The following is a 71710-nucleotide window of genomic DNA, read 5'->3' on the forward strand; positions in this document are numbered from 1 at the left end:
GGTAAAGTCACTGCCACCTTACGAGCTATGTAACCAGAATGTTACCTTTACACGTTAAAATCTATTCAGAAACCACTCCTCCGGAGCAGCCACAGGAAGTAACAAAACCCGATAATTATAACCGTAATAATATTAGGGAAGTTTTACTGAGTGATTACTATGAGCCCAGGCACTTGGCTAAACGCATGCTGTCCTTCCCCTAGCTCCTCCTCACCGCAACCTACAAAGCTGATCCTTTATCGTCCCCCACTTACAGACAAGAAAACTGAGGCTTAGGGAGGTGACACGACTTGCCCCAAAGTAACCAAGATCTGTGCTGCTCCTGAGGTATCTCCAGATGCCTCTGCTGCTTTCTGGTTTCTTTCTCTTTCTTCAGCGTCCTTTCCCTGGGGACAAACCCTCCATGTCCCACCAAGTCTGGCTGTTTCACATCTAAGAAGACAAGGACTGTAGGCTGATCACAGCTCGTTTCCTTGAAAACAAAGCAGCTCTTGGCAGCCACCTGATCACATAAAGTACCAGGGCAGAGCCAGCCACCAGACCTGCAAAGATGACTAAAGCCCCAGCTGGCCGCTGCTCTCAACGAGATCATGGTCAACTAGAGAAAAGAGGCAAGTAAACAATTCTGCGGGTCAGATTACCCACCAGGCACCAGCAAAACAATACTCCATAATCCACCCCCCACTCCCCCCCAAAAAGAGGAAGAGAAAATAAGAGAAAACCCCTATAGAATTCTTCAATTCAAAAAGTGACTGAGACCACTGTGTTTCATAACCCGGCGTTGTTTCAGGGTTTAATGATAGGGGTAAGAGGTGCCACTCCAATTTTTGTATTGTTAGGGTCACTACAGGACCTAAACACCAAGGACAAAAGCAGGTGGTACTCAGAATGGTTGGGGGGAGCGTGGGGGGTGGGGGGAGATGTGCTCATTTGCAAAAAGAGTTCTAGCTCCCATCTGTTGTGAAGGTTCATAGCAATTAAATGCTGGTCACATAGCCAGGCAGGGTGCCTGGATGTAGCATTTCGCAAATACTCATAGAATCTGCACCAAGACTGAGGCTTCTGACCTCTACCCATGGCTCCTGCTCAGGCCCCAGAGGCCCCATTTCCCAGAACCCCAGTCCTTTCCCTGCACTGAAGCCCCCTCCCAAGGCTTCTTGGACCCACTGCCAGCAACCTGCTCCACCGAGGCAGAACAGGCTGGCAGCCAGAGTGAGCAATGTTTTCATGCAAGGTGATACATTTTCTAACTGTGCCTGGGCGAAACGGGGAGACTAGAGAACACACTCAATCCTCCTGGTCCGGGGCAAGAAGCATCCTTTGCTTGTTCGGAATTTCACTGTCTAACTTCTGAGAATGGGCCCGGGGAGTAGTACAGCCCTGGTCCAAATCTAGATGATTCTGCCACTCTCTAGCTGTGTGACCCCGGGGGAAATATTTTTAAGCTCTCTGAGCTGAGGGTTCCTCATCTGCAAAATAGCCATAATAATAATAATAATAATCCTATCTTACAGGATTGTTGGGAGATTAAATGAGATAATACATCTAAAGCATTCAGAACTGTGGTTGGCCCACAATAAGAATTCCATCATTGCATCATTTTATTAGAACGGTCTCGTGGGGTCGTAGAGAGCATAAATTGCAAATAACATGCTTGACATGCTATCTGATTTCAATGTTATGACAGGAACGACTATTATTGTAATTGTTATTAGTAATTACTGTTATTAGTTACTTGGGGCCAGAAAAACAGAAGAGACAGAGGAGGTGCCTATCAAAGAACCCATTTTAGCACCATTCTCCTGCAAGGCCTAGAATTTCTGAGGTTATATGGGGAAGGTATAGAAGTGACCATCGACAGGGTTCATCAATGGCAAAAATTATTCTAGAGTATTACTCTGTTCCCATCTTGGGTCTGGTTGCCCCTGCAGACACTGGGTGTATAAAGGTGGGGGTGTTGGTCTCTTAAAGAGATCACAAATCGGCATAGGAAGGAAGGGAGAGAGGAAGGAAGGGAGGAAGGAAGGAGGGAAGGAAGGAAGGAAAAAGGAAGGCAGGAAAAAGGAAGGAAGGAAAAAGGAAGGGAAAAAATAAACAGGGAGAGTGCCATGTCTACACCCTGCTATGAAAGGAACTCCAAAATTAAAAGCCCCGGAGTCCACGCGGTGAAGAACAGTCATTAACAGGCCAGCAGCTGACCCCTCTCCATGGGACCTGACCAGCCAACCATCCAAGGTCCTCATTTTCCCAGAAAAGGGTCGATCTGCCAATGGTCTGAACAAAGTCAGGGACACTTCACACAAAGAGGAATAAGGAAGAGTGTCTTATCGTCCTGGAGCCCCCTTAGCTGAGCTGTAGAACAGTGTCCCTCCCCGTGAAGAAGAAGGCCCTGAGCATGGTAGACATGGGCTCCCCAACTCAGCCAGCCTGCCTGCCTGCCATTCAGGAGAAAAAAAGCTAAAAGCACAAGCTACTGACTGGATGTGGACGGTGATATAGTCACCCGGTTTTTAGACCAGCAATCACACAAACAGGGGGGGTTAGATATGCCACAGCTGAGAAAAAAAAACTCCCTCTTTCCAGCCCAGAACAGCTCCAGACAGGGACAGAAAGCATGGGAGAGTGGGGGAGGGGGGGGACGGAGGATCAATCAGAAAAAGAAACTGATTTCTTCTACTTTTCAAGAGAAGCCTGGTTTGTGCAAAATTTTACACTCAAAGTAGGTAAAGCAATAATAACAACAGAAAATCACCTTCTACCAGATAAAACAACAATGTGCCCACATAACAAATAGCCTCTGGGTTCATCGGGGACAGCCAAACAGTGGGCACTGGACCCACCCAGCCTTTCCAACCCCAGACTCACACGTGGAATTCCCATTGGGCCTCCTCGCCAAGGCCTTAGACCACGAGGCCGTCCTCGCCTCCAAGACACAGTGGAGACCCGGCCACGAGGCTCTGCTCAGCCTGGGATTCTGAATTTGTTCTTCTGCTGCTTCTAGGAAGGTTTTTCTCCTAATAAATCTTTCAGGAAGTTCCACTCAGGGTTCACAGGAGCCATACAACCCCCTTCTTCACCGGTTGGAGCCTTAGAAAGATTCGCTGTGACCACAGGACTGTGTCAAATGAACAAGCCTCAACTTGTCACCGCCAGTATGCAAAACAGGCCTGCATCATCCCATAACAAACAGTAAAGCAGATACAGTGCCCATGTCCCCAGGGCCCAGGCCCACCCTCCACACACAAACACCCATTTCTCCACGGTTTCCTCCAGCAAGGAAACAATTCCAAAAGCAGGGGCTAGCTGTGGTGGTGAGGTGGCTCAGAGGGGGCTGCCAGCCAGCCTCTCTCTGGAAAACTAAGACCAGAAAGGAAACACCAAAACCTCACCCTATTCTCCCTAAAAACCCTCGCAAGTGATTTCCTCTCTTTTCCCATCTTCTAGAAGGGCCTGAAGTCAGAAGCTCCTGTGAACATAATATTCCATGCCTGCAAACTATCAGGAAAATCCACGGTGCATCCACACAGCGAACACATGCAGCCTCATGGCTGTCCTTCCTGGAAGCCTACACCCGACCACAAACACTGGCATAAAGAAGAGCACGTTAGCCGAGAGAGGGTAAAAATTAAATCAACAGCCAGTCCAAAAAGAATTACGGTGATAAAGCTTTGGGAGCATCCAGCAAATCTGGAAATGCAATGCAAAAGCAGAGAAAGTTTCAGAAAACAGAGTTGCTGAGTTTTCGGAAATCGTGGGGTGGGGGTGGGGGTGGGGGGGAGATGGTCAAAGGATGGAAGGAGCATCATATGGCTCACAGACTTCTAGTTTCCCTGAAAGGGGCCTCCAAGCCACATCTGCGACCCCAAACCGGTACTGATTGGAGGTAGTCTATTTTTAGACATTAGGTAATAGCCCCTCGATCAAGTGCATAAAATCCAGAATTCTCTCTATGCTCGGGCGTTTGATGTCAGCCTCCTCCCCTCCCCCTCTCCCCAAACGCCCAAACTCCCTGCCCGTCCTGAGCCTGGTGATGAGGAAAAGTGCACGGTTAACAGACGCGCACACACACACACAGACACACACACACACCCCCCGTAGTCCGAAAGCCCCTTCCTCTGTCCAGCAACTCACTGCGCATACCGACCCGCAAGGCCCCAAAGCTTTTCAGAAACGAGTTTTCAGACACGCAGAGGAGAAAACCCTAACTTACTGGAAGGTGGATCCAAGCCGTGTCACCGGGGCCGCCAACATCCTTTCCGCGTGGAAATCCACTGAGGGGCTTCTGGGGGGTACCGGGGTCCATCCTCGCTCGCGGCCCCTCGCTGCTCCCTGCAGACCAGGCCGCTCCGAGCGGCCCGGCCCGCGGGCCCATGTGCTCGGCGGCCGCACGCGCTCTGCCCGGCGGAGCGCGGAGCTGGCGGGCGTCCCGTGACGTCACGGCGGCTCGCGCTCGGGGCCGCGGGGGAGGGGAAGCGCGCGCCGCCCGGCCCGCCGCGTGCGTCCCGGGCCCCCGCGCGCCCCGTGCTCCCGGCTCCCCGCAGCCCGGCCCTCTCTGCCCCTCGCTCCCGGCCGCTAGCTGCCCGAGTCCGGCGGGCCACCGAGCCGCGAACGGCCGCGTGCAGGCGGGGCGGGCCCTGAGGGCGCCGGGGAGGGCGCGCTGCGCACCGGGATGGGGGTCCTTGCGGCGCCGGCGCCCACTCCGCGGAGATGCCGGCTCGCGTGTCCTGGGCGCTTTCCGCAGCCCTGCTCTCCGCGCGCCTCCCCACCCCCGGCGTCCTGGAAGCCAGGAGTCTTCCCACTTGCCAGATGGGGAAGCCGAGTTCAGGGGCGTAAAAGGACTGAGATGCTGAGATGGGAGCACTTCGCACACCAGACCCCTGGCTCAGCTCCATCCCTAGTAATCCGAGCGCCTCCTTGGGTACCACCCAGCATCCGCGGGCCTGGTAAGAGGGCCGCACGCACCTTCCACCTCCTTCGACAACTCCAAGGCTCACGGTGGCAAACCCGCGCAGAGGGCCGGCTGTCTGCGCAGCTCCCTCCACTCCAAGTGTTACGGCAGCCCCTTGAATGCCCAATAGTCTCCCCAAAGGAACAAAAGAACGCCGGCCACCCGCATGGGGATGTGTTTATCTTGCTTTCTCGACATAAGCCCCGGACGAGACTGATGTAAGGAGCTGCCTCGGTTCAATTTAACATTTTTTGAGCGCTTAGGGGGAGCCAAGGGCCCTGCTAGACGATGGGGTGGAGGGACCGAAAGCCAAATCAGATACAGACCGTAGAGGGAGATCACAGTCGAGTGGAAAGATGGACACACAAGTGGGAGCTGTCAGTATTATGGAAGCAAAGGCTGCCCCTCTCCCCTGCCCAGTGCCCTACATCCCCTAGGATTTCGTCCCACCCAGCGGTCTTTGGCCCCTTCCTCTTGTGTCACATTCAATTTCTCCTATTCCCATCGCGTCTTCCCAGCATGAGTGGTTCTCCTCTCCTGAAAAATGAAAAAAAAAAATTCTGCAGTTGATGCTCACGCGTACCGCCTGCTACACAACACCGATTTATAATCTCGCAACATTTGTTTTGTGCCTGGCTCCCTCCGAGGGGCCGGTGGGGTGTCTGGGCTAAGGTTATTAAACCTCTGCATCTCTATAGGGCGCTGTGAGAACTTAGCCCTTTCACTGTTTGAATATTCTTCCAGGAAGCAACCTCTATAACCTTGTGAGGAGGTTGGTCCTCCTCTGGATGACCCGAGGCCAAGAGAGGCCTAGCTTCTTATGGCACCTATCGGATCTCTGTGTCCCAGGCCCTGGCTATGGTTTTTTGTTGTTGTTGTTGCTTTTGGTTTTTTTTCCTGTTAACTCTCTGTGCCGGGGCCTCTCCTAGCTGAAGAGACACCTGGACCCAGGACTCCCTCAGCCTTGACTTTGGCTCTGCGTGCCTTCTCTGGATCCTTGACGCACTAATCTTAGATTCGCATTTTTTTTTCCTTTTTAAAAATTCCTCTTTAAAAATTTTTAAGAAAAAAGAATACAAAGAAGATATCTTCATATCCCTATCATCCAAAATTGACTATCGATTACCTTTTGGTATATCTGCTTCTCATTGTTTTGAAAATATCATTTGCTATATAGCACATGTACATTGTAAAAAATTAAAACTATGCAGGAAAACACAGAAAAGAAAAAAAATTTTTATCCACTAAAAATAACTTTTATGAATATTAAATAAATCCTTGACATCTTTTCAAGCATATATATAAATGTCAGAAATATATATATTTATCCATATATGTATGTGAATTATGAATAACAGTTAAATAGTGGACACCTTTTTAGATATATATATTATAGAAATATATATCTACATACACATTTATTTATCTACATATGGATAAATGCAGGGTTGACAGATATATAGAAAAACTTAATTTATTTTAAAATATTAACACTTTGTAGTTGCCATTTTTAAATTTAAGTTTCATTTTCTTTTAACAGAAAAAAAGGAAGCTAACACAAAGCTGAAGGAATTGTTAAATGTTTAATATTTCTTTACCACATTTTCCTAAATAATTCTGCAAAGATTCAGAAAAGAGATGATGAACAAGAAGACAGTGATGTAATGGTGGTTGTTTTTGTAGATCTCTTCATTTTAGAAAGCAGGTGACTCCTTACTGTGACATTGACACATTTCCTCCCACCTCCTCCTACTTTACCTCCTATGTTTGTTAGTTGTGTTATTGTTTTTCAATTGCTACCCTCCATTCTGTATCTGAAATTCCCATGATTATTTGGTATTGAGTCTAAAATAATTTCATGCTCACAACCTGTCTTTCCCTTTTCTGCGTCTGCTTCCTTATCAGCAAAGCCCACCCATCCATTCATCACACACATACTAGACATATGCTAGTCCCCGAGACTCTGGGCAATAAGACAGGCAAGGTCCCTACTCTTGAGAATGTCATGTTCTAGTGTGAAGAGGCGGATGAAACTAACCGTATGTACACTTAAAAGTTAGTTTCAACTGTGACAAATGCTATGGAGAAGGTAAATCTGGGCGAAGAGCTAGAAAGGGAGGGGGCAGGAGGGGAACCAACTTTAGATAATCTGACCAAGAAGAAGCCAGCCCTGCAAACCGGAGACAGTGTTCCAGGCCAACGGAACATCAAGGGCAAAGGCCTGAAGGCACATAAAAACAAGATCATCAATCATTTCACAAAGGCTTATTGAGTCAGACAGGCAAACAGCAGCAGTCATCATTTTCTATTGGGTCAGGAGTCACATGGCTTCAGCTCACCATTCTATCCCCAGAGCCAGCTCAGTAAATGTATGTAGAACCAATGAGAGAGTGAATGAACAGACATCCTGGATCTCGTGATAGCAGAAGAAGGGAAAGATGCCAGGTGCAGTGAAAGCACAAAGGGAGGCATCTATTTGGAACAGGCCGAGAAGGCTTCCCAAGGGAAATGGAGTCTGAGCTGAAGCTCGAAAAAACAGCTTGGATTCGGCCAGTCTGACAGGCGAATGGGGACGTCTGAGCAAAAGGAACGATGTGTATACTTGTGGAGTCTGACAAACCATAGGCGGTTCGGTGTGGCTAGATTATAAAATCACTGTTGGAAAAGTGGTGAAGGGCAGGGCAGGAAAGGGTCGACCAGATTCTGAGAGGCCTTGAACGCCATGCTAAGTGACTTAGCCTTTGTTCTAAAGAGAGGAGGGAGCCACTGCAGACCCGTGAGCAGGGCCGAGACGCGAGCTGTCTGTTTGGTAGAAAGATTGCTCTGACAGTCATGCAGAGAACGGGGTTCAGGGGACCTGACAAGCAGCATGGAGGCCGATTAGGAGGTAGCAGCAGAAATCCTGGTGAGAACCACTAAGAGTGTAGCCCCCCCTCCCCCCAGCAGTTGCCTTGGCGATGGAGTGAAAGGAGTGAATGCAAAGAACATTTAGGAAAACAAACCTACCAGATGAACAAGTCTGGAGGGATAGGGAGGATCAAGGATAGGGGCCAGGTTTCTGGTGTCAGCAGGTAGGGTTGGAGGCACTGTTCATTTGGGTGGGGAACGGGGTGCACTTGATCTTGGACTGGGAGAGTTGAATGAACCTTGGACCTTCCAAGCAAAGTCCAGGAGGCGGGTGTCTCTAGGTGTCCCATGTTGATGGGGGGGAGGGGGCGGGGTCTCAGCTGAAGACATCACCTTAGCAGTCATCAACGTTTAGAACAGTGGTCGGTGCAATGGGCAGTGGCGAGCTCACCCAGGAGCTCATACACTCGGGCAGGGAGTGTTTTTAAGGGAACTGAGGATCAAACTCTGAGAAATGAACATTCAAGGGGAAAAAAGAGGCGGAGGCTGCTTCTGTCCAGAATAGTCTCTGAAAACCTACGATTTCAAGTTCACTCCTCTGCTTTCTGCCGGACCTCGAAAGCCTTGGTAGCAGTTAGGTCAGGCTCCGACACTTGCCAAGGCACTGAACCTCTGACTCTCTCCCCAACGCCCCTGCACTGACTGGGACCGACAGATTCACCCGCCCATCCTTCTTCGTGCTCACAGCCATCGCCCTGGAATAGCGTCCCTCCTTCCTTCCCTCCCTTCTGGATCCTGCAAAAACCTAACTGGTCCCTCTGACTTCAAATCTCTTTGCTCCGATAGCCTCCAAATAGTCTCTCCAAGTTTACCTTAACAAGGTGTGCGCTTCTCTCTTCCCACCCTGCTATCTAACTGTCCCATCTCATTAGCTTTTTCTCTTCTCCCAGAATGTCCTTCTTTAGAGCTCAATTGTGCTCTATCTTCTGTGGCCCAGCCCTGATCTCTCCTCTTCTCCAAGTAGTTAGTGCACAGAATATTCTAGGCTACATCTCCTTCTCCATGGAGGGGTCATGGTGTCGGCACCAGCCCCATCTGGCAACCTCCAGTGGTTACCGAGTTGGCCTTGCCTCCCTCTTCAGCCTCTGAACAGCCCTCAGGTGGAGACTTTGCCAGAATCTCATTCCTCAGGTCGGACAGGCAGCTGAGGCCAGGAGAGCTCACTGGTCTTGACTAAGGTCAGACAACCCGCAAGTGGCAACACCAGGACTTGACACCAAGTCCATGCACCTGGGTCCCCTACAGCTCACCTGCTCCCACGTGACATGAAGTCAAGACTGGTGGCATTTCAAGCAGCAGAGACAAAGAAAGTGGACTCTCGATGAACACTTACAGAACAATTCTAGAACCACACTGACCCAACATGGAGCCCTGGAAAGAAGGTACGATTCGATGTCAGAAACAGACCTTGTGTGAATCCATATGGTAGCCGCCATGTGACCCTGGGTGAGTTAATCAATGTCTCAGATTTTTTTTTTTTAATTGTGGTAAAATGCATGTGAAATAATATTTACCATTTTAACCATTTTTAAGTGTACGTACAGTTCAGTGGCATTAAGTACATCACATTGTCGTAGAGCCATCACCATCTCCAGAACCCTTCTTCTTGAAAAACTAAAACTAAACACTAACTCCCCACTCTACTCTCTCCCTGGCCCTGGCAACCACCTTTCTACTTTCTCTCTGTCAATGTGACTAAGTATCTCATATGAGTGGAATCATACAGCACTGATATTTCAACTCAGCATAATGTACCCACGGTTCACCCACATTGTAGCATATGCCAGACTTTCCTTCTTTTTTAAGGCTGGCTAATATTATATGTATATATCCCATTTTGCTTATCCATTCTTTTGTCGTTGGAACCCTGGCTTGCTTCAACCTTTTGGCTTTTGTGAATAATGCTGCTATAGACATGGGTATACAAATATCTCAAGACCTGTCTTCAATTCTTTGGGTATATACCCAGAAGTGTTAGATCATATGTTTTAATTTTTTTAGGAACCTCTATACTGTTTGGATGTTTTCAATGTTCTATTTTGGAGTAATTTTAGGCTCTCAGAAAAGTTGCAAAGATCGTATAGGGCGTTTCTGTACACCCCTCACCCAGGCCCCATTATTGGTAACATTTTATATCACCATGGCACATTTGTCAAAACTAAGAAAACAACACCGGTACGTTACTATCAACTAGATTTTATGTGAATTTCACCAGTTTTTCCATTAACATACTTTTCTGATTCAAAGATTCCAAGATGTTACATTTAGTCATGTCTCCTCAGTCTCTTCTGGTCTGTGACAGTTCCTTAGACTTCCCTTGTTATTCATGATCTTAGCAGTTTCGATGATTATTGGCCAGGTATTTTATACGATGTCCCTCATTTTGTTTTGTCTGATATTTTTTCTAATGATTAACAAAGTCTAGGTTTTCTCATCGGTAAAATGGGGACTAACATTCCTATGTCACAGGTCGTGTGTAATTAAAAGAACTATCATAGTTTAAGACTGCCACACCAACACTGGCCCCTGGAACGCCTGGTACTCTAAATCCAGCCACTTTTTTTAGAATCTTACGAACTTTCATCAAAACTGACCACTTAGCTGCATTTAAACTCAGGACTTTAAAACCCTTTTTGAAAAGGGAAATGCCAATCAAAACCACAATGAGATATCACTGCACAGCTGTTAGAATGGCTGTCATCAAAAAGACAAGAGATAATATAAATGCTGGTGAGGATCTGCAGAAAAGGGGCCCCTGCTGCACTGTTGGTGGGCACGTGAATTGGTTCAGCTGCTATGGAAAACAGTATGGAGGTTCCTCAAAAAGTTAAAAAGTAGAACTACCATAAGACCCAGTAATCCTACTTCTGGGTATTTATCCAAAAGAAATGAAGACAGGATATTGAAAAGCTATCTTCATTCTCGTGTTTACTGCAGCAGCATTCACAATAGCCAAGATATGGAAACAACCTTAGTGTCTGTCAATGAATGAATTCATAAAGATGTGTTATGTGTGTGTATGTGTGTCTATGTATGCGCACATACACATATGCACATATATATGTATATTCATATACATATCTATGTATACACACATACACATGTATACATATACACACATGCACAATGCACAGCATTCAGTCATAGGAAACAAGGAACTCCCGCCATTTTCAACAACATGGATGGAACCTGAGGGCATTATGTTAAGCGAAATAAGTCAGACAGAGAAAGACATTGTATGACATCTCTTATATGTGGAATCTAAAAAAGACGAACTCATAGAAACTGAGAGTAGAATGATGGTCACTAGGGCGTGGGAGTGGGAGAAATGGGGAGACATCGGTCAAAGGGTACAAACTGGCAGTTAGAAGATGAATAAGTTCTGAGTATCTAACGCACGGCATGGTGATTACAGTTAAAATACTATATTATCTACTTGAAAGTTGCTAAGAGACTAGATCTTAGCCATTCTCACCACAAAAAAAGAAATGACAATTATGTGTCATGGTGGAGGCGTTCGCCAATGCTAGGATTATAACCATATCACAAAATTTAAGTTGTACATATTGTACACCTTAAAATTACACAATGTTATGTGTCAATCATATTTCAATAAAAAAATATGTGACTGGGGAAAAAAAAAACCCTCTCTTCCCTAAATTTCACAGAGGATTCATTTATATCACAATTGAATCACTTCAGCTCCTGAAGACTCTGTCTGTATTTTGAGACAATAGCTAATCAATTAGGTGAAGACAAAATGTGTACTTATTATTTTCCCTGTGGAGAAGTAGTGTGCTTATGAGTTGGTAGAGAATATGGGCTTTGGAGTCAGATGAACCTGAGTTGGAACCTGTTAGCTGTACAGCCTCGGGCAAACCCCTTCAGCTGTTGGTGCCTCAATTTTTTCATCTGTAATATTGATCCAATAAGGGAACTTATATCACAGAATGGTTGTGCGAATTAAACGAAATAATTCATGTATAATGCAGTGCCTGGCACTTTGTAGGTACCTAAAAAATATTAGTGCTTATTATTTTCAATAGGTGTGGTAACATAGGGCTTGTTGGATATCTTTATAGTGTTTGGATTTTTTTTTCTGGTTAGTAATGAATAATGAATATTTATTACAAAATAATTTGAAAGTACAGAAAAAAATGTAAAGAACATCAAAAATGTCCATAATTCCCTTACCCGAGATATCTGTTATTAACGTTTTGATTTATATTATTTCAGTCTTTCTTAACTATATGCTAAATGAGCATATAAATATAAGTTGGCTTCATTTCCTCAAAATTAGTGTGTCACATATGCTTCTTGGTAACCCGTTTTTCTTTAATTCATCTTCATATCCTGAACATTTCCCTACAGTATTAAATATTTTCATAAATATGCTTTTAAATACTTAATGATATACTCTGTGCCTATCCAGCAAAATGTGAGTGGCCGTTTCTCTCTTTCTGAACAGTCAGACTGTTTCTAATCAATCGTTTTTTATTATGTAGAAAAGGGACATGGAAATCCTAGAACATGAGTCTCGGTGGAACCTCTAACACCTTCTGTGGGTCCCATCTCCTGAAGTGGACCTGTGGGGTCCGTGAGAATGAGGATTTTTGAAACTCTGCCTATTGAGAAACTGTTCTTCAGAAAGGCTTCACCCTGGAGCTTGCACATGTCCTGCATTCTCAGCCAAGGCCTTCTCTTTTCATTGGTGGAGAAGTATTTCAGTTCAATGGGAAAGAAAGAGAGAAGAAAGGAGAAGAAAGGATGAGAGAAAACTGCATCACATTTTTATTTTAATTGCGTGTTGGGTAATTACTAAGATTACCAAGAATGAATACTCACATATGTGTTTATTGGCTCATTGTACTTTATTTAATGAACATATTTCACTCAGGCCCATTGCCCATTTTTCTATGGAGGTATGCTCTTATTTTTTGGTATTTGTTTCTAAAATTAAGTTATTTTTTCCTTTCCTTCCTTCCTTCCTTCCTTCCTTCCTTCCTTCCTTCCTTCCTTCCTTCCTTCATTACGTATTCCTTCCTCCCTCCCTCCTCCTCATATCCTTCCCTCCCCTCCTTTCCTTCCTTCCTTTCCTTTCTTTTTTTCTTTGTTTCTTCCTTCCTTCCTTCCCTTTTTTTTCTAAAAGCAGCTCACTATTTAAAAAATCAGTATATCACCAGCCAGAAATAGCCATTGTTATCTCTGGCTTGTAATCATCCTGGATACTTGTGTTACACACACACACACACACACATATACACACGCATGCATATACACACAGCATATACACACATATACACACACACCCCTACATTTTCCTTTAGGAAGACAGGATCAAACAATATACATTACTCACATCTGACTTTCTCACTGAACACATCACTATCATAATTCCATGACAGTACATATATTTCTACATTATTTTTCAATAGTCTTGTAGCATTCCATTTTAAGTTTGTATCATATTTTACTTAACCAGTACCTAATGGCTGGAAATTCATCTCACTTGCAAATTTTCATTATTAAACATAGTTCTGCTACAAGCATCTTTGTGACTAAATCTTTGCATAGGTCCTTAAATGATTTCCTTAGGGTAAATTCTCAGAAGTGATTTAGGGGATATTAACACTTCATTTGCCATATAAATTGCAAATATTTCTCCCTAATCTTTGATTTGCTTTTTTATAATGGTTTACTATATAGATAGGTTTTAATTTCAATATGTTCATATTCATCATTCCTTGAATTTGTGATATATTCCTATTGTTTGTATGTTCAGAAAGTCATTAGCCATCCTGTGATGACATTTACCTAGTGTGGGGCATGTTTTGGTTGGTGCTTCAATATTCACTCTACCTAATAACCAGCCTACGCCTGGAATCTCAATCTATTTCGCTTGCTAGCGATCAATTCAGGAATGCACTGGCTGATCCAGTTCTGGACAACAGCTTGTAAAAAGAAGGCTTTTGGAGAACCACAGTGAGAACTTAACTAACCCTAAGCAAGAAATGGAAGAAGATATTGTTTATCTTCTTAGGTAAAAAAAAAAAAAAAAGAAAGAATAGATTGGTTTCTTGTTTAAGACAGTGGGAGTGTTTTCGGCAGCAGGTAACAGAAAATCCCCTAAAAGAGGTTATTTCTCACTAACCAGCAGTATGGAGGCTACTTGATATTGGCGCAGTGGCTCATTTGTAGCTTTCGGGTGGCTGCCGCCACCTTAGAGTTCACATCTGCGGTTAAAACAGAAAAAAAGTGAATGGAGTGGCATCAGCAAGGGCTGAGCCTTGTGCCAGACAAAGCAAAAGTCTGACCAGCAGCCCTTGGTGGACATCCCATCTCATTGGCCAGAACTGTCCCTTGGACACTGCTATCTGCAAGTGAAGCTGCAATAGCAGATATTTGTTTTTCTCCAACCTCGGTAGCAAAGGCAGCCGAGCAGAAAGGAACTGGAAATTCGGCAGCGGCCCTTTGGAAAGCTTGAGTTGAGATTTCTGTTCTTTAAAGAGCATCTTATTAGAAGACCTGACTTTTTTTCTTCTAGTCGTTTTAACGGTTTCCACTTTTTACTTCTAAACTTCTTAATCTGTCAGAAATTTATTAAGACTATAGAATTCTGGAACTTTCCTCACTAGAACCTTGGAATATGAAAACACGTAGATGCAGTGAATCCTGCAAAACATTCTAAGTACTGATGTTTTGAAGTCTGTGCTGAAAAGCCACATCCCTGGTCTTTCGTGGGCCAGGAGAACTTACCTGGGCTGGGTGATTTGGCAACCTGGGTCAGAGCGTACACCTCCTGAGTCTTAAGCCATAGGGTCCATCGCCTAACCTCCAAGTTAGCAAGTTCTAAGCACAGAGAAATTTCTGCTTTATAGCTTGAGCCTCTTCCCATAGGCCAAGTCAGGTGCCTCCCACACGAGTGATGGTCTTCAGAAGAGACACTGGGTTTGAGGTGCTGAAGACGACTGCAAGAGATGGAGAGGACCTCAAGGAAAGAATTAGCTGATTTCAACAAGCACCTAATCTCAATCCACTACAGTATGTACATATACATGTGTGTGTGTGTATATATACATATACATATATATATTTTTCATTTAAAAGAAAAGAAACCGCAATGCAGGATGCAGTGAAGCAAGGTGTGGGCTTTGTGCCAGAGAAAGTTACATTGGGATCTGCAATGAAAAAATAATAACACCTACTTCATGGCTTCTGGTAGAGATGAGAAATAAAAGAAAGTCTATGAGATAGACTCTGTCCACCTTGTGTAACGTAGCTGCCCAGCCTGTGCGTGACCCTTTTATCTTCTTGATAGCACGTCTGGGTATTTTCTTGATAATACTACTTGCTTTTTCCTAATTTTTTAATTGTGCTTATTGGCTCTCTCCATCCCTTCTCACTGGAATGTAAGCTCCAAGGAGAGGCCTTGTCTGTCTTGTTCATCTCTATGTCCTCAGGGCCTAGTACATAGCAATAGTACATAATAAAACTTGTTATATGTTTATACACTGAATACAGAATCTGAGGTGCAGTCTCACCCACAGTAGGTGCTTAGGAAATATTAATTCCTTTTTACCCTTTCTCCAATAACTAGACAATAGACTGTTTTAGAATAAGTCCCACACTCAGTATCAAAAACAGAGACTTAGTTCCAGCTTTGCTAGTGCAGAGCTGTGTGACTTTAGTAAAGGGACTTGCCCTCTCTGTGCTTCTGTTCTGTTTCTGTATCTGTATACAGAGGGTCCAAGGAGATGATCACCTCCAGCTCTCTCAGTCTGCAGCTTTGTGATTCTGAATGAGTTACAGCCTCTGTACATTATACCTTACTTTGCCTGCCAGAAGAGAGAATACCTAATAGAGAGATCTGTTTCCATGGAACCTGGTTTTGATGAGTGACTGCCAATGACCAGACTGTCATGGCTAGAAGAGACCACGGAAAATTTCCAGCACAATCCTCTATTTATGCGTGGGCTGTAAGAGGTGAAACTGACCTGTCCAAGTTCACACAGCTAGTTACAGACCAAACCAGGACCAGAACAAGGCTTCTTTACCCCAATGTCTCTTCCCTCTAGTGTATATGTCTCCAGGGTACTTCATTTTTCTGAATGTGCCTCTACCTTTTATTTGTCCACTGGGTCTCAACCCATTTAAAATTAGGGGCACTCCCAATTTTACACCGTTAAGGGAGTTTAGATGTACACAGTTAAGAGAAGTTCGATGTACAGTCTTGGGTGACTTGTGGCTTGATTCATGAATAAACAATAACCAGACCCTTCTAGGTGCATGTTGTCACTTGTCCTTGGCTGCTCGTTCAGCTCTGATTCTTGGGGTCACCATCCTCTTGTCTTCCTTGGCTCCTCTAAACTTTATCCACCCCTATATTTCAGTGGTCTCTCAGACCCAAGAGTTCCTGAAGAAGTGAAATATTTTCCTTGCAATGTCCTAGGTTTTTATACTTGGATCTCAGGTCAAAAGGGCCCCTACCTGTCTTTCCAAATTTGCTGAACCCAAGAAATTGATGTTATGTGGTCACGACACAGAATCTGGAGCAAAAATTACCCGGTTCCTATCTGCTTCTGCCACTCTCCACACACAGGATCAAAAATAAGTTATCGACCACACAGATCCTCAACTTGCATATATGCGTCCTTTTTCTTACTCTTCTCTTTACAGAGTCAAATCACGAGAAAACTTGTTCAATTTCTTGGTGAGTTTGTGTCTTTTCCCAGAAACCGGAGCAAAAATATCTTCCAGTCATTATATTCTCACTCTCATTTTTCCTGCCTCCTCCACGTGTGTCTGCCGTGCACCATTCCTCCATTAATGCACCAAAATGCCATCACGTGTTTAAGACAACCACCTGCCACGTAAAGCCAGACCCGATGCTCAAAGGCAGGCTTTGGTCCTCCAGCTTCCCTGGTGCCCTCCAGTACAGCGATTACCACACTGCATTAGGTTTGTGTGTTGCATTTTCTGTTTCCATTTATAACAATGATGATTCTAAGCAGTTTTTAAAATCCATTCGGGAAATGGTCATGCATCCCTTTGAGCAAATAATAAGAGCTACAGGTCCTCTACCTTGCAAAAATATACCTGTGCACATATGCATGGACGTATGCCCATGATTTCATGGGACTCTGGATTCTCGATTAACAATATCTGTCATGGACTGCGGGCTGCAGGAGTACAGAGACCACATCCTTATGTTTTTGTAGCCCCTGTATCTAGCACAGAGCTTAGAACCCAAAATAGGTTCTTCATACATGTTAATATGTGGCTGAATGAATGAATGGGTGAACTAAGAGAAAACTATAGCCAAGCTTACATAGAACTTACTATGTGCCAGACACTGTTCTGAGTGATTTTCGTGGGTGCTCACACTGAAGTCTCGCGACACCTACGGGGTAAACACTATTATTATCCCCATTTCATGGCAGAGGAAACCAAGGCACCCAAAACTTTAGTGGTTTATTCAAGTTTACTCAGCTAGTTCTAGAGTCCATTATGCTAACCAGTAGATTATAAGGAAAACAAGGCAAAACTATTTAGAATTGTGATTCAGCTGATATCTTTGGAGGGCCTACTAGGTGCCAGGCATTATGCTAGGTGTTTCCAGCTCTAACTAGAGATCATTGTCCCTTTCCTCCAGTCTCTCAGATAATCCAAGCCAGATGGACGATCCTGTGAGCTCTTGCCCCAGTGTGAGGTCCAGACTGAGCAATTCTTGGTCCAGAACCCGAAGCAGAGTTTCTCTTAAAAGAAAACATTTCCTTATAAATGGCCAGGCTTAATGGGGTTAGTTTATCACCTTTTTAAATGGATTGACATCAAGCCTAAATATCACATGCTGGTTGGACTGGCACATCACGTCCGAAGTCTTTGATGTCTTAATCAGCTCAGTTTACCTAGAGCAAACAGCACCACGAGCCCATCCATCATTGGTCAAACACAAAGAAACGAATTGCTTTTAAATTGTCCTCATGAAATTTCCTGGCTACCAGGAAAATGACATGTAATGAAGACAGCGATTGTGGTTAGAAATGCCAGGATAGAAGACATCGATTCTGCTCCTATTGTGTGATTGGGTTAGACACTTGCCCCCTTGGATCTCAATTTCTCATCAGCAACGTGGGAGAATGACACAGGCTGATCTTTAAAGACCTTCAAAGCTCTGATAGTCTGTGTGTCTGTGGATTTATTTAGCACTGAGCCTCATCAAGCTGACTTTTTTTTCTTTCTTCGTATTTATTCATTAAATGTGTATTGAGTGTGGTTCTCGGTGCTGAGGATGCAGCAGTAAAGAAAACAGACAAACAGCCCTGCCTTCATGGAGCTTGTACTCTATGGAGGGAGGCAGACAATAAAGAAGGTGAATGAGTAAATTACGTCATGTTAGAAGGTGATAGATACAACAGCGACAAATAAAGCAGAGCAGAGGGTTGATGTGGGTCACACTGTGTTCCTCCAAATTTTATATATCGAAGTCCTAATCCCCAACACTTCAAAATGTGACCTTGTTTGGAAAGAGTCATTGCAGATGTAATTAACTAGAGATGAAGGTGTCCTGGAGTAGGATGAGCCCTAATCTAATATGACTGGTGTCCTTATAAAAAGGGGAAATTTGGCCACAGACACACACACAAGAAGAAGGCCATGTGAACACGAACACAGGGATCAGCATGATGCATCTACAAACAAGGAACATCAAGGGTTACCGGTGACACCAGAAGCTAAGAAGAGAAAGGTGTGGAACACATGCTCCTTTAGAGCTTTCTGGAGAGCTTGGCCCTACTGACACCTTGATCTCGAACTTCTAAGAGAATCGACTTCTGTTGTTTAAGTACCAGTTTGTGGTACTTTGTTACAGCAGCCACACCCTAGCAAACTAACACAGGGGGTTTGAAAATTTAAACAGAGAAATCAAGGAAGATCTCATAGAGAAGGTAACATTACTTAAAGTCTTAAAGGAAATGAGGGAGCGAGTCATGTGAATATCTAGAGAAGAGCCTTTCAGGCAGAAGCAAGAGGAAGTGCAAAGGCCCTGAGGTGGGCCTTTTAGTTTATTTTCCCTATCATTTTGATTAATAGAATGTTCTAATATACAGAAAGATAAAAAAGAAAAATATAAATCTATCATATAGATTCATTAATTAACATTTTGACGGATCCATTTCACAGTAAGTTACAGATATAACTCTTCCTCCACCCCCAAAATGTTTCAGCATGAATCTTCCCCAAACAAGGACATTATTAACTACAATATCATATTCACACCCCCCAAAATAAACAAAACTGCATATTCAAATATTCCCAGTTGTCCTTCAAGTATCTCTTATGGTTATGTGCGTGTATGTTAACCAGACTCAGTCAAGGACAAGGTCATGAGTCTCTGTTGCAGCAGCCCCACCCTAGCTCGGCACCTGTCAAACTGATGTTTTAATTGGCTAGATTTTTAGATACTGGAAGACCTGGATTCTAGTCCAGTAGTTCTCCACTGGAGGCCACTTTGCCCCTCAGGAGACATTTGGCAATGTCTAGAGGCTTTTTTGGCTGTCACAAATAAGGAGGAAGATGCTATTGGCTTTTGGTACATGGAGGCCAAGGATGCTTCTAAACATCCTACGATGCACAGGACACCGCCTCCGCCCCCCACCACCCCACCCCTCACCACAAAGAATTGTCTGGTTCAAAATGTCAACTGTGCTGAGGTTGAGAAACCTGACTCTGACATCAACTTGCTTATAAACTTGAACAAATACCATCCTGTCTCTGGGGCCTTTTTGATGGTTCTTTCCAGCCTCACCCAACCCAGTCCAACAAAGGCAAGTTCTGCTTTATTCCTGGCATCTCTGTGGCTGAGACAGAACATTCTAAGCCAAAACCTCCTGTGTAACTGACAGTAGGTCAAGTTCACATCCTGTCTTATCGCTACGTCCTCTTTCACACACAGTAGACAAACTATTTTGGGGCCAAGCCATACAGGACAGTTTAGAAAGACCCAACCACGAGACAAATGGACTGTGGCTAGACAATGCCGCACAGTGTTGCCTATTTTTAGTACTAGTACTTTTCATGATTGACCAAATAAGTAGGTCATGAACTTGTTAAAAAGAAGAATGATTGGGAAAGCAAAATACCAGGACAGACACATTCTTCATATTCTTGTGAGGTGAGAAAGATGATCCAGATAACTATAACATAGCTAATTTAAAAATCACTCAAACCTGAATGTCTGTTGAAGGTCTACCTTGAGATCTTGACTACTCTCCGTTCCATGTCCATGTGTGAACTAGCCACTATGAATTGAGTACGTACAATGAAAGAGACACTCTATTAGACATTCAAACATATATTATTCATTTAATTTTAAATTCTTACAGCTCTGTGGCAGAATTCACTTTCCAAAAACAGCCTCAGCAAAATCTTGTGTTCCTTCGGTTCTTCTTACGGTGCCACTTGGCACTCCTTCCATCGAGATTCCTCTGCTGAATCTACAAAGTCCTGTGACTAAAATGGAAGTGAGGGGATAAGACTTCTGGGGCTAGCTTCCACCTAGGGTTCTTGGAACACTCGCTCTTAGAACTGAGCCACCATTTCGTGCGAAACTATAAGAAATCTATGAGAAAATCCATGTGGAGGAGAGCCAGTAGCCCCAGCTGAGTTCCCAGCCAATAGACGGCACCAACCCACTTAGCAGACGTGCAAATACGCCATCTTGAAAGCTGATTTTTCAAGCTGCCTCAACTCACACTACCTGGAAGAGAGATGAGCTGTCCCTGCCCAGGGCTAACTGCAGATACATGAACCAAATGAATGTTGCTGTTTTAAGGCATTTAGGATTTAGGGTGGTTTGTAATACAGAGGTATATAACTGGTACTAATGCCCACCTGTAGGTATAGATTTTTTTATTTCACAATTGAGAATGCTGAATTGCAGGGCAGCGAAGCCAGAATTCAAACTTGGGTCTGTCTGGTTACAAAACTTGTGACCTTAACCACCACATGCATGCCCAATGAGAATGAGATACAATCTCTGCTATCAAGGAGTATAAGCCCCAGTTGAGGAAAGACACGCACACTTTATACGTTAATAGAAAAAAAATTCAAATTGCCTGTAGACAGATAATATCCATTCTGAGAAGTGACCGTACAGAGAGAATCCAAAAAGACGTGTCGTGTGTAACAACGGAAATTTTGAAAGACTTTAAATGTCCCCTAATCGAAAATGGTTGATAAAATATTATATAGCCAATAAAAAAACAACTGTGAATACCAGGTGACAACTTGTAAAAACGATTGCGAAATCATATTAAATGGCAAGAGTAGACCACAAAATGAAATGTGAATTAAGCTCATGACAACATAAAGAGCAGAGAGGGAAATCGTGTTTATTTAACTTCTCCTAAGTTCCTGGCACTGTATGTATTATTCTTTAATTTCAGCTTTCTACAACTGTAGGAGGAAGTATTATTATTCTTGTTTTATAGATCAAGGAAGTGAGATTCAGGGATATTTAGTAACTTGCACAAAATCCCATTGCCGATGTGTGGCTAGGCTAGAGATTCAACCCAAGTTGACGCAGATGGGGAATCGAGGGCAGAGAAGCAGCAGATGGCGGCAGGGCTGAAGGTAGCGCAGAGAAGAAGAGAGCAGATAAAGCATCAGAGATGGAATTTGATGAGGTCAAATGATTATTTGACTATCGGTTGTGTTCACTTCTTTTAGCAGAAGCTAAATAATGAACATAAGGAAACTGTACTATGAAAGACTTAACTTTTATATTAGGGTTTCCTTGTGTTCATTAAAATCAGCAAGCAACTATTTAGCAGCTGCTGAGCCAGCCCTGTGCCAAGTCCTTGGGGTACAGAGATGAATACAACATTGGTACTGACCTGAAGGAACTCCTGGCTACTTGAGCCTGGGACAGGTTCCATTCTTTATTTCTGGGGACACTGCAGGACATCTCTGTGCAGGTGGACAGAGACCAGTGACTGTGAACAATGTTCTGACATCATTTGCAGAATGGATGGTCCATGGACAAAGAGATGGACAGTAAGTTTCTAGGACTCTACTCCCTGCTTTGTCCTTAGCATTCTTCAAAGAAAAGCTCTTTAAAGACACAGGGTGGACATAATGAGTGGTCAAGGATCCAAACACGCAGACATCACTGTCAGGGTGCTCTCTGAGGAAGAGAAAGGGCACAGTGTAAGGCTCACTGGCGTGTGGATAGCACTCACCGTTTATTGAAGACTCTTCCTGTATAGAATGATGGTCCCAGACTCCAGAATGGCCCCAGTTGTCTTCTTGCGTCCACAGTTTTATGTAGTCCCCTCCATGCCAGATAGAGTTAACTTCTGTAGCTCATTCAGATGTTGCAGAAAGGATGCATGTGACTCCCAAGGCTAGGTCATAAATGATTGTGTGGCTTCTGCCTTGCTCTTGAAATAGTTGCTCTTGGTGAAATCAGATGCCGTGAAGACACTCAAGCAGCGCTGTGGAGAGGTCCATGTGACCAGGAATGGGGAGACCCATCCTCAACAGCCAGCAGTAATTATGTCTTCAGATGTCTGCAGTTGTAGCTCACAAACTGCAACATCTTGAAAGACCCTGAACCAAAGCCACTCACAAAGCTGTCCGTAAATTCTTGATCCACAGACACTTTTTGAGGTTATAAGAGTCCATTATTTTAAGCCACTACATGTGAATGATTTGTATATGGCAAAAAGACAGCTAATGCAATAATCTCATAACTACTTGGAACTTTTCTAAATGCAAAAGAGGTTAGAGCTAGTTGGTTGCTTGTTCATTTCTAAAACAGGAAGTATTTTATTATTTTGTTTTGTTCTGTTTTATTACTATCATAAATTTATGCCTGCTTGTTGCAAACAGTTTGGAAAATTCAGAAAAAGTATAACGAAGGAAAAAATATTCTCTGCGATCTACAATGTAGAGACAACTACTGGTGACAAATACCCTTACGAGTTTTCATACGCGTGCAAACATATATTTAAAATTTTTATTTATTTTAACTAATTAAGCAATGCTCAGGTCGAATATACATAAGGCAAAGACTTCAAACATTACCAAAAGATATTCAGGGAAATAATATTCCCTCACAGACCCCCAGTTCCACTCTTTAGAACTACACACTATAGTCATGCTCTTGGATAGTCGACCAGGGGTATTCTTTGTATATATAATAATATAACTTATAAGATAAATTAATAGCTCAACAAATAGAGATCTACTATATCATTTTAAATGCCTATACTTATTGCAACATATGGCTAGGTCGTAATTTCTTAATAAATTTGATAAGGAATGACATCAGATTGCTTCAAAATTTTCTTTTAAATTTTTAAAATTTTATATATTTATTTATTTTTATTATTTTTTAAATTTTTAATTAAGTTTATTGGGGTAACATTGGTTAATACAATCATATAATTTTCAGGTGTACATTATAATTTGACATCTGTATATTCTATTGTGTGTTTACCACCCCAAGTCCAGTTTCCTTCAGCTACCATATATTTGATCCCCTTTACCTACTTCACCCTCCCCCTAAACCCTATATTTGACCCTTCCCCCCGTCTACCTTCCCTCCTCCCCCACCCCACTAGTAACCACTAGTCTATAGTCCTCTGGTAACCACTAGCCTATATTTCCAATATTCTAAAATAATGTCTCAGAGAACATCTCTGTATCTATATCATTTTGTGTACTTGTGCTGGTATTTCCTTTGGATAAATTTCGATAAGTGGAATTGCTGAGCCAAAGGACATGCGCTTTAAAATTCTCTCATCAACAGTACGTGATAGATGTTAGATATCATTATCTTCATTTTATAGATCAGGAAACTGAGAACTAGACAAGTTAAATGACTTCTCCCAAGTCACACAGCCGGTCCATGGCAGAGGTGGCACTCCAACTCACACTTTGGACTTGAGATCTCGCTGCTTCCTCCGCTTGGGTAAAGTGTCAGAGGGAGATGCAGGATGTCCATAAGAAGAGCCTCGAAGAAGAGCAAATGATGCTTCCATTCTCTCAAGCCAGACCCCTTGTGTCCTTGCTCCCTCCTCTGCTGCAGGCAAGGGGCGACCTGCCATTTCCTCTTGTAACTTAAAAATCACAGAGTGGAAGTGGGGAGAGCTATCAGAGACTCAAGAACTGGAGCACAATGTGGAATGAAGAGTTTGCTGGAAATGGTAGGAATGACCAGAACATCAACATCAAGAAGTAGTGAAAGGTGTCTTCTGAAATCATACACAGTCCGAATTATTATTCTTTTGGATTTCCCATTACTGTGGATTGTATCGGCCATGATGCCTGCTTCATGGCGTATTGGCTCTCGGGTTGAACAGGTAGAAAAAGATGGAACATTCAGTGCCAGCAAGGTAGGGAATTGAGTCGAGGCGAACGCCTAAATCATGGGGCAATATTAAGTGTGATTTATTTTTTCTCCTCCAGGAAAGGAAATTAACTCTCCACTTCTCTTTCATCTTTTTTTTTTCTTTCTTCACTTTCTATGAGAAACAGTGTAGTTTCATGGAATGAACATGGGTTTTAGAGTTAGAGTCTCGAGTTAAAATCGCGATGTGATGTTACAGTTGGGGATACCACTCATACTCTGAGATTTAGTTTTGTCATCTGTAAAATGGGTATCTTGGTGCCCATCTCTCAGTAAAGAGTTCACAAAATCATGCACATGAAGGAGCCTCCCAGAAGAGGGGTAAGTGCCAGGTAAATGCGACTTTTTCTTTTCCTTTCCATTCCTGAAGGACACCTTATAAGCAGGTTATATTTTCTATTACCTTAAAAAAAAATGTAATTTACAAAGGTTCTTGAATTACCAGCTTGTTCTAGGCTTACAGGAGACAAAGCAAATAAAGTAATAATCTTTTTTATAGTCACATATGTGCAGGTCTTATGAGAGTACGTGTGTGTTCAAGTACAAAGCAGTCGCCAGCCAGAATTTGCCTCAATTATCTGCCCCAGTATCAGCGCCGTTTACACAGATCTGAGCAAATGACTTGGGTAATCACAACTGGAAGTAAGACATAACATATAAGTTCTAATTAAAGTTATCACCTAAAATAGCCTATAAATTGTAGGTTTTCCCAAAGACAGGATCAGAGAGCACTTATCCTCAGCTCATGTTTGGGCTGATAGCAAATTGTCCTACTCGCCTGGCACAGAGTTGGAGAGGACTTGACTAGACTCTGAATAAGCCTCATTAAGTAGAAACTCAGTCCACAGTCAGCCTTCAGCTAGTAGGCTTTGATCTAGAACACACACTGCTGCTCTGTTTGGGGCCTGCTGAGGGTTTTCACAAGCTTTCCTCCAAGCAATGCTCTGTGGAAACTGTGTCCAGCTCCCTTGCCCTGCAGTATTTCTAAATATCAACATGGATTTGAAAGAACACGCTTAGACCGACTCTGTGCCCTTCTAGGAACATGGCTTCGGCTGTGAGAAAACATGGTGTGGTTCCTGGAAGGCAGGTTGACTATCTCGTCGGACCAAAGTGTGGACTGAGAGAGACAAGCTCCTCAGACTGCTGATAGCCCGCAGTGTTTATCTTCCAGGTGGCCCTTCATAGACAGGTGACTTCGCAGTCACACAAGCCCTGCACACAGAAGTGCTCACATTTGGCTGAATGCTCTACTGCAGCTGTCTTGAAATTCTTAACCATATTTGAACAAAGGGGCCCTGCATTTTCATTTTCCACTGGGCCCTACAAATTATATAGCGAGTTCCATTGAGCCCTCTGGGCCTTTGCACATACTGTTCCCTACCTGGAATGCTTTTCCCACCTCAGCTGCCTGTGGAATCCCTAGTTTTTCCTCTCTTTCTTTCTTCCTTTCTTCCCTTCCTTTTCTTCATTCTAGTTATCTTCCTTCTGTAAAGAGTTGGTGAATCCCTGCTTTGGGCTCTACCCTGTGCCAGGGACCTGGATTTCTAGAGTAGACAAGACGGAAGCAGTCCTTGTTCTCATGGACTTTATAGCCTGGTGAAGGAGGTAGACAAAAAACATCATAAGGAAACAAACAAAAAAACCTCAATTATAAATTACAGTCATTGCTCTGAAGGAATCATAGAGAGTGTTGAAAAAAGAACCACAATACCAGGGGGGAAGGCCAGGCAAGGGGCCGCTTTGTGGAGATGGTCAGCGATTTCAGGTCAAGGCTCCATTGAAACGTCTCCTTATTCTCCCCTCTCCCTTTGAGCCCAGTCAGTGCCTCATTTCTTGTTCATTTCTCTATGATTGTGCTGGCCACACTTAGAGGTGATTATATGTGTCCACGTCCATCTCCCCTACTGAGCGTGAACTCCGAGTTGTGTGAGGACTGAGACCATGTTATGAACATTTTCGTCTCCCCAGACTCTTTGTGGGTACTTCATAGACACTGAACGATGTCGGATGCTTCGTCGCTCTACACCAGTGGTTCTCAGAGGAGACAAGGGGGTGACTTTGTCCCCCAAGGGAAATTTGGCCATGTCTGGAGGCATTTTTGATCATCAAGACCTGAGATGGAGGGGGCAGGGCTACTGATATCTACTGGGTAGAAACCAGAGATACTGCAAAATACCCTACAATACACAGAGAATTATCCCACCTGAAATGTCAGTAGCATTCTACACGTTGTATATACAAAATTACATTTGTGAATAATATTTTTAGAATATAACTGGTATAACCTATCTTCTGATTTCCAATAGGACCACACTAAAGAGGTTTTTCTTCAGGAAGCCCCTCAGCGTCAGCCCACGACTGTTCTGAGGACTCACTGCAGTGTCTCCCAGTCTTGAATTTCTGCTTTCTCTTTCGCACTGTGATTCCATGAGCTCATGAGCAAGCCCTGGACAGTTGTGACTTCCTTTTGTCCAGCCCTTTCTCCCCAGCTTCCTTCTGACTTAAAGTTCTCCAGATGCAGCTAAAATCCATTTCCGCAGAAGCAGATACTTCTGAGCTCAGCAGGTCACCCAGGAACGTAATTGAGCAAGTTCAAGAGCAAATAGCAACTCTAGGGGTTTTGAGTTGGGGAAGAAGGAAAGAAGTAAAATTTGGCAAGAACTCTTATTTAGGGCCAAGCACTTTCCCTACTGTAATACACAGCACAAAGTTTCAAGGGAGATATTATTACCAATCAGAGCTACAGTCACTTCAAGCTGAAAACTTGGGGAGAATTTCCTTCTAAGGTTGCTCATGTGGCTTTTGACAGGCCCCAGGTGCTCTCTGACTGCTGGGCTGGAAATATCAGTTCCTCGCCATGTGGGCCTCTCTGTGATGCAGCCTCAAGGTATGGGAGCTGGCCTCTCCCAGAGCGAGGGATGTCGGGGAGAGCGCGAGAAAGTGCCCAAGATGGGGCCACAGTCTTTTACTGATCTAACCTCAGAAGTGATAGCCACTTGCCTTTATGTGTTATCAGGGAATCACTAGGTCCCACCCACACTCGGGGAGAGGAATTACACGGGTTGTGGATAACAGGAGGCCCAGGATCACTGGGGGCCGTTGTGCCTACTACAATGGGATGTGGTGTCAGATAGACTGCTGTCAAATCCTAATTCCACCAGGAACTTACTGGTGACCTTGGGCATGCGATTCAACCTGCTGGAGCTTCTTCATACGTAAGAGAGCAGTTGTACCAGGATGTACCCCACTGGGTGGACATAATTAATATTCCATCATACATATGAACACGGTGGGCCTCGCTGGTAGTAAACACTCTCTAACTTCCATTTCTTGTTCCTTATCTCTCTTTCCTCTCCTTGGCCCTCCCTTGATCCTGTGCAAGCCCTTGGATACATTGGGGAATGATAACATTCTCTTTTAATGTAAATGAGTTGGCAAGCCATTAGATAAATGCTGTTGTACACACTCACCGTTCTTTGGAGAGTCTCAGGGTTGGAGAAGACTTAATGTATCATCGAATCCATCTGCTGATCTGATGTGTGACTGTCAGTCTTATTATTTTTCCCATTGGCCTGACTATTTCGCCAATCAGGATGTTCTCTGAAACTGGGTATTCCCTGCAAAGACAGGCCCCTCAGTGCCTTTTTCAGTTGTTTCTTCATGTTTTCCTCACTGCTTCGCTCTTGGCAACTTCTGCCCATATCTTTCCTATATGCTCTGGGCTTTGCTGCTGTGTACCAAGGCAAATTTAATTATCATTGACTTCCTTCCTATCTGCCTGCCTCCCCGCCATTAGCTTGTGATATTCTTGTTGGCATCTTGTCCTGAGCAAAACCAATATTCTGAATAATGAACTGGAGCTTGTGCCAGCTGGCGAGGACATTGCACCAACCCCAGAATTTGACAACCAGGGGGCTGGAGGTTAGATACTTAGTGGGGCTTGGGGTGGGGCTGGACATATAATTTTCCCCTTGGCAATAATTTTCTCATTGTCCCCCTTCTTCTATGTAACTAATTATTATTTTTCTAGCTTATGTAAAATGCTCTTCTCATACAACTTCAAGTCAGCCTTTCCAACCAAATTGCCTCCCATGAACCCATTTTATATGGAAATATTAGATCCACAGGAGACTGTGGAGACAGGAAAATGAGTGGGAAGGCATGTTATACTTTTCTCATTAGAAGGTATTTAACAATTTCTCATTTATTCATTTATCCCACAGTTTTTACTGAACATCTTCTATATGTCAGGCACAAAGCAGGTTCTGAAGATAGAGTAGTGAACAACAAGAAAGACATGATCTTTGTATGCAAGGAATTTGCAGCATGAGAAAGGCTCAAGGCTCAAAGAAATAGAGGGGTCTGGGTATGAAGAATCAGCCAGACTTCCAGTTCAGGTCTTATCCCACCAGCTCAAGCCTAGACATTCTCTTTCAGTGGGCATTGGTCCAGCCTCCCGAGCCTCCTTATTCTTTGCCATCCACCTAATCCTATCGCCTCTTTTCAGATCTCAAAGGATTTGCAAGGATTTAGATTTCATCAAATCTAAAATCAGTTTCCTCCAGCAAGAATGAAGAAGCAGTAGTTGACTTTTACCCCAGGCACAAGAATACACCGATGAATAAATACAGTCCCTGTTATCAGGAGCTCAGAGTCTGGAAGAGAAAACTATAATTTATTGTGGCCAGAACAAAGATAGAGATCAGTTCAAGCCCAGAGCTTCTTAAATTGGGATAGAGATACCAATACAGAAATATGACATGATTTTAGGTGGTACACGCTTTTTAAATAGTAGTAAATTATATCAGTGTATTTTTAGTAAGTATGAGAAAAAAATATATAACCAACAATGCAATCGCATGTGAAATATTTCCATTTTCATTCATTCATTTATTCATTCATTCATTCAACAAATAAGTAATGACGATATTACTTTGTGCCTGGCACTGTTCTAGCCTCTGAGCATCCAGAAATGAACCAACAGCTGAAAATCCCTATCTTCACAGAATTTACATTAAACTCAAATAAATTATTTAAATTTGAAAATGAGATGATTTAAAGAAGGAAATCCACAGATATGTCAGCCCTGCTACTTATCTGATGGGTATGCTTACATCAGTTTCTTAGTCTCTTTGTAACTCAGTTTCTTTATCTGGATAATAATAGTATTCTCATTAGGGCTGTTCTGACTCTCATATGAATTATAATGTGACATACATACATTGCCCGGAACATAGAAAGCTCATGTAAGCATTGCTGATTTTTTTTTTAAATATAGGATAAGAGTGTCGAAGATGAAGCAATAAATCAGTTCTGGGAATCTCAGCCAAAGACATCTTCCTGAAGCACCGGGAGAACTTGTTAAATTGCATATTTCCTAGGCTCCACCCTAGAGACATCGATTTAGTAGATTTGGGGCAAGACCCAGGTTTTAAAGCCCCTCTCCCTTCTATGCTGAGAGTGAATTATGGGGTGGGGGGACGCTTTAAGGTTCAGATAAGGATTCCTGCAAGGTGGGATGGGAGCGGAAATGCCTTCCTGGGTGCTATGGTGCCTTGAAGGACAAACTTGCCTGCAAATAGTTGAGTTCAAGGGGAGGTGCCTGCAGACGGGAGGGCAGGTGCAAAGAGGCAGGAGAGGACACGTCGCTCGTAAGACTACAAGAGATTTGTCAGGTTTGGGGTGTCCCGTATGTGTCGTTGTTACTCGACTGTGAATTAAGGATACACTCTATTTCGTTGTCCCCAGCCCATGGAGCATAGTGAATGCAGTTCAGAGAAAACCTGCTAACAGGGAGCTTTTGACATTGTGAGAAGTTTGCATTTCAGGGCTTAAGTTATTGCTCCCAGAAGCCCAAAGCAACTGTTAGGAGAAAAACTGAATCCAAGGAAAAATTTAAAAGGATCTGTAGGCTGTTGCTTTGTCTGCAGGATTCCCTTTGAACAGCAACCCCACCCCCCAACAATTTCAGATGGATGAATCTGTTAATGCCTTAAAGAAAATGACGGATCACACTCAATGGTCTTATTTTCTGGACGTTCGACTGGGAAGCTGTGTGATAACATACAACATCACGGGGTCCCTTTTGTACCCCGGGTGCGATGAAGAAAAATCGCTGTGGAATCTGAAACACAGGTTCAAGTTCTGACTTTCTGGTGACCTGGCTGCATGGCCGTGGGCAAACTTCCTGGTCGCTCAGGACCTCAGTGTCCCCATCTGTAGGATGGGAATCATGTCAAGAATGAGTGACACGATGTGTACCAAGCATTGGGCACAAAGCGAAAGCTCATTAAGTGATGACCTGCTATTACTTTTTTTTATCAGAAAAAGTGAACTGGCATCCAGAAACCAAAGAAAGAGGAAGTCTCAGGCAGCACTTACAATGAGGAAACTTTTCACTTGGGACTTCTGCAGACAAAAATTGGAAGGGCATGTGGCTAAGAGAGGATGTTTGACTAAGGGCTGAGAATTTAGTTTGGCTTTTGGTGGGATGCTGATGGCCTTGTACCTTACAAGCATAGAGTAAAGAAATGCTTCGATGGGCTGAGGGAGCTTGAAGTGAGGAGAACAGAGATGTCCACCCTCCCCACTGCCTGTCAGTCCAGCCTTTGGTGGCCAGGAGGAGGAAGGAAAGAGAAAAGGAGGCGAGGGTGGGAGTGGAGCCATGTGAAAAAGGGAAGGAAGGGTCTGGGAGTGGTTTGCTGAGAGTAGAAAGAAAACTGGTCTCCAGTGAACTGAGCTCATGTCATGGCTGTCCTCACTCACGCCTGCTCTTGTGAGAGGGTCCAACCAGGATTATTGTGGGCCTACTGTGTGCACTCCCCAGTTAGGCACTGAGAGCAGAGTGGATCTATGCCACAGATCCAGTCCTGGATGCACTTACCCATATACATTGAGCTGAATAGTGTTCCTCAGAATTCACGTCCGCCAGACATTCCAGAACGTGACCTTGTTTGGACGTAGGGCTTTCGCAGATGGAATTAGTTAGGATGAGGTCATCTTGGTGTAGAGTGGATCCAATGACTGGTATCCTCATTGTAAGAGTTTGGAGACACAGAGATATACAAATACAGGGAAGGAGGCCACGGGAAGACAGAGGCAGAGACTTGAGTGACGCATCTACAAGCCAGAGTTCCAAGGACTGCCCACCGCCCCCAGAACGGGGAAGGGGTGAAGAAGCGTTCTCGGCTAGAGCCTCAGAGGGAGCGTGGCCCTGCCGACACACGTGAGAATAAATTTCTGTTGTTCAAAGCCACCCGCTTTGGGATAATTTGTTATGGTGGCCCTAGGAAACCAATATACATCGTAAGAGAAAAGCAGAATGCAGCCGCCCCTCACCTGCAAGGCTCCACATTAACAGAAACTTGTGCATTTCGGAATTGCATCCCCACTTTGCATGGGCTGGGGAACCAAGGTCTAGTCTCAGTTAACATGGAACCATGCGACGCAAGGACTGCCTGTACATACACACACACACACACGCACGCACGCACGCACGCACGCACGCCTGCAAAAGCACAAACAGCTTATAATTAAAAGGAAATTAATCAAGAGCAGCATAGGGTGAGAAACAGAAGACCTCAAGGCTCAGAACTGACTGTGGTTAATCGGGAAGAGCTCCCCGGCAGAAGCGAGTGTGGATCGCCTCTCGGAAGAGTCCCATGGGGGGGATGTTAGGCGTCTCCGTATTTCTTTCAGGGTTCTAATTCTGACTCCACCATACATCCCGGTGTGCCTGGGGACACCCCGACCTAATCATTCACTGCAGCCCAGCAGCCCCTGTCACCCTCAGAAGTACCCTGGTTTGTATTAAAAAGGCAATGACAACAACAGTAAAACAAACATTGGGACGTGTTTAACCTTCTACTTTTCGAGTATGAAATTATGTACTAAATACGATTTTCAAACAATTTCCCTGAAGATTCTGATATTTACTTTTGCTACAGTGGGGGTTGAGAAGCACTTGAGTGGGGGCACCTCTGAGTCATTTCCAGACAATTAAGCCTAAGATATTAGAGCAGAGTCTCTGGAGTTGGAACCAAGCTGGGTTTATATCTAAAGCCCACCACCTATCAGCTATGTGACCATGACAAATCATTTACCTCTCAGGCAGGGCCAGTTTTGTTGTTGTTGTTGTTTTTTAATGCAATGGAGCTAATAATATTGTGAACCCCATAGAACTGCTGAGATGATGAAATGGTATATGTAAAACACTTAGAACAATACCTGTCACAAAATAATGAGTTCTTAAATGGAGGTTTTAAAAATAATCAGAATTGCACGTAAGCTGTGCAGAGTTCATTTGGGTTTGATGGGACGAAGTAACTCTAGACAGTCAGAGTGGAGACACAGCGGTACCCAGACAGCCTGCTATCAGCTGTGTTGGTGGGCCTGAACCTCGGTACAAATTATCCTTAATTGTAGATAATTGAAGAACAAAATATGCAGCCGATGAAATGCAACTCAAATGTTATTGCCCAGCACTGGTTTGTATCTTTACCTTGCTATGGTTTTTAGTTTCCTCTTTGTCTTTTTTTTTTCTTTCCCCAAAGGTTGTTATCTTGCCCCCAGAACAAGGCAGTATGATATTATGGGACCAACTTGAAGAATGTGCCATCATTCAGGGCTTTTTCATTGCGAGAAACAGAAACACCAACTGACCTAACTTAATCCTAAATAGAATTTTCTAGAAGGACCCTGGAGAGTTCCCAGAACCGATGGATACCTGGGAAGCCAGGGGCGAGATGGGCTTGACACGGGCAATGCCAAGTGTAGAGAGCAAACAACTTGGTTTCTCCAGGGACGGCGACGAGAAAGAGTGTACTCAAACCTCTGTGGGCTGCCATTAGGTCACTCTAGTCAAGGCTCAAAGTCCCCGGAGAAAAATCTGCTTCGTCTCCCCTGGGCATCTCCGTGGCTCTAAGAAGGCAGGGCACTGCCTTAGGGGTAACGAGACCACCTACATTAGCTAACAGGAGATGGGGGTGCATTGCCGAAAGAGGAGGAGAGGGTGGTGCAGCCCCGATGTCACAGGGGCTCCCTAAAAGTGGGCCTGAGAAACTTGAGTGTGTATCCCAACCTGCTCCCGAATGTCCGTGTGCTGTGTCCACAATAAAATTAAAAATATACAGACGTTAGCCTGACACAAATCATCATGGTTTTAGAGGCTTCGGGACTTTCTGGAGGATCTTAGCGGTCTGAGATGGCAGGTAGGGAATCGGGCCGGGCTTGAATTCCATCTCTTCCACTTCTTCATTGCGGGAGATTCGGTGATTTACTTAATGTTTCTCTGAGTCTTTTGTCCTCATCTGTAAAATGGGCATAATCATATGGTTGTCAGAAAATTCAAGGAGAAAATGCATGTGAAGTGCTTTGCACAGTACTAGGCCCATACAAAACACTTGATGTTATTATTGTTATCATTATTGCTATGCCCCAATTGGAAAGAACTTAATATTTATAACGACCTGGTCTGGCCTTACTGACCCAGGCTATAGACTACAGTATGGAATACAGTGGGTACAGACAATGGCAGTGCAGAAGATCCAGTGTCCTGGCACCCAGCACCATGACTTTTGACCTGACCATAACCCAAGGCTGGGGTGGGGGGTGGGGCCACCAGGACCAGAGAATCCAGACAAACATGGCGAGAATGATGTGACCTTCCATTGCAGATTCTGTCCTTAGACAACGATCCAAGCCTCGTCATGAGGCCCCTGGGCGATCTGGCTTGGGGTCCGACCCTTGGGCCCCATCCAAGGATGTTTTTCCCTTTTACTACCTGCTCCTTCCATTCTGATTTGCTCTGGGTTCCCCAAGCATGTTTTCCTCCCTCCAATGTGGGGATCTCAGAATATTTGGCTTGACGAACTCATACCCATCATCTGCACTTGGCTAAACACCTCCCATGACCCTCTAGGCTGTAAGATGACCCTATTACACTCGATGAAGAAGCTCATTCCACTACTTTGGGCCCTTGAATTTATATAGGTAATTATTTGTGTAAACACTTGTGCAATGTCGCTAGAGAAACTGAAGGGACGAGATCTGTGCGTCAGCAGAAGCCAGTAGGTGGAGAAACTTGGAGGTGTAGGACAGCTTCGAACTTCGTCCTTAGGGTAGCAGGAACCTGCTGAAGGGTTTTAAGCAGCAAACGGGCATACTCATATTTGTGATCGAGAAAGATCACTGGGTGGCAGTGATGGAGAAGGCAGTGGTTCTCAAACTTTTTTAAGCTCTAGAGGGCTCATGAAAACACAGTTTCCTGGGGCCCATCTCCTGAGATTCTAATTCAGAGGGACTGCTATAGTGCTCCCTTATCTCTGGGAAATATGTTCTAACACCCCCAGTGGATGCCTGAACCACGGAGAGTGGTTATTAACTTAAAAAAGGCTCCAAAGAGAAAGAATGGTGATGCTGAGAATTCAGGTATGCCGAAGCGAAGCCACTGAGGTGAAAGTTTGGTACTCTCCGATGGTTCAGGCAGCGAGAGGTACAGCAGGCAGGATGCTGAGGGAATGATTCGGCAGCTGTTTCAAGTGATGAACTGTATGAAGGGAATGAAGGATAGGGAGAATCCCAGGTGGGTGGGGCTGCCGCTGTCACACTGTGGAGGAGGTGTGGCCAAGAAAACACCATTTCTCTAAGTCCAATGGACCATTCTCTGCACTGCCTGCTGTACTTTGGTTACATGTTTTTCTCCTAGCTTCGCTCCATCCCTCTGATGATGTCTTTTCCTTTGTTCCTCTCCTGGAATTTCTGGGGCCCCAACCTGGATTCCACTTTCCCTGGGAGAAGGGGCAGAGGGGTGTCTTCAGCAGCTCCCAGAGTTTCATCCCTCTCCTGCTTCATAGTACTGATTCTCTTCGTTCTCCAATAGTCCACAGGGCTCAGACCTTACTTATCTCCTTTATCTTCGAATCTCTTCCCGCTCCCAGCACAGTGTGGGCACACAGTGAGCGCTCGAGAGATATTTATGAACGAATGAGTGATTCCTGCTGTTGTCACTATTTTGCCAGCTCTGTGAATGCAGGCAAATTACTTAATCTCTCAAAGTTTCTATCTCTTCATTTGTACAGTGGAGTTAGAAATAGAATTTACCTCCTAAGAGGTGCTTTGCGATGAAAGTGCTTATTAGCACACAGTAAACGTTAACTACTATTATTGTTTTCATTATTGGTACATGTATGACTTGGGGAGGGCTATTGAGCTTGTCTAAAGTTCAGTATTGTCATAGTCAACAATCACTCTCCCTCTGGGCTGTCGAGGGGGTCCAGCAGATAGTAGGTCTGTAAAACAGTTTAACTGTTGTCATTGTTTTTCCTCAACCTCTCCCTTTCCTCACTCCTAGAGACCCCTGACTGCATTGGAGCGTCTTATCCCTTAATGGGTTGAAGATGACAATAGGAAGAAAGTGTTAGGGGTTGTGACTGAGCTCTCAGGCATTGTTCAAAAACAAAGAACGTTCCCCTTAACCTCAGAAGATCTGCATCCCCTTAACACTTCCCTTCGACTGTGTCTTCCCAAAGAGCTTAGTGTAGACTAATATGGAGAGAAATACAATTAAAAACAAAATGCTAAATCCACTCAGAGTCATTGAGAGTCACTTCAAACCAGTTTGGCAAAGCAAACATTCTTGGGTATTTCTTCTAAATTCTCCCCTGAAGGATCTAGAATAGAGAAAGATTATTACCTCAGCGTTAGTGGTGGGTGGTAGAGTCTTTTGAGTTTTGCTTATTTATTTTTTACTTTCAGTGAGTCCCTGTTCTCCTGCTGTTAGCTTATTTCTGCCTTCCTTCTTTGAAATAGGCCTGTCGTGGTCTGTCATCTTGAATGAGGAGCCTTCTGTAAAGCTCCAGAGCATTTATAGATAATGTTGGGGGACACCCTTCAGCGTTTTCTAGCCTAAGGGTTATTTATTGTTTGGGAAGAAATGCTTCAGGAGCCCTTAGCATGTATACTAAAAAATTATTATTCACTGAGTCAGTCGAAGACTATGGCAAAGGACAAAAAAACCAAAAAACCGAAAAACGCTGTAACTCGACTTCCTGTCTTCTTGCCCAAGCTTTGTGCCAGAGTTTGTCTTAAAGACCTGCAGAGAACTCCACTTGTATATCCCAGCTGTGAGTAACCACAGTGTAAGGCCTGGAGTGTGAAACTTTGTTCATTTAAAAATTCGATTGTTTTTATAACATGGGTCTCCTTCGTTGCTTCCGAATGGAAGCATAGAATAACACTTTCCTCCTCTTTGGACATTCCATCCCCAAACGAAACCAGCCCAGGAGGCCGCTGGGTAGTCATTAATTACTGCACAGTGTGCCGGGTAAAAGGCAGTCAGTATTAACTTATTCCTTCCCGTGTCTTCTGACCAAATTGCCAGCTCCTCCCCTCCATCTCTAATTCTTCATTATTTTTATCTCTAACACAGGTCGCTCAATGGCATCGACCCTGGAGACTCTCTGGATTGGCTCTGAGAACCAGTTTGTGTCAGGGTCAAGATTAGGCCGTCTCTCAGGAAAGAAGTTGGCATCTGTGCTGTTTTCAGAGGGTTTCTTGGCTTCATAAACGTAAGATGGGGCTGAAGAGTGATTTCTCTTCTGTCCCCACAGTTAAGCGATGTATCCCTTAAGTCGTTTCCTGGTTATTTGGAACCGGGAGTTGCTTTCCTAGCTAGGAACGCTCTCTTGTACTCCATGGGCTTGCCGAGATTTAGTGATTCCAACTAACACCTTCACTGTTCCCGAGTGAGTCACTCCAGGGCTGCCATCCAACCACGAAGGGGCAAAGGGTGAACCATTTAGGATCGCCCCCACTTACGGTAACGCCATGAACTACTCAACTTCTGGGGATTGTATCTCCCTTTGAATTTAGGATACAGAATATGACAGCTCGAAGTCGTTAAAATGGGACTTAAACCCCAAAAATAAAGATTAAGAAAAAGACATAAGGGCTTGATTAAATTAGTCTAGGGGTCAGAGCCAAAGGCCACGGGCATTGACTGATTTATGGGTGGCGATGCTGGTGGCAGCAGATTAAAATTCCAAAGAGCACTGGGAACCAACGATCTCCCGTGAAGCTGAGACAATGAGATAATTAGAACAGCGATAGTGGCTTCCATTTACCTGTGTAGTGGATGTTCAAGTTTCTGGTTCTGGCTGTGGGTTTTCAAAGGCTTGTAATTAATAATATCTACATTCAAAACTGCCTTTTCATGTTCCGATGATGAGCATGTGTCATGAGTGTCCGTGTGTGTATAAGAGGTTGGGAGTTTGTAGTTTCCAAAATAATGACTCACATGAAAAAGAGTAATTATATCTTATTCCGTGATCTGAACAATAGCAGTTTCCCAACTGATGCTTCCCCTGGAGCAAGTTGTGAATCTCACTTAACAACTGGCTAAGGTAGGAAGGAATGGGCTCTGGGCTTCTCGATGGGAAAGGATAAATTAAACGACGATCAATGAAAGAAAACAAACTAACAAAAATGGGGAACTGCTGTCAGACGGGGCCTATATGTTGAAACTTAAGGCACAGAAGCCACTAGATGGGTGACTCCTGTTCTCATGTGTGGCCCCTTTTTTCCTACTCGTCTCTTTGAGAGGTGGTCAGCCCCGCACGTTTTAAGAGTGGACCGCCTGGGTGTGAATCCCGGCTCTATTCTTCATTATGGGTGGACCTTGAGCACATGGATGGAGGTGGTGGTGGTGGTGGTGGCGGTGGGTGGGGAGGTCTTTCTGTGCCTCAGTTTCCTCTTCTATTATGGAGAAATCAGCAGTAGCCAATACATAGGGTTGCTGTGGAGTCAAAGAAAAATGCTTACAATGCCTGGCATATAAGCAGTAGAGTATGGTTATCACTTGTCAGTCCATTAGGCCAGGGGTCTCCAATCCCTGGTACCAGTCCATGGCCTATTGGAATCGGGCTGCACAGCAGGAGGTGAGCAGCAGGGGAGCGAGCAAAGCTTCATCTGTATTTGCAGTCGCTCCCCAGCTCTAGAGTCACCGCCTCGGCTCCACCTCAGATCAGGCATTAGATTCTCACAGGAGCACTGGTCCCTGGAGCCAAAAAGGTTGAGGACCGCTGCGTTAGGCCCCAAACCAAAAACATTCTTGATCTCAGTACTTTAGACACTATAGGATGAGCTAAGGTTTGATAGCGAAAAGTTGAGTTTTTCAACAGCTAGGAATTGGATGCTGCCCTTTATTATCTGTGTGGCCACAGAGAACTTACATAACCTCTCTGAACTTCTGCATTTCCTTGTTTGTAAAACAGGGTTAATAACATGCCTCCGAGGGCTCCTTTGGGGCTTACAAGATAACACACGTAAAGGGCCTGGCACCTGGCATTAGCAGGCGAGCAGCAGGAGTTGGCTCCCACACTTCCTCCATTCACTTTCACTGGGCAAAATCGGGTTTGAAAGCAAAAGGGGAATGGCATGGGTTAACCAAACCGCAGGGGTTTCTTCATTTTCCTCCCAACCCCCAGCCCTTCCCCCTTCCCCCCTGTATACTGAACTGTTCTCTTTAACCTTTAGCATCTCTCTGCCAATCTCTAAGCCATTCACCAGCTTACTACCCTGCCCCTTCCTTCTTTCCAGTATCGACTCTGGGCCTTATCACAGATCTCTAGGAAGCATCTTATAACCCTGAAGGCTTAAAGACCTTAAGGACCCAGCTCCATTTTCAACACAGCCCTTGCCTTTTCCTAAATAACCTCTTTTCCCAGCTTTGTAAGTTCACGCCCTTAAGGACCGAATTCTGTTAATTTGTAATTGGGGAAAAGGAGAATGAAAAGAGAAGAAACAGAGAACACTCACAGCTTAAGATTTGGTTCAATTATTTATTTTTTTCTAAAAACAATAAAAAAAAAATCAACTTTAAAAAGGAAATGTATTTAAATAAAAAAAATTATGGTTTATAATACATGGTTTGGAATCTTGTATAACTGCTATAAACGTTTTATTAAAGTTATTTACATTTAATGGTCATATTTACACAGAAAAATTGGTTACATTTCTTAAAAAAAAAACAATTCTTAAATACAAATCTGTTAAAGGGGAAAAAAAAAATGGCAAGCATAAAAAAGTTCTTTTATGCCCAAAATTCCACGTGAGGCAGTTTACATTATGGCTAAGACTTTCAGTCCAAAGACTCAGCCCAGGTTGTGAGGTTGCACTTGACCATGCATTTGAAAAGAGTTCATACGTTATGAATTGTTGTAGTTCTGTCAGAAGGAACCTTTTCCCTAACTCTCCCTTAGTAACAAGTGAGGATTCATGAGCGACTCCAGTTCCTCCCTCCAATAGGTCAAGTTTCATGCACAAGAGTTCCGTAGCTGTTCAAGTTTGTGTTTCAACTGTTCTCGTCGCTTCCGCAATAAGTCTTTTTCTGAAATGAGCTTTTGCTCCTCTGCTTGGATGGCCAGGATGTATGCGGTGGCTTTTTTAAGGATAACTACCTTGGGGGCCTTTTCATTGTTTTCCAACTCTGGGATCTGGTCACGCAGGGCGAAAAAGCTGCGTTTCAGCTCGTTTCTCCTCTGGCGTTCCAGAACGTTGTGTGTTCGCCTCTTGTCATTCTCCTCTGTGTCTGAGGACCTGGGGCTGGCACATTTGCGGTTGTTGCTGATCTGTTTCAGGACTCGGCCACTGTCCAACTTAGCCCTCTTGGTGGGGGGATAGTCTTTCCTGGTGGAAGGGGGTGCTGCGTAATTGTGCTGATGGGTGGACACGTGGCACCTCTTAAGGACCAGTGGGCTGTGAGGAGGTTTGCTGTGACTTCCAGCAGAGGGTGACCCCGATTCTGACCTTTTGGCAGGGGGCTGCCTCTTTTCCACAGAAACAACATCAATTTCTTCCTCATCCTCTTGTTCTTCCTCTTTAAGAAAGGAAATAGAAATCACCTGGTTAGCAACATTTCCTTAAAGCAATCAATGAATGGATTAGATTAATGTTATGCCAATGTAAGGCATCCTGTGAGGAAGGACCCTGAAACAAAGTGATCCCTGCTCTTCTCCCCAGGAAAGCAAGTCCCAGAAATCTCCGGGAGGAGAATGACAGCTGGCTTTATGGCACAGGCAAGAAAATTACAATTTACCAGGACACGGCACTGATGCCAATTCTTACCTAAGACTTAATGAGGCTTTGGACACACCCAAAGTAAAGCATATTCCCAAGCACCTCCTGTTTTTAAGGGACTTTACCCAGAACCCTTTAGGTGTTGCAAAGGATAGTTGCAAATCTCCTGGAGCGACTTCAGCAACTCCCTATTTTACTGGAAGTGCGAAAGGAAAAAAAAGGAAAAAAAAAAATCTTGCTTCTTTGCCAAAAGCCCCAGGGGTTGGGGGAAGGGGCAGAAAGAAGTCCAGTTCTGGAAAGGATTTGCTTTTAAGTGTTCAAAAGAGGCTGAAAAGATCCCAACTCCTCAGCCCACGTGCTCTCAGGTACTAGCTAACAGCCCCAAGTGGGAGGCTGCTCTGCCTGTCCACTGCCCGCTCTTCATTTTTGTGGACCTGCAGTCATTAAATTCCAACACTTCTCAAAAGAGTAGAGGGAGGCAATTCATTCACTCCCAGAGATCAATCCTCTCTTAATCTCATTCACACTAGCCCTCTCCCCCCTACGGCAATTAAAAGGCTTAAGAAAGGTAAGAGGGAGTGGATCGAGTTGCAAGATAAACCCATAGATCGAAAAACCCAAATGAAATTCCTAGGGGCGGGAGAGAAAGGAAGAGACTGGCCACTAGGGCGGTCTTAAGGGAAAGGATGGGAGGAAGCACTAAAAAGCCCAGTGTTCCAGGGACCACGGAGCTCCTAGATCCTTCCAGATCTACCATTTCTTTCCCGAATGTAAGAAAAGAGACAGTGTCAACTGAAGTGGCCAGCCGAATAAGCGGCCGATGAGAATAGGAAAGACGGCCAGCCGCCCTCTTTGTCAGGCCTGGAGGGTCCCAGCTTACCAGAGTCGCTGCTGGTGGTGGGTGGTGTCTCCTCGTGGAGCACCAGGGGCTCGGGGCTGGCCCGCGGGGAGGACGCGGCCGAGGAGAGCAGAGAGTCCGAGGACGGGGAGAAGGCGGTGGAGTCCGGGGAGGCGCAGGGCTTCGGCGAGCTGCTGTCGTTGAGCGGGTAGGGGAAGACCACGGAGGGGTCGATGCACTCGGAGGCGGCGGCGCTCAGGTCCTGCAGGTACAGGCTGGAGGTGGAGCAGGCGCTGTGCCCGCGGGCGGGGCTCCGGCTGCCGCCGTCTTTGCGCGCAGCCTGGTAGGAGGCCAGCTTCTCGGAGACGAGCTTGGCGGCGGCCGAGAAGCCGCTCCACATACAGTCCTGGATGATGATGTTTTTGATGAAGGTCTCGTCGTCCGGGTCGCAGATGAAGCTCTGGTTCACCATGTCTCCTCCCAGCAGCTCGGTCACCATCTCCAGCTGGTCGGCCGACGAAAAGCTGCCGCCGCCGCCGCCGTCGTCATCGTCCCTGGGGGAGAAGGACGCGAACGCAGCAACGTAGGAGGGCGAGCAGAGCCCGGAGCGCCGGCTGGGCGACAGGGGCGGGGTGGGCAGCAGCTCGAATTTCTTCCAGATATCCTCGCTGGGCGCCGGCGGCTGCAGCTCGCTCTGCTGCTGTTGGTGGTAGAAGTTCTCCTCCTCGTCGCAGTAGAAATAGGGCTGCACCGAGTCGTAGTCGAGGTCGTAATTCCTGTTGGCGAAGCTGACGTTGAGGGGCATCGCGGCAGCCTGCCGAAGGGGGCACACAAAGCGGGACAGCCTTGAGTTAAGGGGGTCTTGGTTGTTGCCGCAACCCTGCGCCGGAACCACTCCCCTTCCAGCGCTATCGCCAAGGGGGGGCCAGTGGCGGGGGTCGGGAGAGGGAGGGCACCCCTTCGCCCCCTCTGGGTGCCCCCCTAGAATCTCGGACACGCGCTGGGTGGATCCGCTGCGGAGCGCCCGCGAGGCTTCGGTCCCCCGGGCGCCCGGAGCGCGGAGCCTGGGAGTCGGCCCCGCCGCCGCCGAGCAATCAAAATCGGCTTTGGCCTCGGTAAGAGAGCGGGGGACGCGGCGGCCGGGAATACTATTTGCCAAAGGCAAAGGCGCAAAGTTTTGCGCCACCTGAAGGAGAAGGCGAGAGGCGCTGCGGCGGGAGCGGCCGTGCGCGCCCCTCTTTCGCGCCGGGGCCCCATCCGCGCCCCTTCCACTCGCGCCGTCGCTGCGCTCCTTCCCTCGCGGACGCCACCGCCCTCCCAGCTTCCCCCTCCGCCTCCTCCATCCCCACCCTCAGCGCGCCCCCCTCCCCTTCCTTTGCCGGCTTTGCTTTTCCCTCGCCGGCTGGTGCGGTGAGCTCAGCCGCGGGCCTTAACACTTTCTCCCATAAATAAAAGGGGGGTGTTAGAGAATAACAGGGGCGCCTCCCTTCAACACCCAATTCTGCGACGCAGCCGCGCCAGAGACCCCGCTGCGATTCTACGCTTTCCGCTCACGCGCCGAGGGTCGCAGCTGTTCTGGAAAAGCCCGGGGACCCGCTCCCTGTCGTCCCTCCGCATCTCAGGGGCGCGGGGACACCCGGGGCGGCGGAGGAGCCAAGGCTGGCTGCGGAGATTTGCCCTTGTTTTCTAAGTCCATGCACCCAGGAGAATCGGACACGTCCCTGCTCCGGCCTCCCCTCTCCGCCTCCGCAATACCAAGTCCAAACACCTCCGTAGACCGAGATCTTTAATTTTATTATTCTTTAAAAAAAGCCCCAAAGCCAACTTCTTAAAAGGAGCAAGGGGAGAATCTAAAATGCCGCGGGGATCGGCGGCCCCGACGCGCCGCATCATCTCCGGCTGTCAGAAAAACCGAAATTTAAATGCCCTTTCCGAGACGCGGAAAACTCAGCGGCTGCGGAGCTCTTCCGCTCAGACACGCAATATGTAATCCTTACTCCGAGGAGCTCAAGATGCAAACGGCTTTCTGCCCAGCGCGAAGCATAGCCCCGCTCCCCCTTACTACCCCCAGGAAACCCCAGAGCAATTAATACAATGAAGCAGGAATGTCCAACCCGCCCGGCTCTGCGTCAATATTCATCGGCAAAAATCTCCAAAGCCCAGTTTTAAAAACGCACCCCCATTTCCCCTCTGTTTTCTACCTTCCCATCTTGACAAGTCCCACTCTACCCCGATCCTGTTCTGCTTCGTCCCCACCCCACCCCAACTAGACTGAGAAGTGTCAATAGCGCAGGAATAGGAGAAAAGCCCCCGATTCGGGCATTCGACTCATCGCGGCAATAAGCGGTAGAAAAAAAAAAATAAAAGCCAAATAAATCCGGGTGCTTACCGGGTTTCCCACTATCCGAAGGAAATCCAGCGTCCAAAAAGGTGCAAGGAGAGCCTTTCAGAGGAGCGGGTCGTAGCAGGGGCGGGGAGATGTCTCCCCAAATGGGCTAAAGAGCTTCCCCGCGTCCGAAGAGTCGCGTTCTCGCTGGGGTGTTGTAAGTTCCAGGGGAATGTGCCCGCCTGCTGCAGTGGGCAAAGTTTCGTGGATGCGGCGGGGCGTGCGGATCGCTGGCAGAGGGTGGCGGGAAGGGTGGGCAGGGGGCGGCTGGGCCGGCGGCGAAGCCTCCCTTTCACTCTGGATCCTCTCCCTGCCCTGGGCGTCCGGAGCGCGCGACTCCGCTCGCCTGGCTCTCTCGGCTCTGCAACCCTGACGGGTCCGCCCGCTCCCTCTGCCTCTCGCTGGAATTACTACAGCGAGTCAGATAAAGCCCAGAAAACTGGCTTTTATATGTGCAGTATTCCTCCACCCCCCAAGTCCTTTTTCCCGCCAAGCCTCTGAGTGCCCTCCCCTTCCCGAGGCAGGAGGGAAGAAGACGGCGGCCCAGAGAACCAAGGAGGCGGCAGCTGCCACCAGAAGCGCAGCCCGGGGGTCCTCCGCCGCGCAGACCCTTGCCTATAAAGGGCCGGTGGGCGGGGATTCGAGACAGGCTCTTTCCCCTGTACCCGCCCCCAGCCCTCTGCTTTGGGAACTCAGAAGGGGCGCTGGTGCGGAGGGAGGGACTCGCGGGGAGGAGACTCAGCCTTTGAGCCTGGCACGGGTGCGCGGAGCAATCGGATGTAAATAGCGCAGCGTGAATTAACTGCCAACATCTACCATTTTCTTCTGCTCCTGCTCAGATCCTGTTCCTTTCTTTGCTGCTCCTCTGGCGCAGCACTGTTTGACAGACCGCATACTTGTCCTGCGTGCTTAAATCATCGCAGGCGGAACAGCTGAGCCAACGCCGAGAATACACCGCGTACTACGGCCGCGCCTTGCACGTCCCGGGCGGCCGGGCGCCTCCCTAAGGCTGGGGAAAGGGCAGTGTTTGGAAAAATAAGTCTTAGGAAGAGAGGAGGAAAGAAAGGGTATTTTTTGGAGAGCGCTCTGAGTGTGTACGTGTGGGGTGTTAGTGTAGATGGCATTAAATGATAGGTAGAGGGAGGAAAAGGATGTCTAGAGTTATTAAAATAACTCAGCAACGCATCGCCACGTATACTTGGAGAGCGCCTTATGAGTAAACACTCACTGCATTTGTCGAGGGGGTGTTATGCATTATGTGCGTACAGCTATCGATTGGGCACCTTCCACCCAGAATGAATTCCCCAGCTGGCTGCCAAGGCAGCAGACACCCCCCGCCCCGCCCGCGCAGACCTACGCCGGACTCGGCGGGAGCCGGCTGTGTCCCAGGACGCGTTAATCCCTGGGATCGTTCTGCGTTCCGGAACTGGAGCAAGGCTGGAGCCCGCTTGTGGGTGCACGCTACGAGGGACCTTACCCGCCCGCTTTCTGCGGGCCTGTGGCCCCACTGCATCCCTGTGCCTCTCTCTTGGGAGTTCCAATTCCGCAGCCAGGTTTCAGGAAAATCCTATTTGCGCACTGTGTAGCCGGTTTGCACCAGTCCGGGGCTCCCAGGTTTGGGGGAAATCGAAGGCACTAGGCGAGAGAATACTGGGGAGGAGGGCGCGACCCTCGGGACTGGACTTCCCAGAAGCGGGGGGGAGGGTGAGCTTGAGGACCCAGCTCCGGGAGTCAGCAGAGACCACCCCCTCCTCCTGTGAAGAAAACCGTTAACTCTTTCCTCGGACAAACCTGAGGTTTAACTTCCTTTCCGGGTCTTCCTTTACCTTTTTATTTTATTTTATTTTTTTTTGGAAATTTTATAAGAGTTTATTTGAGCCCAAACTGACAATTGCCTGGAAGCAAGATCTCAAATACTGTTTTTTCCCCTTTATTATTGGAATTAGATCAAGCACCCCCAAAAAAAAAAGCATAGATTCTGATCAAAGCAGAGAGCCAAGTATTACCTGAGCTTTTTTTGGTGGGGGGGGGGTGGTCTTGAGCCAACTAAAAATGCCATAGTGAAACTGCGTGTATGAATAATCCGTGTACATCTGTATAGACTTCATGTACACGTCCACCCAATTTGTTGCCCGACACGACACATGATTTGTTCGCTCCCTGAATGAATCTATATTTAACATCTAACGCATATTCCCGCAGGATTTGCGATTTTACAGTATACTAGGGCGTTAAAAACAAAACCCATCTTCCCATCCCTGGACCCTCACCCAAAGGCATTTTAAGTAAACTTTTCCATCTCCCACTTCCCACCCGCCCCCCCATTCCAAAACAAGAAAACTAGAGGGGGGCGCGTGTATAGCGCGCTTAGTTCAAGGTAGATTATTACCCGCAGAGTTTGCCGCTCTGCCTTCGATTGTTAAGAGAGTAGCAACTTCCTCAGCACGATTCAGCTTTAAGGGTTCCTCGTTACCCTGGTCTCCAGTCCTTTGCCGCTAACGCGCGGAGCGACCAATCCCTGGTCCTGGTTTTGCCGCAAAGCCTCTTTCCCCAGCCCCCTCCCCCGGCTGCTCTCGCGCTTTAGTTTGCGAAAGTAAAGTAAGTGTGCCCTCTACTGGCGGCTCGGATCACCGCGTCCCGCTGCCAACTGCGGGCTGGGGGTCCGGTGGGCGGCAGGGGCGCCGGGAGCTCAGGGGTTCCAGTGGGCGGGAGGATCCCGAGGCTCCTTAAAACCAGTTTCCAGCCATCTCTTCTTGATTGTTTCAGGTCGACTGCGGAAGAGCGGAAGGAAGAGGAATTCCTGGAGGGGAAAGTGCTTCAGAGGCGACTATTGAACCGCATAAGGGTGATGAAAATGAACTCATCACTACTTATTAACAGTGAACATCATCACTCTATGGAGAACTGATGCTATGTACGGGAAACGTGAAATAAACATGAAATAAAACGTGAAGTATACATACGGAAAAAAAAAAGTTCCAGCAAACTCTAAAACAGTAAAACAATGTTTAGGCCTCAGTCTTAGAAACCCATCATTTTTCTAACTATCAAATTTTACAGCAGGACACTGGATTTACTGGGGAAAGGGAGGCACGGTGGAACGTTAGGGATATTTGCTTTTTCTTATTTAATTTTTTTTTTTATTTATTTAATTGACGATGAGTTTATACATAGCTAGAGCTTTTGGTAATGTTAGCGGCGGGATGAGGAGAATTTGAGAGTCCACTGGAAAAAAGTGTAAATGACCATGTTAATAAAAAAGTTTTTATGCTGAAAAGTCTGGGCAATAAAGATAGAAATAAAAGCGAAGGAAACTTACCTAGCATGCTTCATGCGTGTGAATACATCCAAGTAGGTTTTTATGAGAAGGATGCTTGAGAGTGTCTGATCACCTAGATATATCCTCAGGAAATTTGGCAACGGGGATCATTCCTGGAAGAGGCCTTTTAGGGTGCTTCCCCAGGAATCTGGCACTTTTGCCATTGCTCTGCTGGAGATCGAAGCACTGTTCTCCACAGGGGCAAAACACAAAAACAAAACACAAAACCAACCAACTAATCACACAAGACAGAAGTAGGTCTAGCTTGACCTCAGAGGGTAGTTTTGGAAGATTGCTAAAGAGGGCAGATATGCCCTCTCTTAAAGTCTGAATGCTAAATTATGCCACCTGGGTGTAGGACGTGTGAACTCCAGCAGAGACATTGCTTGTGGGTTGAGGACTCAACCTTGTTCTCTGCCGGGCTGGTGACATCACCTGGAATGTTACTTTCAAGTAACGGATTGGAGATGCTTTGTGTCTCCAAACAAGGTGGGAATCATCCTTAATTTTAATCTTAAAAATTAAAGTAATTTTTAGGAACCATTAGACCTAGAATAGACATTTGCCAGGTTAAGAAATGGCCGAGGAATTCAAATTAATATTCAAGATGACCAAAGAACCACGTTCATTGGAAAAGAAAAATTGTAAATAGAAGAATCAAAGATTAGAAAAACTAAAAGTTTCTAGTCATAATCACCCAGAGGTAGCTTTTGGAGTTTATCGTTCGAAGAAACATTTTTAGAGACAACGTTGGTCTTTCCACTTCCTTTTGGAAGTCAGTGGAAGGTGTCTATTGAATGAACATTTCTGGTATGCTGGTCTAGGGACTCCCTGAAGTAATGTCTCTCCTTTTTTTTTGGTGCTGCTGGATTTCTAAGGAGAAGTGAGTCTTCAATAGGACCGTTCTGTTATCCACAGGGCTGGAACTCCAGGTAAAGTCTATAAGACTGCCTCATGGAAGAGACCCTTGTGTCACTGCAGGAAGCAGGCTATCCTCCAGGATGACACAAATGAGAATCATTAACTCTCACCATGACAGTCATGTCGCTTTTATGCTTGGGAACAAAAGAAGTGCTGAAAACGAGCAATTGGACCAAACTCTCTCCCCTCTGCCCAGGGACACAAAAGGAGAGATTCAGGATGTGTGACTCGACCCTTCTTTGGATATCTGTTCTCTCACCCTTCAGAAAATTTCCTACCAAGTTGATTCTGGACACATAACAGCAGTGATTAATATGGAAAGAACCGACTCTGGTGATCGAAAAGCTAGCTCCAATGTGGGGGCAAGACAGAGAGCCCCTCGAGATGGCTGGGCTGTTATTTAAAATCCCCTTCAAGTCATGTGAGGTCTGTCAAAGAGGGAAGGAGGCGAGGGAAGAGAATTAGAAATACGTATCTCCAGCAGAAAGATCATTTGGAAAGAAAGGCTGTGAGATTAAAAACCAAGTGAGCTAGGGAATGTTAAAAAGCAAGGGAAGTTCACACGAGCATTTGAATGCCAACCATGTGCCCCAGTGTGAAGAACCCAGGGGGTGCTCCAGCAGATAAGAAAATAAAATTCAGCATCATTAGTTCATAGGAACGATAACAAAAAAGGCAGTGAAGAAAATCTGGGTGCATCTAAAAAATTGCATCATTTTAGGATGTTGTCTCTCCATATACTGCGTAAATTAAAGCAGCTGAGGAAGAAAAAAAAAATTAGTGGATGTTTTTCACATAAAACCCTTGAGCGTACACTTCCTGGGTTGCAGTGAGTGTATTTGTGAGCTTTCTTGCCCACTGGCTGCCAGACCTCAAATCCTGGCGGAAGTTGCTAGGCTGGACCTGGTAGACCCTCATCTCATCTCCAGCTTGGCATCCTCCTTTTATTCCTTAGTCCTTCGCTGCAATCCTGTCTAACTTTGTAGCTTCTAGAGAAGACAAATGTTTCCTTTGTTTAATCTCTTCAAAGGCTCCGTTTATTGTTCCCTGAGTGCCAAACCCAAGCCGATCTCAGAAGTTTCCACGCTTGCGCTCCCTTGGCCTGTCCTTGCTATGGTTCTTTTGGGCAACATCTGTCTCCAGGATGGATCCTGGCTGGGCTGGAGATGGAGGGGACTGCTAAGGGGACTCTCTGGGGGACACTTTTGCTTTAAAAAATCTTTGACCATCATTTGGAAGCCTGTTCCTTTTATGGGCATGAGGAACCCCAAACCGAGGTCTCTGACACCCTGAGAGTAGCTCACCTTTGATGGTACTCATTTCTAAATGGTCTGTTTCCCCTGTAACTCTTTTTAAATGGACTTCATTGCAGAAGGAGCTTTCTTGAAGGTACCTGGTGACCTCTGGGCACCAAAGCCAATGGCCTCGTGCCCATTTCCTCTCTTGACTTTATTGCTATTGGGGAAACTGATGGCTTTTGGAAATGATGGCTCTTTTGATGTCCATAAACCAGTGGTTCTCAAGTTGGAGGCTATTTTGGCCCCTGGGGACATTGGACAATGTCTGGAGACATTTGGGGGGAGGCTTACTACTGGCACCTAGTGGGTAGAAGCCAGGGATGGTGCTAAGTATCATACAATACCCAGGACAGCCTCGTGACAGAAATCTGCAGTTGTTTTCTTGCCCTGGTGAGCTGGCCTGGACATTAAAAAAACTTCTCCTTCAAAGCATAGGCCAACACCCAGGTATAGAAACTCTAAAGTTTTAACCCACATTTTCCCCTCCCACATTTTGGATCAAAGGCTGCAAACTCAGATGCTTCCAAGGCCCCAGCAGAGAATGAGGAATAATAGGGAGTGGTGGGGACAGCGACAAACTAGAGACCATCGGTCTGTGTAAAGCTGGCAGTAGCTATTCAGTGCCCGCTGATTACCTTCCTTCAGTATGAGTCCACTGGTGGCAGCGTTTGCAATTTTTCAGGGAAGGTGGAAATATAGGTTTTAAAATATTGACAACTAATTTTAAAAATTATGCATAGAAGCAAAACATGACCATGGGATGGAGTCAGCCCCTGGGCTGCCAGTCCGAGATCTCTGCCTTTAGGTCTAAGTAACCCTGCTCCAGCGTTTCCCTCCAAAAGACTTTCTTGACGGCTCCCCTCTTCCCTTGAGAGTCTCGATCATTCTCTTATCCTTTTGTGATTGGAAATTTAACAGTTTGCTGCTCTAGTGGGTTTCCATGTCTGACTCTGCGACCAGAAGCTTCTGGGGTCAGGATGGATTGTGTTTTATTCGCATTCGTGTGTCCTACAGACGCCTCCACGTTGCACAGCTCCAGAGATGCCATGCATTGGATGGAGTACATGGTCTCTTGAGCCTAGCACAGTGCCTGGAGCATGACAGGCTCTCGATAAATGCCTGTCGAATGGATGATCTTAGAGGGAGTGTTCAAGCGGAAGGTATACCCAGCCCAGTTTTCATTAAAAGAGAGAGAAGCTTGGAGAACTCCTCCTCGCTCGAGTTCTACCAGCGGGCAAGGTCTTGCCTTGTTCCTGTGTCCCGAGATGGTTACGGCAAGACAGACAAAGACGGGAGCCAGCCCAGAAAGGTAGAATGGGACTCGATGAACAACAAAAAAATTGTAGTACCACCCTCCGACCCGAAATTCACAACAGTTTAATATAGTGCCCCCTGCAGGTCTCTTTCCTCACAATTTTCTAGTTTCATGGGAGGAAAATCTTAACCAGAATTGAAGAGCAGAAAGGAGGGAAGGGAATATGGCCACAGGAACTGGGCCAGGGAGACGCTCATAGAGTTTTCAGATGGAAAGTGATGACCTATTATTGCATCGTGAAATCAATTTAACGAGCTGTAATCAACATTTTCACAAAAATGGACTACAATAGAAAATACCAAAATATATTACTAATTATTTATTGTTTTATGAATCCTCTGTGTGTGTGTGTCTGTATGAACTTGGTCATGATGTGAAATGCGTCTCTGTGAGTTAAAAACATTAGAACACCACTGCATTATCTCATTAAATCTCTACAGTAATCCTATGAAGTAGAGATTAATAGTCTGCTTTACAGACAGAGAAGATTGGGGTGTCATAGGGACTTGCTCAAACTCAGTGAGCGGTAGAAATGGGGTTTGGCACTCAGATCTTTTCGAGTCCATGGCCTGTGCTGAATCCACTTTACCTAAGCCAACCCAAGTGCCAGGTGCTTGTTATTTCTCTGCTGCAGCTGCTGCTGGCCAGGGCAAGTTTCTTCTAGAAAATAATCGAGGAGTCCGATAGAGCAGGGGTCCCCAACCCCCAGAGTGCCGGACCAGTACCAGTCAGTGGCTTGTTAGGAACCAGGCTGCACAGCAGGAGGTGAGTGGCGGGCCAGCGAGGGAAGCCTCGTTTGTATTTACAGCCGCTCCCCAGCGCTAGTATTGTCTATACAATGCATACGGATAAATAGACGTGTCCTTGCCTTCTAAGGAACTTGGTACAGCACACATTCTCCACATTCTCATGTGCTCTCTCTCTCTCTCTCTCTCTCTCTCTCTCTCTCTCTCCTGGAAAATCTTGTTAGGCAGGCGAGGGGTATTTGTGTTTGTAAGTAAGAACACAGCTTGGCCACCCTACCAGCCCTGGCAGTCCCGTGCGTCTCTATAAGCCTGGGTTCAAATTCTGACACTAGCTTTGACGGGATATGGAGCTTTGCAGAGATTACTTCACTGAAACAAGCTTCGGTGTCCCCATCTGTACAAAATAGCAATAAACATAGTTGTTCTTCAGAGCTGTCCCAAAGATTAAATGAGAATGCATTTCCTCAATGCATGGTTTGTTGTTAGGATTAGCTGTATTCTTTATCAGCTTCCGGTTTCTTCATTTTTTTCAGATTGGAATGCTATTGCCTATCTCGGAGGCTTATGCAAGGATTCCGTGAGAATACGCGTGGTACATTCCAAGCTTGAGCCTTAGTTGGCATCTTGGTGGGTGTCTATATGTGCTAAGTCTTATTATTGGGGGTGAAGCAGAGGCTGCCTCTTCTCTTTGCTTTCTGCTTGCATAACCGTGTGGTCACTGGACCCAGCTTACGGTCCGCAAATCGAAATGGACTCCTGTCTGTGCCCCTCAGTCCAAATGGATTTGGAATATCAGTGCCTTCGTAAACCCTTGCCAGCCGCCTGTGGGTCATCTTGGAATCCTCGCTCTCGCTGCAGCTCTGCAGGAGGGGATGTGAGGGAGGGAGTGGATGTTGGGAACTAGCCAGGGGACTTCACAGGCCCAACAAAGAATTTTTTAAAAGGGTTGATTTGGTAATAGGCAGAGGGGAATTCCGTGGATAAATAATAATTGATGCAAGGGATGCCATCTGCTACCCTGTTAAAGCATTAGTGTATAATTGCAGGCTCAATGCCCTTCCCATTCCTTGCCCTTTACCTTTTAACTCCTTAAATAATTATATCAACACCTCCCCGAGCTGACTGGCTGGGAGGAGAGGCATGGGTGCCTAGCTTGGATGCCGGCTGCAGACAGTTTGCCATAAAACTGAAACAATTAATTTTAATACGTTAGAGGATTAAACACTAAATAAGAACATATTGAAATTCTGGCTAGTATTGCTAAATGTTGAGCTGGAAATGAATAAAAACTGGCTTCACTGGAGACATACAATTCTAAGTTAAATTTGGTTTTGCACAAAATCTCTGTTGTAGGGTTCTCTAAGGGGATTAGGAATGAAAAGCAGTAGGCCCCAAATCCTTCTCCACACCATTTTGCCCTTACTTGGGCATCTATAAGAAGTTTTTGGGACTCTCTGTTTGTATAAATTCTTCTGCCTCTCTGTAGCTTGGATACATTCTGATGGAAGAGGTAAGGGTTAAACCTGGGATTCAGGAGGAGGGTGAGGCAGAGGCTTGGGGACCATTTTGGGAATCATGCTAACTTACTTAGAGCAGAGATAGCAAACCCGTCCGAAGAACAAAACTTGCCTGCTGATATGCAGGCTCAGATGCAGGCTTTGGCATCCTCAGCATTTATAACATTTTAAAAGTCAATAGATCTCACATAAAAATCTGAATTTCTGCCTTCCCTTGGAAAGCCAGCTTCGGTGGTCCTGTGGATGGAGGCTGACAAGTCATCAAATGCTTTAGAAGGACCTTGAGCTTGTCAGTTTGCCCCAGTCTCTACTACGCCCTTATGCTGGGCCCACTCAGTGTATTTACTGCCCTTTTCTGGATCCTGCCTGGGCCTCATAAGCCTTTGAATTTATAATCCTTGATTTAAAAAATTTCCTAGTCTACTCACAGTCTGATTATAAGAAAAATTTCATTCAGAAAGGAGGTATTTATTGAGTAGTGATGATACTAGCTAACATTAAGCACACACTATGTGCCTTGCCCATGTATCTGACCCTATGTAAAAAAAAAAAATAAATAACAGCTTTTTTAAGATAAAATTCACATGTCATGCTATTTAAAGTATATGGTTCAATGGTTTTTAGCATATTCACAGGGTTAGGCAGCTATCACCATAATCACTTTTGGAACATTTTTACCACACTCAAATTTTTTTGTCACCCTATTGTACCTATTAACAATTATTCTCCGTTTCTCTCCAACACCCCAGCCTGAGGCAATCACTACTCTACTTTCTGTCTCCGGAGATTTGCTTATTTTGGCCATTTCATATCAATGGAATCATATAATGTGTGGTCCTTTGTGACAGCCTCTTTTCAAGATTCATTCATGTTACTGAATAATATTCCATTGTATGAATACATCATGTTTTATTGGTCTCTTTATTTGGGTTATTTCCGCTTTTTACTATTATAAATAATGGTGCTATGAACATTCCTGTACAAACCTTTGCGTGGACAAACGTTCCCATTTCCTTTGAGCGTGTGTGTGTGTGTGTGTGTGTGTGTGTGTGTGTGTGTGTGTGTATGGAACTGACGGCTGCACTGTTTTACATCCCTACCAGCAGTGTCTGAGTATTCCAATTTCTCCCCGTCCTCACCAACACTTTTTGTCTGTCTTTTTTGACTATAGTCAGTCACGTTAGTGGGTATGAAATGGTTATCTCGTGTGGTTTCGATTTGCATTTCCCTGATGGCTAATAATATTGAGCATCTTTTCCTGTGCTGGATGGCCACTTGCCAGCCCTGTTTTAAATGTGTAAGTGTGGTAATTCCGCTCCACAACAGCTTTGTGAGGTGAGTGCTATTATTACCACACTTCCCTATTACACACCAAGCTTAGACTTTTAGTTGCACGCTTTCTTTTCAGAGGATGATATTAATTAATTCGTACTATATACAAGGAAATTTAGTGTCTGGGTCTGGATAGGAGCGTCAGTCTCAAAGGAAGACTGTCTGATGTATAGTTAACCCTTAATAACCAGTTCCTTGGGAACTCCACTTGTTGCTTACTTCTTTCCCTGACTCAGGACCTTTGCATGTGCTGCTTCCTTTGCCTCGAGTAGTCTTTCTCTAATGTTTATTTATCTTCTAGATTCTCTGAGAGGCTTTCCCTGACCCTCCCATCTGAATCTTGACACTCATAGCGCTGTGGACTTAACCATAATAATATCCATTCGCTAGTGTTTTTATATGTCTCGTCTCTCTTTTAAACAGAAGATTTTGTTTTCTATCTTTGTGATTATGCTGTATATGTACCTTTGTATTCTGTCTTTCTTTTTTCATTTAACATTGTATTACGAAAATCATCGGCATAATTGGAAGTATAATTTTAAAGGCTACAAAACATTCTATTAAGCAATTATAAAATAGCTTGCTTGATCATTTCCTTTAAAAAATGTTCGAAGTGTTTCATTGCTTTACTATGGTATATAATGCTGATACGAACATCTTGGGCCATAAAGGTTTTTTCTATATTTAAGAATATTTTCTTAGAGTAGAGTCTCGGAAGTGGAATTATTGAGTCCGGGGCATGTGTAGGGGCCTCGATATGTGTTGCTGAAGGGCTCGTAGAAAGAAGATGTCGCAGTGAGTTAGATCGACCCAAATAGACATGAGCCTCAGCCCTGGATTATCATTCTGAAAAAAAAAATCTTAGCTTTTATCTGCATTTCTTTGATTAACGGTGGGGACAAATCTAATAACTGCACAAATAATGGAAGCACATCTTAATTGATATGCACATTTAAAAAAAATAGATACCACATTATTGGAGCATTTTCCTGAAGGAGCCCAAGAAAGCCTGAATGAGAACATTTATTGGTGAGGATAAGAGAATGCAGTGGCTCAAACAGCCTCAATAAAACTGCTGATAATGGGATTTGCAGATTAGGCAGAAGGACTTACGGCTGGACTGTTACTCCGTAGCTCACTTTTTGTGTCTTATCAGAAGAGAGGCCTGCTCTCCTGTAAATGACGGCTACACCTGGTGGTGTAATAAAAAGATCTGTACTTTGCAGATGGACAGCAAGAGCTGCTGGAGACAGCTCCCGGTGTGTGTGACGGAACCTAAGATATGGAATGTTGCTATTGGAGGAGCCTCAGTGAACACTGGGAGGTCAAGGGGTTTCAAACATTTCATTTTGGCTTAATTCGATGGTGGAATATTATATTTCAGTGTGAAATCTCGACTTGGAACCAGGGATGGGGAGTAGAAGGGGGAAAACCAGAGGGCCATTTGGTCCAGTCTCTCATTCATAAAGGGCCTTGAGATGTTGGCCATTGTCTCCAGATGAGGTCGCAGATGCAATCACAGAGATGCTGAAAGGATGGAGGAAAGATTTCCATCTGTGGAGTTTCTTCCATGTATTAATCATTTATCCTCACGGCAACCCAATCAGATGGATTCCGTATTATTTACGTCTTGCGGAGGAGTGAATTACAGCCCGAAGGGGTTAAATACTTTGCCTTGGATCCAACGGTTTGTGAATGGTGGAGCAGGTATTCAAACCGAGGCTGTAGAAGAGGGCAGGTTAGAGACTTTCACCCTGGAGACAGCAAACTGTGGTTAAATGGACAGTCACTGGGAAAACGTGGCTCATCGTGGTAAATGACTTAATTTTTTTTTTTTAAAGCAAAATTTTCATTGAAAATGGGATTAGTCAACTTTAGGTCCCTGAAAAATATCAATGAAATCAAGCAGTTGAAGTAGGCAGAAGATATGGATGTCGTGAAAGGTCCACAGACCCTCACTCAGCCATTTGAACGTCAGAATCTGAAGACAAACGGACACTCTTATTCACAGTCCGTCCACTCGTGTGCTCTCATATTCATAATTCATGAAATGGGCAGTGTAGTGATGAGAGAAGAGAGGCCCCCAGATTCACACTCTGCTGTCCCTTCTCTGTAAATCTGAACTACTCAGACTCTCTGAGCCTCAGTCCTCTCTGCTTTAAAATGATGATAACGATAGTACCGACCTCATAGAGTTCTTAGAAGGAATAAACGAGGCCGTGCATATAGTAGGCTTCTATTATCTGGCATGTTGTAAGTGCTCAAGAATTGTTAACTGTTAATATTTAATCATTCTTTCAACAAATGTTTGCTTAGCCTCACCTGTACTCCACTGGATTCGTGGAAATGTTTTGGATGACCTAGGAAAGAGATAAGATAACATTCGGAAGCCAAAGATTTTAGCTACAAAAACCCCTAGCCATGAAATGTGTTGATGGGTAAGAATTTTTGAGAGAGAGGATTGCGTAACTTATCTAAGTATAGATATAGATCAGGAGAAAGGGAATGGATGCATGGTCCACTGGAAAAACGGACTAAGAAGCACTCAGAAGCAAGGCTTTCCCGCCAAGGATTGCAAATTGTGTCTCTTTTAGCTGCCTGTGATAACAAAACAAAACAAAATGAAAAAAAAATTAGCGCTTCTCTGCTACTTAGGGTTAAAATGGGATCTCTGTCGTAAAAGCAAATGGTTACACCTTGTCTCTGACAAACTGGCTAAAGCTGAGTTGAATGAGTTGGAAAGAATTTGGGCCATAAAACAAGGTGCCTGAATTAGCAGATCACCCTGTGTCTCTAAGATGACATTTTGAACCACTTTTTATGTAATTAAAAAAAAAAAAGAAAAAAGAAAAGAAAAGCATTAAATAAAGGCCAGGGAGCCAATCAAAATCTTTTTAAACTCCGAATGAGACATTCTACTAAGTAATACTTAAAAGAAATTGAGATTTGAAACTGAAATTATTATATAAGCAGCTGTTATTCATGCAGCATGTGCTGCATGCTAAACTCTGCATCAAGAGCTTGATATGTCATGTTTTCATTTTATTAATATTTTTGTTAAAAAAACAGATTTAGGTTCATAGCATAATTGAGAGGAAAGTACAGAGATTTCCCATATACTTCCTACCCCTACACATGCACAGCCTGCCTCAATATCAACAACACTCACCAGAATGATCCATTTTCTACCAAGGATGAACTTATACTGATATTTTATAATCATCCAAAGTTCATAGTTCACCTTAGGGTTCGCTCTGAGAATTATACTTTCTATGAGTTTCGACAAATGTATAATGATATCCATCATTATGATATCATCTACATCATTTTCACTGTCCCCAAAATTCTCTGTGTTCCAGGTATTCATCTTCCTCCCTCCCTGGTAACCACTGATCCTTTTATTGTCTCTGTAGTTTGGCTTTTTCCAGAATGTCATATAGCTGGAATCATAGTGTGTAGCCTTTTCAGACTGGCTCCTTTCACTTAGTAATATGCGTTTAATTTCCTCCATGTCTTTTTATGGCTTCAGAGCTCATTTCTTTTGAGCCCTGAATAATAAATAGTCTGTTGTCTGGATGGACTCCACTTTGTTTATGCATTCACCTACTGAAGGACAACTGGTTGCTTCCAAGTTCTGGCAACTCTGAATAAAGCAGCTATAAACATCATGTCCAGTTCTTCTGCGTGTGGACATACATTTCAACTCCTTTGGATAAATACCAGGAAGCTTGATTACCATTATTTCATTTTAATCCTTTCAGCAGCTCTGTGTAAGATCATCTTTATCCCCATTGTACAGATGAATTTCTCTGGTTTCCAGTTATCACTGTGGACAAGTCACGTGGCCTGTCCGGGCTTCACGGTTGCATCTGTGCAGTAAAAGCATTGGGCCAGCTATGTGGAACTCGTTTCCAGCTTGGGTAGTGTAGGATTTTGCATCTTCACACCCCTTCCGGTTGCTCAGTGGTGAACTGGAGACACTGACTATCAGAGGGGAGGGTGGGAAACTGTAAATGCTTCTGCTGGAGCTTTGGGGTTGAATAATGTGGGCAATTCCGAAGACTCATTATCTTACTCCTTAATGTTTTACTTCCAAACGACTTTAGTTCTTGAGGGCGGGAGGTCGGAATAACGTATTGGAAATAGTTCCACTGGGGAAGACGAAGGGTTTTCGGAGTTTTAAATTTAGGACCTCAGTGACCAAATGCTACTCAGAGCTCGTCCCTGGGGCACCTAAGTCTCCATCGAGCACTGTACGGTGTTTGGAATGGAGCCTGTTATTAAGAAGGGACTGGGTGGTGGGGAATAACATAGCAAGGAGTTGGGGGCAATACACGACGGTTGCCAGGTTGGGCTTGGGGTCCAACAGTCTGGTTCTAATCTGTGTTTTCTCACTCCATAGTTATGTGACCCTACGCTCTCCACACGTGGCTCTCCATACAGCGAGAATGCTAACACCCTCCTAACTGGATGTCTTAGAAAAGAGGTGTCAAACCTGAAGTCTGGTGCCTAGTTAACTGTTGTCCAGTTCATACTACAGAGGATGATCTGGCTGAGATGCAGACGTAGTATTTAACAGTTATCTACTGCTGCATAGCAAGCCACCCCCTGAAGAAGTTAGAAAAAAAGTAACTTTACCGTGGAGAAACGTGGCAACTGCTGGTCTGAGTGTTAAGGTTATCATCACCTGGGGTCACCAAAGAAAGCTGCAAAGAATTGCTTGACTCGCCGTGGACACTGAGTAAGAATTGTTTATGTTAAACCGCTGAGATTTCAAGGTTTATTTATTCTTGCAGCATAGCTGAGCCTATCCTGACTAATAAAAGCCTGTGTTTCTCCTTTAGTTGACTTCCTAGAGTGGTTGCTGGCTGAGATGTATTTAAATAAGATTGTCATTGTATATATTTATCTACCTTCCAATTCCTGGTTTTTAGGCTTCACCTTGCAATACTTTGAAGCAACAGAGCTGGCTCGGATCCCAGCTCTGATTCACTGGGTAACCTTGGGCCAGTGGCTTTACATTTCTGAATCTCAGTTACTTCATTGAAAAAAGTCGAAAATGATTGGGCTTCTTGGACGGTTCCTCCACTTGTTGCCTATGTAACTTGCAGCAAGCTACTCATCTTTCTAAACTTCAATTTCCTCATCTATAGAAAAAAGATAACAATTTTTTTTCTTTCAAAGTTGTCGTAAGGATTAAATTAGAAAATATAAAGAACTTAGCCCTATACCTGGCTCAGAGCAGGCGCTTTGTGCACTTGATTCTTTTTCTGTCTCTCTCTCTCATTGAGCTCTCCTAATTTTTTCTTTCGTTCTCTGTTTTATTTGTGTATATATTTTTTCCTTCTGCTTTCCCAATCCATACTCAGGTATAGAATATTTCTTCTTTTTAAAGAAAACTTTGACTCTTTTGTGGTTGGTTTGGTGTCACCGGTAAAGAACCAACCTTCCAAAATAACTTGGAGCGAATGTGTGTGTTCAAACAATTCACACCTCGGTTATGGAAAGGAAATGGCTGCTGGAAGTGGAGGGCAAAGGTGAGTCCACACCTGAAGGACTCACTTAATACACTGATAAAGACGGAAGGACCTAATCATTCATCTTGAAGAAAACCGAAACAGCCGCACTGATAAACGGACCAATTGAGAACAATTAAAATCTCTGCCACTTATCTGCAGCCAGACAAGAACGCCTTCGGTGAGTTTGAAGGTGAGAAGTCGCTTAAGCAGAAACTCAGAGTGCAGGGTTCTTTGAGAAAGAGAACATTTATAACAAGGTTTTGTCCCACGCTCCTCTATATACAGGAGCAGGTCATCTACCAAACCCAGAGTTTAAGGTGGGAGTCTTCTGTCTGTGTGCCAGGTGGGGTGGGGACAAGAATGATATAAAACAACCTCAGATCATGACAAATCTGGTTTATGTACAGATTCTTTCTTTTCTTTCCTTTTTCATTACTTCAACTTGAACTTTGTGGTTTTCCTTGGAGAGATTGGCGCCTCAGAAGGAGGGTAAAAAGAACCAATTGACTGTTCTCAAAACAAAACAAAACTCAACAAAGGCCCTTTCTTCCTCAAGGACTATTCCCATGGAAAGCAAAAAGTGAGCCCACTTGGAATTACCTGACTGCAAAACAATGCCACTTTTATTAAAGGGAGTTGGTTTTTCACTCACCCAATTTAAACATGGCTCCACAGAAAATTGCTGAAGTCTTCGAAAAGGATATGGTCCTCAGACGAGAGACCAAGGCAGAGAAATTTAAGGCTGAAAGGAATACTTTTTTGAGCAAACCAAAATCAGGGCTTTAAAAGGGGGCCACTCTTCTCAAATTATGTTCATAGTAAGATACGTTGTTTAGCATCCAGTGGTGAGGAGCGGGACCTTGTCTTACAGACTTTTCTCTAGTGTTCTGGAAGCGGGTAGTTGCTTTGGTTCCCAGGATATTTTAAACGAGCCAATAATTTTTTTTTAAAGCCCATCTAGGTTTGTTTTGGGGTTCTGTACAGTGTGCATTTAATAAAACACATTTGTGTTGGGATGAGCACACTTGCCAGCTTTCCCTCTGAAAAATGTACATCTCCCTCGGACTCATGGTGAGTAAAGAAATACATTGTCCCATCTGCGTGAAGAGGGATTTATTTTATTTTTTAATTTTTCTCTAATTAATTTGAATAGGAAGAATCTGTTATAACTTGTTCCTGGTTCTTTCATTTTTGTATTTCAGGAATTCCCCCCTCTCCCCCCAGAGCATGATCATTCAAGAGGGACACGGAAGGCTTAGCCCGCAGAGCTGCTAGAAAATACAAGATTTGAGCAGGAACCATGAAGCTAGGGTTAGCAAAGCTGCAGACTGAGCTTGTCCCCTCCTCTGAGCGTTCGTACCATCTCTAGTTTTCATTTAGGCAGGCCTTTTTAGTGACAAAGCAGCAGGCTAAGTCTTGGTGTGGGTTTTGACTTAATTGTATAGGATATATACATTTTTTAAACAAAAGAAATAACTAGAATTTGAAAAAACCCAGCTTATCGTTAAAAAGATCCAAATAGACAGTGGGTGCTTCAGGGACAAAGACTGGGTCTTGTTCACCATTTTATCTTCTGTACCAAGCACAGGAGGGTTCAGTTAATGACCGTTGAGGGGATGGAGACTAGCTACGGTCACCTCACGCGTACCTTACATACTCAACGTTGTGTTAGGCGGATCCACTCAGCATGAAGAAGGATACAGACGACAGCATAGTTCTTCCTTCTCCCTTGTCTCGAGATGAACACAAAGGATATTTTTATTTCGAAAGAATTGTATCACTCATCCTTATGGGGAAAGGACCAGGAGAAATAACCGGCACGGATGCCGACACATTTTTGAGACGTTTGCAGCCATGTTCCCTGTACCACAAGCACTTAGCAGTTATTGCATTTTCTAATAAACTGAAGGTGAAAACCTTTCCTCATGCAGAACGATTACAGTTCGCTGAAGGCTCAGATGATGGTTAACATATTTTAACAATAAAGTATTCTTTAATTAAGGCATGTAAGTTGTTTTTATAGACAACACTAATGCACACTCAATAGACTATAGTATAGTGTAAACATAACTTGTATCTACTGGGAAACCAAAAATTCATTTGACTTGCTTTATCGCGATATTCTCTTTATTGCTGTGGTCTGGAACCGAACTGGCGTTACCTCCGACGAGTACCTGTATGCGTTCTGGTTCCAACACTGGGAATATTCCATCCGACCTCCCTTGCACCTGAGAAGCCAGCGGATCTGATTACTATAGATTTGCATTTCTCGAGAGCTCCAGACTAACTGACACCCATTTATTGTCTCCTGCCCTGTACGTTGCCTCACATAGTTCAACAGCGTTAATCTGTAATTCTCCCGCTTATGCAAAAGGTATGTCTGCACTCCTGGCATCTATACCAAGCTAAATGTTTGGCATTCGTGGCACAAGGATGAATAAGACATGGTTTTTAGCCCTCAGGACACTCACAAAGTGGAAGGGAGAAAGACACATTAGGAACTGTTACAGCACAAAATGGTAAGCTCTCTGAGTAAGGGTTACAGGGCGGCCGAAGGTGTTGGTGACTGACCTGGGCCTTGGTGACTCTTCCCTTGTTGTGTTGCTTTGGTCACAGGTGGAAGGATGTCGTAAAAAGGTATCAATGAGAAGATGTGTGGAGAATGTTATTCGACGTGTGGACACTGTGTCCTCTTCCCCAGGAGCGGTTGTCCACCCAGCCTCAGAACCAGGAATGACTCCGCCTTCCTGAGGAGCAGTTCACTGTGGCCTTGACTGGGACAGGATCAGGTGTCCCTTTCCATACCGGCGGCTGCTGAGTTTAGAGTACAGCGTGGTCCCCCCACATAGCACCTGCCAGTAACTGAAGGTATGCAGAGAGCTGTGGACTCATTCTGTTGTAATTTCCTATCCTTTCAAAAGTTCTCTTTCCTTCTCAGTGCCTTTTATGTCATTTCTGTTCTAATTTAAAAAATTCTTTGGACATTTCTGGTCTAAGGCAGACAAAACAGCGTAATGATAATGATACTGCCCCTCACCTCCTCAGGAGAACACCGCTGAGCTGACGGTGACAGACGAGCAGTCAGCCAAATGGCGGAGAACGGTGTTTCAGCAGAATAAGCAGCGTGGAAAAACGCAAATCTGTGAAACGGGCATGAGTTTTGGTTTCTGCTTCAGGCGAATAAAGGCGATTCGTGTAAGAACACATATTCCCTCCCTTAATGCTGGATTTTTGTTCTACCCAGTGCATTCTGGGTATTTCTAATGTATTCTGTTAGGTTGTGCTAACAGGACTCGAGGGAGGCAATCAGAAAGAAGCTTCATTTGGTCTGTCACCCCTCCCTTTAAGTCCCCTCTGGGGAGCTACGAACCCCCATGGCCGTAGGAGGAAACTCAGGCAGGACCCAGGATTCTTCTGCTACCTCTTCACCCCGTCAGCAAAGTCAGCAAGCGTGTCAGTGAAAGAATGGAGGTGCCTCAGCCAGCATTGTTCTAAGCTGTGCAGATTTGGGACTGGCCTATGTGATTGATAGAATACTGAAGAAGTGCCAGCGTGACTTCTGGGGCTAGGTATTGTAGCTTTGGCTTTGGTCCCTTGATTTGCTCTTTGTGGGAGGAAGCCAGCAGCCGTGCAGTCAGGACCCTCAGGAAACTCTATGCAGATGAAATAAGGAAGGACCAGCCAAAACCCAGCACCAACTTGGCAGTTGTGTGGCTGAGCCACCTTGGAGTGGGTCCTCCAGCCCCAGTCGAGGCTTCGGATAAAGCAGCCCTGGATGGCATTTGCCCGCAGGGTCATCAGAGCTCCAGGCAGAGCTGGCCAGCCAGGCTTTTCCAGAATTTCTCACATACAGGAAAATGAGCGATCATGTATCGTTATTGTTATTTTGAGCCAGTAAACCTTGGGGTGATATGTTATGCAGCGAAGGATAACTAATAACAGAACAGTAATAGAAAAAAGCTCTCCTTTGGGTGGGGGAATAGCTTTCTTCAAAGACGTCTTTTTCTAGCACCCCCTCTGTCTCCATACCACCTATGGACCAGAGGTGGTCATCTCTGGGAAAGAGACTATTTATGGGATCATTTTAGGTCCTGACCAAGACCAACTAACCATGGGAGAGAAAAGCTGTAGTTTTCTGGGAGGCAGTGAGCCTTTTAATATGCTCGATTTTGTCTTAACATACAGGTCTTTGCCACCTATTTTGATTTTCCTTTGCAACTTGTTTGAAGACCTTATTTTAGAACATGCCACAACTTTCATTTTTATCTCCAGTTATATTTTCTTTACCCAACTTGAAAATCAGTGGGACCAATGTCGCATTAGGACATTCCCCTTCTCAATGTCCTCAATGATACCATCTCTGTGAATTGGTTTTGGAAAAAGTTCTGCAGAACTTAATTGATTTAGTGTAACAACATCCCTGCCACAGACAGGTTGGGTAGCCATGGCCTTGGAAAAATGAGAAGTCCAAAACAGTAGGAATATTCATTATAAAATACAAGTCTGGAAAGCTGCCCAGGTCCTGGGAAAAACCTTTCAGCCAAAGAACTCAAATCTCTGTTCTGATTTGCATGAGTAAAATTCCAAAAAGTCTTTTCTCAGAGAAAGAGGGAGAGAAGGAGGGGGAGAGAGAAAGAGCCAGTCGCTTCTGTAGTTCTGACCTAATTCTGCTAATAAGGAATTTATTATTAAGGACTAGATAATTTGTTTAGCAACTAATCACAGACTTATGTCCACCCAATAAGGACCTGGGCTTCGTTGGAGCATTGGGAGAGCTAAAGTTCCAGTTCTCATGCTTCTTCTATGTGACTCAGTGTAACGTGCGCGAACTCTCTGAGCCTCAGTTTCTTCCTCCGTGTGAAATCTGAGAATATCTGTTGTCCAGAGAGAAAACATCACAGGGCTTTGAAGTGTTGTAAATGCTTTACTTATTTGAAGTTTCGTTATTATTTTGTCTTTTATATTTAGAATCGTTTTCTGGAAGAGGGGAGAAAATCAGCTTCTATGACATTATAAAAACATTAAAAGTCAAATAAAAAACAAGCTAATGCATGATAACTGTTAAGTAGGTTTCTGTTAATTGAATCATATTTCCCCATTGATTTGCATAAAGAATAGTGATTGGTTTCCATGGGGGCAGGGGCTTACAAGGAAGCAAAATCACACCCAGAAGTGTAGGAGATCTTTAAGCAGTTATTTAAAATACCAAGAATTGGTCAGAAACGGAAGTTTAACATGAGCGTGAGCATACTGCATTCTTTGAAGAAAGGTTCATGCGTGGGGGGAGCCGCATATTTAGTTTGAGTGCCCTTAGATAACCAGGAGAGTCTCCTAACTCCAAAGGAAGTAGAATCCTCCTGTTTATTCAGGAACAAAGATTTTCTTGGGTAAAGGAGATCAATAGATATGTTTAAGTCAGGGTTTGGCTGGGAGAATAAAAACAACCCTGGAGATTCCAGGGAATCAGGGTTTTACTGAAGGAAATTAGGGGCATGTAGGCTTGCTGAATAGCTGGAGGAGGAAAGATCAGAGATACTGCCATGGCTGGTCTCAGCCCGAACACCCAAACACGTTCTCACGAGCTCTAATTCTCAAGAATGTCTGGGAAGCTCCCACCCTAAGTGAGACTAAGGCGGGAAAGCAGGAGGTTCTCAGGAACCCTCTGGGAAGCTGCGGTGAATGTCACAGGCCTGGCTGCTACGGCCTCCAAAGCAAATACCTCCCCCCCGCCCCCCGCCCCCGTGCCTTCCAGATCTAGCCCAGTCCTCTCATTGGCCAGCTCTCGCTGGGAAGGTCTCTCATTAGCTATCTCTCACTGGGAAGTCTTCCCATTGGTCAGCTATCACTGAGAACCCTGCCAGGAAGGGCATTGTAGGAAATGCACCCTGCTTCTTTTGGGCAAAGCAGAAGAGAACTTAGAAGTGAGGGGATGATGCTGAGTCGGTTGACAGTCCAGTGCAAGTAAGGGGTCATTAAGGCACTCTCTGGTGGGTGCTGTCCCCTGTGCCAGCAAGACCCATGTCATCTCGATGAGTCCACCAGCAGTTTTAGGAAGAAGGTAGTATTCATTTTATAACCTTCTAATTAAAAAAAAAATGATAAAGTGAGGCTCAGGAAAGGTAAATAACTGGCCTAGGGTCATACAACTGGTATTTAGCCATCATGATTCACACTTGGGTCTATACAAGGGAAAATCCCTTATATAAGGGAAAATCTGGTATGTTATACATCTAGAATCGTGGTTCAAACTTTAGCTGTATCAGAATCACATGGAGGAATCAACCCACCCCCAGAGTTTCTGAGTCAGCAGGTCTGGGGTGGGGCCTGAGATCTGCATGTCACACAAGTTCTCAGGTGATGCCACTGCTGCTGGCCCAGGGAACCTCCAGAGCAGGGAGGTGACTCTATTCCTTATCTCAACCTACTGGTGCTCAGGGCAAAGTAGAGCCTACGAAATACCAAATTTTCTTTAATTATTTTTCTGTCCTTGCACATGGTTCGCATTCAATAGCGTCAATGCTACGCTTGGCTCTGCGTGTACATGTGTGAATTTGTGAGTGTGTATATTTTAGCCACATAGCCTTAGCAGGTACCTCTTGGCTGAATGAAAATGAATGGCTCCTATTTTTGAGTGCTGCCTTATCTGGAAACCAAGGAGGTACCTGGTACTATGCATATTTTCCTGATTGAGCCAGAATACCAAATTAAACTTTCGAGTTGATGACTTATTTATTATTTCATTGTGAGTTTTTAAAAATCAGCATTTGATAAGTAAATGGCCCAAATCTTACTTTGGCATTCATGGAAGTAGCATTAATCTTGGTGAATTATTTACTTATTCATTGAATATGGAATTTAATTCTATAGAAATCACATGGCAATTTAGCACGCATTAATGAGCGGGTACTGTCTCATAGCTTAATGAACCTATCATCTTTTTTTTTTTTTTTAACGTAGGGGAAACATTTAAAGAATTAACAATTTACTGGGAAGAAGACTGTTCAGAAATTCAATGGACTTAACGGACCTTTAAGAACCCTTTCAGGTACAGACACTCAGATTGCCAAAGGCCAGGTCAGTACTGGGCGGAGGGGGCGGGGGGCTGCTATCTTTTTCAAAACAGAGTCAGAAAGAGCTGGGCGTGAAACCAAGCAATGCCTCCAACTAGCTAGAGGATGCTGGGCTGTCACTTCACCTCTGGGGTCCTTGCCTATCAAATAGGGCATTCTAAGACTTATCTTACAGGCTCACAGGGAAGGTTAAATGAAATAATAGAAATGTTCTGAAGTGTAGTTGATTCTCGACCAATGATTATGGTTATTATAGTGTTATAATGCTACTATTTACCTTAGCAGATAGTTCCCCTCTTTTCTTCCTTTCCTTCCTTTTTTTCTTCCTCCTTCTCTGACCCCTCTTCCTTCCTTCTATCCTGCCTCCAGTTTGTCGAGTGCCTACTATGTGCCAAGCACTGTGCTAGCTCCTCGGGATATGGTACGAGGTGTGATGGACAAACCCCATCTTCACTCTCGGAACTCTGATGAGAATGAGGATGGGGTGGGGGAGAATATGCATAAAGAACTTTGCTTGAATGATTACAATACAAAAAATGTTAACTTCTGTAAGAAGGGCGAGGACAGTCGTTATGGGGATTAGGAGATGACTTCTAGTTGGGAGGATGGACAGAACTTGCGAGGAAGTGGCATTTGATTTTCTTGATATTAACGTAGGCGATGCTGTTGGCATCTCACCCAGATCCCCTTTCCCGGGCCAGCCTCCGGCCTGGTTGCAGCCTTCCTTGCGGAATTGCCCTCCGTCAGTAAGTGCTCCCCTCCCTGAGTTACCTGGGAGGTCACGCTTCCTCCTCAGGTGGCTCTGCTTCTTCCTCGTGTGGGGCTCACCCCTCCGGGTGGCTGGTGGTGCGTTGCCTCAAACTGGGACAGTTCTGTGGTGCCTTTCACATCCCAGGGCTCCCCATGCCATCAGGCCGAGACTAGATTTCTGCTGACGTCACCCCATTGCTTGGCTGTCCCTCTGCCTTCTCTCTCCTCCCTTCTCCCTGCAGATTTCTCTCCAAAGCATTTCCCCAGCAAACCACTTACGCAAGCGTCTCCATGTCGTGGCAACTTCTGCAGATTCAGGCTTAAGACAGAAAACCACAGTGACGACGACAACACCACTACCGATAACTTGGCATCAGGAGCGTCGCACGTGCTCATTTATTTAATTCTTATAAAACCCTGCGGGTTGGTGTCTCCATTTTGCAGATGAGGAAACCTAAGGTTGGAGATGGGGGAGGCACTCCGGCCCAGGGCACACAGTTGCTGAGCTGGGCGTCAAGCCCAGGAAGTTTGTCCTTGGGTTCCATCCTGCAAGGCGCTTCTCGGCCAGCCGTCTCCGCGTGGCCCCAGGCCCCATAGCCCCGGCGGAAGAGCTTTGTCTGTCGGTGTAGGAAGAGTGCAGCGTGAGGACTTGGGAAGGCTGAATTCAGACCTGCGCTTGGGCCTTAGTGGCACTGTGACGGCCCCTCCCTGAGCCTTAGGGTTTTTTTTTTTTTTTACGTGCAAAATGGGTGGGCATCTGCTTCGTGGTGTTGTCGTGAGCATTTTGTGGGAATGAGCATTCCTTGCCCCGTGCTGGGCATCCAGCGGGTGGTCAGTTCATGGCTCCTATGAATTGGGACCAATCTGATGGTGGGGTAGAGAGGCTGGCCCTAAGTGTGGGGGTGTCAGGGGCACTGAGGATGGAGGCCCGGGCTCTGGTTCTGGAACAGGGACGGCTTGGCAGTCGAATCTCTTTTATTCCCTCTGCTGTGAGAGAATGAGTTGAAGCCGCCCAGGGCAGGGGCTGGGGCGCTATCTTGATGTCCCTCAGTCCCCACCATGTGGTTTCTCTTCCAGGGTCCGAGGTGGCTTCCTGGGAGCCAACGGAAGGGGCAGGGAGATGGGCCTCCCCTGTCTATAAGGACACTTCCTGCAACATATGCTCTTCGCACTCACATTCCTTTGGGCAGAACCTACTTTATAGCTGCACCTTGCTGCCTGGGAGCCTGGAAAACTGGGCTTTTATTATTGAAAGAAATGGGGCAGGTAGCTATCCTCTTCAGCGAACATAGTCTGGGACACTGATGTGGTCACAGCTGGGAAGTTTTCACGTATATATGTACGTGCCAGCCGCATGTATGAATCGCTTTCGGTGATTTTCGCAGCTGACCTATGAGAGGCATATTAGCACCATGCCCACTGTATCGGCGAGGTAGCTCGGGGGCAGAACTCAGATCTGATCCCAGGCTAGCCAGCTCTGGGGACAGACAACACACCTAACCACTGAGCTGTACTGCAAGTCCAGAGTGGGTAGCATGGTCAAAACTCGTGCATTCGCTATTCACTAACCACGTGGGCTTCGACAAGCTACTCGGCCTCACAAGGTCTCAGTGTTCCCATCTGTAAAATGGGGCTGGCACACGTCCTTGACTGAATGGTCTCGTGAGCAAATGGAATGACAACACGGGATAGTCCTTTGTAAACAGGCAAAAGCTAGAAGAAAGATGAACTTGGTATCTTTCAGTGACCTCAGGACTCTGAGGTCCAGCGGGGTTGGAGAGAGAGATGCTGGGATGACCTGACCCCCAGCTTCCGAAACATGAGGTTGTATGCATGAAATGCTATTTTAGGGGTGATCCTTGGAACGTAGCCTGTACCCCTCATTATTTCAATCTCCTAACCCTGTCGGGGGTATAACCATGCTCGGTTGGGATGACTTTGCCTTTCTGTCCCGCTCGGCAGGAATAACACAGTAGACGAAGGAAATAAAAAGAAAAAGAGATGAATATTTGCTACGCGATGAGATCTGCTCTGTCACTTGAAAGAGCTGGGTCCTGGAGCAAACTGGGGGAAGCTTTCTCACTAAACCTTGCCACAGTGCCATCGGCCACTTCTCTCAGGAACAGAAGGAAAGCCTCTGTCACTTCTCACTCATGACAGATACAAGACTTAAGCCAGCCGAAGACAGAGGTGGGTGTCGGCACAGCTTACAAGCGTAGTTTGAGGGCCCGTACACAGTGAGGTCTCAGGGACTAATTGGAGTGAATAAGTGAGCAGCTTTTGGCTTGTGTGTCCCAAAGATTTCTTTACAGCTGCTGCAAAAGTGGTTCTGCAGGGCACTGTCTGTGCTGGCTGGGTCGATGGGTCAATCGGGCCTTTTATATGCCAGCCAGCTCCCTGCATGTACGTTTAGGGTCAGATCCGGGGCAGAAAAAGATTTGAGCAAAAGAAATTCATTTAGAACCTTTCAGTGCTGATGCCGCCTGTATGAGGGGGTTGTTCATTATTTATAGATCACACAATTGTGTTTTGTGCAGTAACCTTACATGGGCATATAAATAAGCAGAGGATAAGAGGGGAAAACAAAAATGCATTGATTTTTTTTTTTTTCCCTCCTCAGATGAAAGGTAGATGAAGCGATTTTATATTTGAGGTTGCCTGGATGGCATATTACCCAGACAGCAGGAATTAGAATAGATTTAATCTTCTAATCCATACTAATGGGGACATTAAAAACACTGTTTATTAAATTTATCTTTTTGACGTTTTTAATATATTCCATTGCAGTCTTGCAGCGTTTAAGTGCTGGCAAATGGTAATAGTGAGCATTTATGAAATGTTTCTTATAATTGTGCCAGGCACCGTGCTAAGTGACACACATGATCTCTCATTCAGTCCTCACCGCAAAAACAATGGGAAAAGAGGCTCAATAATGTGCTGAAGCTGCTTTAGCTACTAAGGAGGAAAGTCGGGGATTGACCCCGAGTTGTCCTCTGTGAATTCATGCACTCGACCGTCACACTCTATGAATGATGGGGATGCTTGCAGCTGTGTGGAGGGAAGTCCCTTCCTGATCTGGAAATGACAAGTAAGAGAAGTGAAAGAAACCAATCCTGGGTGGGTGCCTATTGCATGCTCAACACATAATCTCATTTTGTGTCCTGAACACATGTTCGTGGTCGACTCACTTCTGGACATCTTCTAGAACCTTCTCTATAAAGCGAAAGAGAATTTTGAATTTTTCTTAACTTACAACTTAAAATAATATGGCAATATTTCTGACATCTAGCTGGTTCATTTATTCATTTACATCAGCAATGGTTTTGTGATCATTTACTGTGTTCTAGGGGCTAGATCTTTATCAGCCAGCAAGACAAAGACTTCACCTTCGAGGAGCTGACATGACTGAGTGGGGAGGCAGATGATAAGCAACAAACATAATGAGTAAGTAAATTACATAGCAATAAGTGCTATATTAAAGAATAAAGATGGTTAAAAAGAGTCAAAAACGCTTATGGGTGGGGGCAATTTAGAGTAGGTCTTTCTTTGAATATGACGTTTGAGCAATATTCGATGCAGGTGAGAGAATGAATTTTGGGAGTATTTGGGTATTCTGAGAAGAAGGAACGACCATTCAGAAGGTCTAAGGGAGAAGCTGGCCTGGCAGGTTCGAGGAACAGCAGGTCTCAGTGTGGCTGGAACAGAGTTAGCAAAGGGGAGAAAAACAAGAGGAAGGCGTAGGGCCTTGTAGACCACTGTAAGAACTTTGGCTTTTATTCTATAAATTAGGGAGAAATGCGAGTTTTGGAAAAGAGGAGTAACATTCTATAATTTTATCGAGCAGTAACTCTTTGCCATCATTGGCAATATCAGGAAGAAAGAGATAGTTCCTGAATAAATCATAGTTTTACTGGGAGAGATACATCAGCCAGTAACTTCAGTACAGCATGGAAAGTACTGCGGCAGTGTGACGGGCAGATTGAAACTCGGGGTGTGGCCCGTCTCTACCGCGGGCACTAGGGATCCTCGCCTTTTCGTATGTTAGGCCCTGTGTGGCAAAGCTGACCTGTGCAGCAACAAGGATGTTGCAGAAATGGTGGTGTGTGACAAGCCTTCGTCACGACTTTGAGCTTCTGCCTTTTTTCTTGGATCACCAGGAGAAGCCAGCTGCCCTGCTATGGGAATACTCAAGCAGCCCTATAGAAAGTTCCACGAGCTGAAGAACTGACACCTCCTGTCAATAGCCAGTACCATTTGCCTATCATATGAGTGAGTCATCCTGGAAGCAGATGCCAGTGCCCCACTCAAGCCTTCAGATGACTGCACTCTCATGGGAGACCCTGAGCCAGCACC

At 45.1% G+C, this 71710-nt stretch overlaps 1 protein-coding gene, 1 long non-coding RNA gene and 1 other non-coding gene across 47 annotated transcripts in view; 1 reads left to right on the plus strand and 2 right to left on the minus strand.

Moving 5' to 3' along the window:
- LOC120595694 (uncharacterized) overlaps nucleotides 1–4439 on the minus strand; it is a 237324-nt gene extending 232885 nt beyond the window's left edge. For 12 of the 45 annotated variants that reach the window (XR_005650967.1, XR_005650969.1, XR_005650965.1 and 9 more), the window contains exon 1: nucleotides 4211–4437. This is a non-coding gene — a transcript (uncharacterized LOC120595694). Of the gene's footprint in view, nucleotides 1–2865; nucleotides 4000–4210 lie in introns of those variants that run through there. The other 33 variants (XR_005650947.1, XR_005650952.1, XR_005650954.1 and 30 more) reach the window with 9 other exon arrangements.
- A 34758-nt stretch (nucleotides 4440–39197) lies between these two features.
- MYC (MYC proto-oncogene, bHLH transcription factor) lies at nucleotides 39198–44164 on the minus strand. The gene is made up of 3 exons (XM_039853540.1): nucleotides 43574–44164; nucleotides 41227–41998; nucleotides 39198–40146 (listed from the first exon to the last, which is right to left on the minus strand). The coding sequence occupies exons 2-3, from the start codon at nucleotides 41987–41989 to the stop codon at nucleotides 39584–39586; spliced, it is 1326 nt and encodes a 441-aa protein (XP_039709474.1). The 5' UTR covers nucleotides 41990–41998; nucleotides 43574–44164; the 3' UTR covers nucleotides 39198–39583.
- Nucleotides 40141–50757, plus strand: LOC120595434 (uncharacterized). The gene is made up of 3 exons (XR_005650823.1): nucleotides 40141–41116; nucleotides 46337–46415; nucleotides 47768–50757. It is a non-coding gene; the product is annotated as an uncharacterized LOC120595434 (long non-coding RNA).
- Nucleotides 50758–71710: the final 20953 nt, after the last annotated feature.

This window comes from Pteropus medius, unplaced genomic scaffold, assembly GCF_902729225.1.
Source record: "Pteropus medius unplaced genomic scaffold, Ma_sr-lr_union100, whole genome shotgun sequence".
Taxonomy (NCBI): domain Eukaryota; kingdom Metazoa; phylum Chordata; class Mammalia; order Chiroptera; family Pteropodidae; genus Pteropus; species Pteropus medius.

Coding starts and splice junctions, on each gene's coding strand:
- MYC (XM_039853540.1), bottom strand. CDS start 41,989: ATGCCCCTCAACGTCAGCTTCGCCAACAGGAATTACGACCTCGACTAC. Junction 40,147..41,226: donor CACCACCAGCAGCGACTCTG/GTAAGCTGGGAC, acceptor CCTTTCTTAAAG/AGGAAGAACAAGAGGATGAG.